This window comes from Leopardus geoffroyi, chromosome E1 (assembly GCF_018350155.1).
Source record: "Leopardus geoffroyi isolate Oge1 chromosome E1, O.geoffroyi_Oge1_pat1.0, whole genome shotgun sequence".
Taxonomy (NCBI): domain Eukaryota; kingdom Metazoa; phylum Chordata; class Mammalia; order Carnivora; family Felidae; genus Leopardus; species Leopardus geoffroyi.
In genome coordinates this window covers 815,787-886,059 of record NC_059330.1, presented here as the reverse complement: position 1 = coordinate 886,059, position 70,273 = coordinate 815,787, and the positions used below count along the sequence as shown (strand labels likewise).

The 70,273-nt window shown below is 62.2% G+C and overlaps 1 long non-coding RNA gene and 1 other non-coding gene across 2 annotated transcripts; both read right to left on the bottom strand.

Annotated features, from left to right (window-relative positions):
* Positions 1–43,743: 43,743 nt before the first annotated feature.
* LOC123602968 lies at positions 43,744–68,217 on the bottom strand. The gene is made up of 3 exons (XR_006714651.1): positions 67,814–68,217; positions 54,341–54,460; positions 43,744–44,041 (listed from the first exon to the last, which is right to left on the bottom strand). It is a non-coding gene; the product is annotated as an uncharacterized LOC123602968 (long non-coding RNA).
* On the bottom strand, positions 60,791–60,896 carry LOC123604716. Its single transcript, XR_006715451.1, has one exon. It is a non-coding gene; the product is annotated as a U6 spliceosomal RNA (small nuclear RNA).
* Positions 68,218–70,273: the final 2,056 nt, after the last annotated feature.

The following is a 70,273-nucleotide window of genomic DNA, read 5'->3' as shown; positions in this document are numbered from 1 at the left end:
CCTGGGCCCTGAACACCTGGGCCCTGAGCACCTGCACCTGTGCCCTGAGCACCTACACCTGTGCCCTGAGCACTTGCACCTGTGCCCTGAGCACCTGCACCCTGAGCACCTGCACCTGTGCCCTGAGCACCTGCACCTATGCCCTGAGCACCTGCACCTATGCCCTGAGCACCTGTGCCCTGAGCACCTGGGCCCTGAACACCTGGGCCCTGAGCACTTGCACCTGGGCCCTGAGCACCTGCACCTGTGCCCTGAGCACCTGCACCTATGCCCTGAGCACCTGTGCCCTGAGCACCTGGGCCCTGAACACCTGGGCCCTGAGCACTTGCACCTGTGCCCTGAGCACCTGCACCTATGCCCTGAGCACCTGTGCCCTGAGCACCTGGGCCCTGAGCACCTGCACCTGTGCCCTGAGCCCCTGCACCTGTGCCCTGAGCACCTGTGCCCTGAGCACCTGCACCTGTGCCCTGAGCACCTACACCTGTGCCCTGAGCACCTGCACCTGTGCCCTGAGCACCTACACCTGTGCCCTGAGCACCTGCACCTGTGCCCTGAGCACCTGCACCTGTGCCCTGAGCACCTGGGCCCTGAGCACCTGGGCCCTGAACACCTGGGCCCTGAGCACCTACACCTGTGCCCTGAGCACCTGCACCCTGAGCACCTGCACCTGGGCCCTGAGCACCTGCACCTATGCCCTGAGCACCTGTGCCCTGAGCACCTGCACCTATGCCCTGAGCACCTGCGCCCTGAACACCTACACCTGTGCCCTGAGCACCTGCACCTATGTCCTGAGAACCTGTGCCCTGAGCACCTGTGCCCTGAACACTTGCACCTGTGTCCTGAGCACCTGTGCCCTGAGCACCTGCACCCTGAGCACCTGCACCTGTGCCCTGAGCACCTGTGCCCTGAGCACCTGCACCTGTGCCCTGAGCACCTGTGCCCTGAGCACCTGCACCTGTGCCCTGAGCACCTACACCTGTGCCCTGAGCACCTGCACCTGTGCCCTGAGCACCTGCACCTATGCCCTGAGCACCTGGGCCCTGAGCACCTGGGCCCTGAACACCTGGGCCCTGAGCACCTACACCTGTGCCCTGAGCACCTGCACCCTGAGCACCTGCACCTGGGCCCTGAGCACCTGCACCTATGCCCTGAGCACCTGTGCCCTGAGCACCTGCACCTATGCCCTGAGCACCTGCGCCCTGAACACCTACACCTGTGCCCTGAGCACCTGCACCTATGTCCTGAGAACCTGTGCCCTGAGCACCTGTGCCCTGAACACTTGCACCTGTGTCCTGAGCACCTGTGCCCTGAGCACCTGCACCCTGAGCACCTGCACCTGTGCCCTGAGCACCTGTGCCCTGAGCACCTGCACCTGTGCCCTGAGCACCTGTGCCCTGAGCACCTGCACCTGTGCCCTGAGCACCTGTGCCCTGAGCACCTGCACCTGTGCCCTGAGCACCTGTGCCCTGAGCACCTGCACCTGTGCCCTGAGCACCTGCACCTGTGCCCTGAGCACCTACACCTGTGCCCTGAGCACTTGCACCTGTGCCCTGAGCACCTGTGCCCTGAGCACCTGGGCCCTGAGCACCTGCGCCCTGAGCACCTGCACCTGTGCCCTGAGCACCTGCACCTATGCCCTGAGCACCTGCACCTATGCCCTGAGCACCTGTGCCCTGAGCACCTGGGCCCTGAACACCTGGGCCCTGAGCACTTGCACCTGGGCCCTGAGCACCTGCACCTGTGCCCTGAGCACCTGCACCTATGCCCTGAGCACCTGTGCCCTGAGCACCTGGGCCCTGAACACCTGGGCCCTGAGCACTTGCACCTGTGCCCTGAGCACCTGCACCTATGCCCTGAGCACCTGTGCCCTGAGCACCTGGGCCCTGAGCACCTGCACCTGTGCCCTGAGCACCTGCACCTGTGCCCTGAGCACCTGCACCTATGCCCTGAGCACCTGCACCTATGCCCTGAGCACCTGTGCCCTGAGCACCTGGGCCCTGAACACCTGGGCCCTGAGCACCTGCACCTGTGCCCTGAGCACCTACACCTGTGCCCTGAGCACTTGCACCTGTGCCCTGAGCACCTGTGCCCTGAGCACCTGTGCCCTGAGCACCTGCACCCTGAGCACCTGCACCTGTGCCCTGAGCACCTGCACCTATGCCCTGAGCACCTGCACCTATGCCCTGAGCACCTGTGCCCTGAGCACCTGGGCCCTGAACACCTGGGCCCTGAGCACTTGCACCTGGGCCCTGAGCACCTGCACCTATGCCCTGAGCACCTGTGCCCTGAGCACCTGGGCCCTGAGCACCTGCACCTGTGCCCTGAGCACCTGCACCTGTGCCCTGAGCACCTGTGCCCTGAACACCTGGGCCCTGAGCACCTGCACCTATGCCCTGAGCAACTGTGCCCTGAGCACCTGGGCCCTGAACACCTGGGCCCTGAGCACTTGCACCTGGGCCCTGAGCACCTGCACCTATGCCCTGAGCACCTGTGCCCTGAGCACCTGGGCCCTGAGCACCTGCACCTGCACCCTGAGCACCTGCCCCTGTGCCCTGAGCACCTGTGCCCTGAACACCTGGGCCCTGAGCACTTGCACCTGGGCCCTGAGCACCTGCACCTATGCCCTGAGCAACTGTGCCCTGAGCACCTGGGCCCTGAGCACCTGCACCTGCGCCCTGAGCACCTGCACCCTGAGCACCTGCACCTGTGCCCTGAGCACCTGCACCTATGCCCTGAGCACCTGGGCCCTGAACACCTGGGCCCTGAACACCTGGGCCCTGAGCACCTGCACCTATGCCCTGAGCACCTGTGCCCTGAGCACCTGGGCCCTGAACACCTGGGCCCTGAGCACTTGCACCTGTGCCCTGAGCACCTGCACCTATGCCCTGAGCACCTGTGCCCTGAGCACCTGGGCCCTGAGCACCTGCACCTGTGCCCTGAGCACCTGCACCTGTGCCCTGAGCACCTGCACCTATGCCCTGAGCACCTGCACCTATGCCCTGAGCACCTGTGCCCTGAGCACCTGGGCCCTGAACACCTGGGCCCTGAGCACCTGCACCTGTGCCCTGAGCACCTACACCTGTGCCCTGAGCACTTGCACCTGTGCCCTGAGCACCTGTGCCCTGAGCACCTGTGCCCTGAGCACCTGCACCCTGAGCACCTGCACCTGTGCCCTGAGCACCTGCACCTATGCCCTGAGCACCTGCACCTATGCCCTGAGCACCTGTGCCCTGAGCACCTGGGCCCTGAACACCTGGGCCCTGAGCACTTGCACCTGTGCCCTGAGCACCTGCACCTATGCCCTGAGCACCTGTGCCCTGAGCACCTGGGCCCTGAGCACCTGCACCTGTGCCCTGAGCACCTGCACCTGTGCCCTGAGCACCTGCACCTGTGCCCTGAGCACCTGTGCCCTGAGCACCTGCACCTGTGCCCTGAGCACCTACACCTGTGCCCTGAGCACCTGCACCTGTGCCCTGAGCACCTACACCTGTGCCCTGAGCACCTGCACCTGTGCCCTGAGCACCTGCACCTATGCCCTGAGCACCTGGGCCCTGAGCACCTGGGCCCTGAACACCTGGGCCCTGAGCACCTACACCTGTGCCCTGAGCACCTGCACCCTGAGCACCTGCACCTGGGCCCTGAGCACCTGCACCTATGCCCTGAGCACCTGTGCCCTGAGCACCTGGGCCCTGAACACCTGGGCCCTGAGCACCTACACCTGTGCCCTGAGCACCTGCACCCTGAGCACCTGCACCTGGGCCCTGAGCACCTGCACCTGCGCCCTGAGCACCCACACCCTGAGCACTTGCACCTGTGTCCCGAGCACCTGCACCTGTGCCCCGAGCACCGGCACCTTGAGCACCCCCACCTGAACCTAAGCCCAGCTGCCCTGGACCTTCCAGGACCCAGACCCAGCACAGCCCTGCTCCCCCACTTCCCCTTGCCCCGGATGCCCCTCCTCTGACCCCCACCCAACCACGCATGCACTCCCCCATCAGCGCCCTGGCCTCGCCGCTCCCATCACTGCCCCTGCTCGGAGGCTCAGCCGCCCATCCTGGGTGGTGGTGGTGCCACTTTTGTGGCCTCCCTGCCTGGAGTCGCCTTCTGACCCTGTCCCCGTCCTGCAAACTCCACACTCTTCCCATCACCCCCTGCTCCGCTCTCTCCGGGGACACCCCCGTGGCCCTAAACCGCGTGGCTCTTCGTGGCGCAGCCCCAGCCTCACGGCACATCCACCCGCACTCCAGAAAGATGCTGCGGGTTCCCAGGCCACACCACGCCCCTCCACAGGGTGTCTTCTGTCCCCCCCTCGGCGCGCTGGCCCCGGGCCAGTCCTCGTTCCCGCCGCTGAGCACGGCTCCGTGTGTGCGGCTCGTGTGCTCTCTATCCATTCCTCCTTCTCTCCCCGGAGCTGCGCCGCGTGTCTGCACCCAAGCGAGGAGCGAGGGTGAACAGCTCGGGCTTGCGGTCAGCCGGGCGCACGGGCCACGGGGGGATGGCCACGGGGGCACGGCGCTGCCCGGCCAGGCACTCGGCTTCCTTCCGTGGCCGGAGAGAGCCTGCATCTGTGAGCCCGAGACCCCGGGCCCCGTTTCCCGCGGCCTCAGTGCAGGCAGGTGCTCCCGGCACCCGACTCCCGGCCCGGGAAGCCACACGACCCCTCGTGAGCACGCTGTGCTAGGACCTCGCACTTGCAGCGGCGGGAGGCAGAGCAGACAGGAGCGCGGTCATATTAGCTTATGCCCTGGACTAAGATACTGGAAGCTTCCTTCATTAAAACCGCAGTCCCACAAGCGCATCCTGGCGAACACGGGTAACGTGGCTCCTCCCCAGGGACGCGTGGCTGTCCTGAGACGGAGGCGCTATCTGCCTTATCAGATCTGATGTTTTTTCCAGGGGCAGGGAAAGCCGCCACTCCTGTCCCGTCCTCCTGTTTTTCCCCCTCCTCCCCTCGCCCCTCCCTCCGTCACCGTGCCCCAGTCTGGCCGCAATTTCCCAAGCGACAGTGAAAGACGTGGCCTTACACGGAATCAGCCACTGCAATTCTGGGGCGAATACTCAATTAGCTCCAGGCCAAGGGCTCCGGATCAATACCGCCTCCTCCAGGCACCACAGCGTGACAGACCCTCTCATTAGGCGGCTCCAAGCCCCGGGTGCCAATGCCCTGCCTGACCGCTCACCTGCGCCATGATTAATACCTGCCCCTGGGTTCCGGAGCTGCAGCCTGTCCAGGGCAGCGTCCCCCTGTCCCCCCGCCACCCCCCCCCCCCCCGTGAGGCTGGCAGGAGCGTGGCTGTCGCGTGAGGTTGCCGTGAAGCCGGAAGCCCAGCCTAACCTAGCCGTTTGGTGCCCAGCCCCGGGGCCTCAGCAGTAGAACAACAGGAACACAAGGGCCCGTGCGTCCGGGCACCGCCCCACCCCTGCCCACGCACGGCCGAGACTCAGGGAACATGTGGGCACCGCCCCACCCCTGCCCACGCACGGCCGAGATTCAGGGAACATGTGGGCACCGCCCCACCCCTGCCCACGCACACTCTCGAGCCACGTCTCTTCTACGTGACCGCTCACCATCCGCTTGCACACCTTCGGTGACAGGGAGCTCACCTCTTGGTGAAAGACCCGGTCTCCTCCCCGGCCGGCTGTGACTGTGAGCGGGCTCCTCCTGAGATGGGTTCTGCCTCACAGGTCTTTCAGGCCCCGGCCTCCCTCACCCTCAAACACGCCCCGCCCCCCGTGCTTCCAGTGGCTCCCTCGACCGTAAAGCGACCCCACGGTGTTGGCGCTGGAAGGCCTCCGCGGCTACACCAGCAACGTCCACCGTCGTGATCTGCTGGGGGCTCACGACGGGCTGGCCCCGCGCTGGGTGCTGCGAATGTGTTATTTAAATCCTCGGAAGAGCGCCTCTAGGACGATGCTATTGTTATTCCCCGTTTTACGGCTGGGCAAACTGAGGCACTGCAGACTTCAGTAACTTGTGCAGGGCCAGGTCACAGGTCTCACAGGGTTGGTCTAATCCTCTTTGAAGACCCAGGTGTTGCCGCCATCCCATCCTGTCCAAACAGACAGTCTGCCCTGGGCTCCAGCCAGTCCTCACAGGTGCTCTGTCCCTGCCCTCACTGCCGGGTACTTACTTAACCCTTTGCACGCCTGCTGCACCCACCCCTCTCCGGCAGGGGCCGGCTCAGCCCACTGCCTTTGAGACACCGCAGCTCTGAGACTGTCCTTGCTTCTGTGGAAGGAACCAGGGACCCAAACTTCTATGGAGGCTGCTGTGGCCCAGACTGAAATGCCCCCAGCTGAGATACCAATCAAAGGAGAAGCTGAACGTCACAGAGGCTCTGCGAAGACAAGCGCAGGTGTACATGTGGGAGAGAAGGCAAAGCAGAGGTGGCAGAAAAATCCCCAGACCAGGGGGAGTCAGGAGCCCTAGGTTCTTGTCCCAGCTCTGCCAGACTCCTTGTGCTGTGTGGGGACGAGTCCCTTCCTCTGCTGGGTGTCGCTTTCCCCACCCACACGCCTAGGCTCCTACGTGCGGCCTCTAGACCCTTGGTACTCCCAGCCTGAGAACACTTTGGTGGGTCCCTCCGAGCGGCGGTTGGGGGGTTCTGGTCAGCAGCCCCCCCAGCACAGCCTGCTTCTGAGCCCCACGATGTCCCCACCTCCTGGCCACAGGTGCCGAGGACGGAGGAGCCGCGGCCAGAACCGAGCCTCAGGGAGCACTGCTGAGTGCGGGGGGGGGTGGGGGGGGCCCGGGAAGGAAGTGCCCCAGGGCCTTTCTGAGCCGCCAGTCTGGGCTATACCAGCGTTCGCTGCAGAAGGAACACCCTGGCACAGGGACGCACCTGCCCCCAGATGGCCCTTCGGGCTGACGACCCTGCTTCCCAATTCGCCTGGAAAGTGGCAGCGGCTGGCTGAGAGGGCTCCCTCCCCACCCTGCCCGGGTCCCCAGGGCCCATCCGCATCTGTGCCTGCACTCCGACCGCGTCCCTGGGCACCGTGGCGGGAATGGAACTTGGGCCTGAGGGTGCGTGGGGGACGCCCGGATCAGGGCGGGTAGCGGCCGGCACTGACCGTCACCACGCTGGGCCAGGCCCCCCCACCCCCGCCCCGGACTCAGGCACCATCTACGTCCGACGCCAGGCTCAGACAAGGGCTGCGACATGACACCTTGTACGGTCCGGGTCGGCCTCAGGCTGGGAGACCAATCCCAGCAGAACACGTCACGCGCAAAGATGCCTCTGCCGGTGACGCCGACAGGGACACGGGGCGTCTGGCTGGTTGACGGCTCCGTGGGCACCTGCTGAGGGGCGCGTGACCTTGGAGACAGAAGCCCCCGTCTCCCAGAGGGTTCGCGGTGATCCCCGCCGCCTGGTTCCACGCCCCCACGCGTGCACGTATGTTGTATCACGTGCGTGTGGCCAACCGAACCCGCGGAAGCAGCAGCGTGTGACTTCTAGGCCCGGGTCGCAAAGGACACGGCTCCCCCACCCCCACTCCGTCTCTGGGGGAGCCAGCGTCGTGCTCCCAGGACCCTCAGGCGGCCATGGGGCCGGACCCCCGTGGACGGCACGACAGGGACCCCGCAGCTCCCGACCGGCCCGGGGGACGGGAGACCCTGAGCCGGAGCCGCCCAGCCAGGCCGCCCCCAAGCCCTGTGGACGCCGCTGTCCCGAGCCGCTCGCTCTGGGGTGTGTCGAGGCCGCAAGCAGCCGGTTCAGCGGGGCACCCCGCCCGCACCCCGCACCTGCCTTAGGAACGGGCTCCAGTGCACCTGCGTTCTGAAAGCCACTCATCTGCCGAGGGCCCGACCGTCTTCCTCTGTGTGACCTGAACCCCCCCCCCCCGGGGGAGGGACCTCACCCAGCGACCAAGGGCCAAAGCCGCTCCCCGCCGTGACCCATCTTCGGGCCGAAGGCAGGCAGCGGACGCCCCAGGGTCAAGAAGGATGAGCCCCTCCGAGTACATCCAGACCGGCACCCATAGGCGGCGCGTCTCAGGGTGGGATGTGAGGCCCGTCGGCCCGCAGGTCGGGGCGCGGGCTCGGGGGGTGATTGGAATACACGTCACAAACGGACTCAGAGAAGCAGAGTTTCACGGACTTTCTGACGAAGCCAGGACCCTCCGTGAAGGACCGTGTGAGGTCTGACCCAAAGGCGTCCCGGGGCCCCCGCCACACGGAGTTGTGGGGGGCAGCTTCCGGGAACAGGCCGCTTGGTGCTCCGGCTCCGGCACGCCCTCCCCCCCTCCCCCCGCAAATCCCCCAGTCCTGGATCCCATGCAGATCTCGGGCCACCTTCTGCCAAGTACGACATCGTTTTCAGGGGAAGTTAATGCTTCGGTTCCCGATTCATCTTATGTGGAAACTATCAAAACATCGCATCTGGCGTAAAGTAACCTCCGGGAAAGGCTTTGGGTAGCTTTGCCAGGTTTCTACGTGTCTCTTGTTGACATCAGGTTCTGGCCTCACAGCCGGCCAGAGTCTCGCGGGTTGGTGCTGACACCACCTCCTCCAGGAAGTCCCCCGGCTGCCCCAGCCTCCTGGAGCTGCCTCTCCTCACAGCCCACAGGTCGCAATCCTCAAATCCTTGCCGGCAGACTCCGGCTGCCCCAGGACCCGGGCCAGGCCCCCTCCCGCCACCCGGGCTCACCAGGTGCCTGTCGGGAGACGAGGCCCAGCAGAGGGGGCGGAGCTGGGGGGAGGCGAGGAGGGGGCCAGGGCACGGCGGCAGCTCCCCAGACTCTCCTCTTCCTGTGTCGCATGCGCACAGATGACACGGCCACGCCCTGTGCCTCCCGCTAGAGGAAAGCAGGGGTGCGGCCCCGACCCCGCCTCAGAGCAAGCGGATGCTGGCCTGGCCAATCACTACGAGCTGACCTCGGCCTCGGATCAGGCCGCCTCCCCATCTGACACAGGCACACGGGGCCCGGCCAGCACGTGACCCCGAGCTGCATGACGACCCCGGGGGATGGCGTGACACGCCCCCACCCCTGTCCCCCATCGCTGTGACCGGCCCCTGTTCTGCCAGACTGCACGGGTCACCCCTTCCACTCCAGGGCCACGGGGCAGAACTGCCACCTGACCGGGGACCGCAGCCGACAGGCCGGAGCCAGGAGGTGGCCAGGGCCAGGCGGCCCCTCTCCCGCAACTCCCCCACATCTCCGGGGGCTCGGCCGGCCATGAGGCCCCTCCTTCCCGTTCTTCCTCTAAAGCAGATAAACGGAGTCACCTCCTTAGTGACAAGGGCCTGTGACAAGTGCCACACCACACCCCACCTCGCGTGTCTGCACAGGGCAACGCCCCTGGCTGGGCATGGGTGGCTGTTCCCCTGAGCACGTGGGGCCAGCCAGCCTTCCGTTCTGGGAGGACAGGGTCAGGAAGGTTATGTCCCACAAGGGACAGTCCCCTCCCGATGTCCTCTTGGGGAACAGAGGCAGGCTGCTTCCACATGCCGCTGCCTGCAGGCGTTCTTGGGAGGAGCCCCAGGATGAGAGGTCAGGGAAAGAACATTCCGGAAGGAAGGCGCTTCCTCGGCCAGCGCCAGGACACGGGGAGGCGGCATCCTGTTTTGAAGACGAAGAAAGGGCCCTTCTGCAGAAAGTCTCGCACTCCCGCCAGGAGTCTGGAAACCACGGCCAGGGCTGGGACCCCTGGGAGAGTCACACGGTCTCCTTCCTCCCGTGTGCCCGTGGGCGGAGCCTCAGAAGGAGACAGAGAAGAGCCGGGCCAGGGGCATCTGTGCACCTGCGGGAGGGAGGTGGGCGGGTGCAGGGTCTCCTGTCCCACACGAGGGCCAGCCAGAGCCCCCTCCCCCTTTCCCCGGGCCCCAGCTGCCTCTCCACGGGACGCCTGACCCATGGGAGGCCGGGCTGTGGCCTCATCTGTTTCTCTGCCCTGTTCTCTGAGGGGTGAGGGTGGGGGGGCAGGGTCTGTCCAGGGGCACGGTCAGCTAGAGCAGGGGCTGAAGACCTATCCCTTGGGAGACCCTGCAGAGGCTCTGGGGGCTTGGTCTGAGGGCAGCACTGCAGGTAGCAATCCAGAAAGGCTTCATGGAGGAGGTGGCAAACCAGCCAGGTCTCTTGGGAGGAAGGTCTGGAGCCAGGAGGAAGGTTCGGGAGGAGGGTGTTTGGGGTTCAAACTGCAATTTTTTTTTAAATTTTTTTTTCAACGTTTATTATTTTTTTGGGGACAGAGAGAGACAGAGCACGAACGGGGGAGGGGCAGAGAGAGAGGGAGACACAGAATCGGAAACAGGCTCCAGGCTCTGAGCCATCAGCCCAGAGCCCGACGCGGGGCTCGAACTCACGGACCGCGAGATCGTGACCTGGCTGAAGTCGGACGCTTAACCGACTGCGCCACCCAGGCGCCCCTAAACTGCAATTTTTTAATACAAATCTAGATTCGTATAAGTTTCAGTGGCTTAGCTTGTTTGATTTTTAGGCGGCACACCACCACACAGGGGCACATGCACCCGCACCCCACGCCTCCCCCCTGCCTCCGGCTCAGCCTCTGACTCGCTGGCCCGGGGCCCCCGCTTCCCCTGGCCTGGCCTGGAACCGCTCTCTTCCGAGTCATTCTTGTCTCCGTGGCGCCAGTGGTCTGCGTTGTTGGGAACGTCTGTTCTGGGCTCTAACGAGAGCCCCTGCCAAGCCCTCACCCCTCCTTTTGTACTTCACGGTCCTCAAAGGGGGAAATTGATCACGAGCATCATTTGACACAAACCTCCCGGACATGCTGGGATTCCACGATTCACGAGGCCACAGGCTCGGTTTCCGCTCACCACCCACGAGTCACGAGAGACAGAGACGGCCCCCCACACTGCTACCAAGTACTGGTCAGCTACCTACCGACTCCCCGTGTGTCCCCCAGCCAGTCACTGCCCCCCTCTGGGCCGCCGGGTCATCATCTGTGCGACCCGCAAGTTGAGACCGTCTCCGAGGATCATTTTGTCCCAACCGGCCACGATTCTCTGCTTCACGGGAACAACGGGGACCACCCAGATGTGTGCACCAGGCGTCCCCACTTCCAGTCGTCCTTGCCCCCCACTTCGGGTCGTTCTCACCCCCCCCACCTCTGGCTCAGGAGGGCGGGGGGCGGGGGATCCCCGTGAACGTGGCTGCAGATCCCAGATGCGCTCCCGCCCAAGCCCCGTCCTCTGATCTAACTCGGCCGAGCTGCAACACGCCCCTCGCACGCTCTCGTCCAGAGGATGATTTCGTGCTTGCGCACACAGCTCGACGCCACGCCACAGGGGAAGCGGTAAGGGTCACGCTTCAAGGAGGGAAGACCCAGGACACGCTGGGGCATTTCCTCCTCTGCGTCGACCCCCACGTACCCCCTCACTAGGCGGCACGCCCTTCGTTCAGCAGGCCCAGCTCCAGAGTCTCCCGGGGCCTCCCGGGGCCGACGCCTGTAAGGAAGGCCACCGGGACGGCGCACGTGACTCTCCGCGTTTCGCCCCTCTGCCCCCCTCCACCTGCATTCGCTGAGCGCGGCCTCTCCGCGGGGCCAGCCACCGCCTTATTTCATCTTGCTTGACCGTGAGGTCGGCACCGAGGGTCCTCAGCTTGGGGACGGGGACACGTGGGCTCAGCCCAGTTATGGGACGAGCGGCCGGCAGCCCCGCTGGGCTCCCTTCTCCACCTTCCTCCCCAACCGCGTCCCGCTCCGGAGCCTGGTGAGTCTCCCTCCGTGATTTCCGAGCATCCTTTCTCCGGCAGAAGCCTCCGGCTCCGTGAGTCCCATCAGAACAGGCACCGCGGGGCTAGAGTCCGTGTCTCAAAACGGAGTGACGAGATTGTTCACGCGACAAGTTCTCATCCGCTGGGGAGCCTGCCCGCGTGCAGGAGCGGGAGGCAGAGAAGTGCTCCTGTCCCGGGTGCGTCTCACGAGGCTCGTTCGGGTGCTCGGCTCTCCCTCAACTCGCCGTCGGCCTTGCCGATGCCTTCGTTGGCGGAGTTCTGTCACCCGCTCCATCGCTGACCCGTTTCTATCGTCGCCTTCGCTGTTTCCTTCCTTCCTGTTTCTCTTGTGCTTCTCGGGGCCTGGAGTCCACAGGCACAGCAGACAAGCGTGGGCAGGTGGCATTCCCCTTTTTTGTCGACTCAAAACGCTTGCCAGTGTCTGTTTTGATCGACTTTTCTAACCCAAGGACGATGTCAAAGCGTGTTTTTGGTTTCCAGACACACGCCTGGACGGTGCTCGGCTGCTGGCTACCACTTTCGTGTGGGGCGGGAACCCGCTGGTGATTCCTGGGGGAGGCACGGAGACCCCCTGCGGCGGACGGGAGGCAGGCTGGTTTCCCACGCGCGTTCTCTGTGCGCGGCTCAGACGTATGTTCACACACACGCACTACCCGCTGTGCCTGCCCACTCGTCACCTTTCCCTGTAACGTTTTCAGGCTTTGTTTTCCCTGTTCTGGGGCTCAGGAGCCCCGAAAGGACCCCTGAGAGTCCCCGCGGACTCCTGAGGGCACGAGACCCGCCTGCCGAACGTGGCCCCGAGCCCCCAGGGACAAGCCCTCTGGACCCATCTGGACCCATCCCCGACCCTCTCAAGGGGGACACCTCGTGGTTCCTGGAAGCGGAGCCTCCCCTCTGTCGTAAGAAGCGAGCGAAGGGGACCTGGTCAAGTGACGTGTGTGTTTCCCGTGGTCCCTGGTGGACATTAGCAGGGGCTCGGGATGTGACCCTCGTCTGACTGCAGTGGGAGAGCGAGAATTGTCACATGCCGACTGCCTGGACGTGAATTCACAAAACGGGCCCTTGGACCGCCTGGCGGAGGCAAAGACGTGATAGGGACCCCCTGGGGACCCCACGCCCTCCCAGGCCCGCCCCTGAAGGGCTCCTTACTGGCCGGGAGGGGAGGCCTCGCCAACCACGGCCGGCGTCCAGAAAGTGAGGCTGGCCCCAGAGCTGTATGTGGCTCCGGCGGGAGACGTGGCCGCCGTGAGCCTCTCAGGCAGGGTCGCCTCCTCCCAGCCCCGAAGGGGGCCGACGGGGCCCCAGGCGAGGACGCAGAACAGTGCGGTCAGCTCGGAGGTGATGGCCTGCCAGCGACTCCCTCCGGCCCTCTCCCGCCTTCCTCGAACACAGGGCGGCTCTCCGTGAGGTGTGTGTGAGTCCAGGGCTCTGGGGCCTGAGCCGCCAGCCACGGGGACGAGCCCTAACGATCCCCGTGACTGTCTGAAACCACCCAGCACGTGCTGGGCAGAGTGTCCCCCGGCCTGGGAGACATCAGATCAACTGAGCCCAGAAATATCCATCTGGCTTGTGTCAGAAGACGCGTAGCAGGCGTGCTCTGTGGTCGCACACACACTCTCACACGCGGGACACGTGCACAGACGCGTGCACACGCTCAGTCCTCGCCGGGCGCCTCCTGCCCTCGCGGGTTGCAGAAGCGCGGTCAGACGCTGGCTTCTTCCCAGAAGTGACATGTCTCAGGGCCACGGCCACCCTCCGTTTTTGGGAAACGGCCTGATTTCTCGAGCACGGTTAGTATGGCATTCGGTCTCAGAGACCCTGAGGGCACGTCGCTGAGCCAGACCAGGCGGTTCCCAGACCCCCAGCCAGGGGACGAGGGAGGAAGGAGGATGCATGGGACATGGAGCCTTGTCCTCTGAGACCGGGTGCCCCGACCCTCCGGGGGGGTGTCCTGTCTCTGTGGGGGTGCTCTGTCCCTCCTGGGGGTGCGCTGTCCCACGCAGGGGGCATCCCGTCCCTCCCGGAAGTGTCCTGTCCTTCCCAGAGGTGTCCCATCCCTCTAGGGAGGTGACCTGTCTCTCTGAAGGGTGCCCCGTCCCTCCGGGGGGTGGCCACAGAGTGCCGTCAGCCGGAAGGCCCTGACAAAGCCCGGGGAGGCTCCCACGTCCCAAGTTAAACCAGTGAAAGTCCCTTCCAGGACACTGAATGGTCATTAAGGGACCTGGGGTGGAAAGTGGCTGAGTGGTGATGCTAGGTCTGTCCGTTCTTCCCCGACTACGTCCTGGGGGCTCCTTGCCTGTCGGAGCTCTTCCAAGGCCTGGTGCTGGGGGTCACCCTCAGATTCCACCAGTTCCCCCAGACCCTTCCCACGGACCCCCTGAGCCAGCGAGAGCTCCTTTCTGCCTCCGTCTACCCCTGCGTCCACACACCTGCGTGTTCATGTAGGTGAAACCCTCAGAGCACACAGCACACCGGCCAGTGCAAACTCTGTGTTTGCCGAGCAGATGAACACGAGGTGATGGTGATCCTGGGGATGCGCGCTGGGACTTCTGTGCCTCGATGTCCCCTGGGGAGCTCACTACTAGGGGGGCAATGATTGTGAAGACAGGACTAGGCAGTCCAAGCGGAAGGGGCTGAATCAGTATCCAGGGCAGGAGAACCCACGACCACAGTCGTAACTGCCATGATTTTCTGATCATCACAGAAGAGGCTTCCGTGGCACCGCCTTCCGTGGCCCTGCCCGCCACCCACGTGCTGCCTCCACCACGAGACCCCGTGTGCCCCTGTGGCTCATTTGCACAACTCAGGACCAGCCCCCCCGGGAGGCCCTCCTGGGGCTCTGGTCCAGCAGGTCCCAGATGCCTTGTGTGTGTCCCAAGGGCTGGGCCCGTCAGGCGGTGGCCCCGGGAATTGTGTGGCCCCGTGTCCCTGGGGTGACGACCAGGCTGCACGAACCAGGACGAGCCCTGCAGGCTCACTGCTCAGTGAGGGCTCCTGACTTTTTCCTCCAGTGCAGACACTCCTTTCTCTGAAATCCTCAGAAACCGGCACCCCGCCACCTGACGTACACACAACGTGTTCACCGGTGGCCTTTTCGCAAACACGCCTGACCCCTGGTTAGGCGTGGACTCCAATTCTGACCCGACATACGGAACCGAGAGCCTGGACGTGGGGGCCGACCCGTGAGGTGCTGTGTCCCCGTTCTGCAGACGAGGCTCCCAGAGAGGTTAAGTGACTGGCTCAGGGCTGCACAGCACGGGCGGACACCCCGCGAACACTCTCCCCGCGTCACTGGGCGCTGACTTGTCTGGAGTGCCACCCCCAGAGCCAGGGGGGGCGGCGCGGGTCTCTCTCATGTGTGACGCCCCTCCTCACCCCCACCCCGGCACGGGGCAACGGAGACGGGCCCCCAGCTGTCCTGGTCACCCTGCGGGAGCCCAGTGGACAGATGTGAAGCCTCCCTCCTCCCAGGGACGCCCGGCTCCCTCCCTGACTTGGGGGACCCGCTCGGAGACGGGAGATTTCACTTCCCTCTCTGCGTCCCGAGAGCCAGCGTCAGGGTCCTGCCTCCCCAGCAATCTCAGGTCTCCTTCAGCTGAAGCCTTTCGGCACTTTCGGCGGCAAAATAAATTCGATTTGCAGAAGCCGCGAAGGAAGCAGGACAACGTGTCACTGGAGATGACGAAAGACCGAGCGCCCTGAGTAAAGGGCGCAGGTTAGTAATGGTTATAAAAACCAACCAGTCCCCGCACATGCGCTCTGGCGGAGGAGGACAAGCTGGACGGGGTGGGGGGCAAGGAGGGGGTTTCACGCCAGCACGGTCCCCACCTGCTCCCAGACACTCCCAGACCCAGGGCCTTGAGCCTTCCCCACCCAGGGCACAGACGGCATCACGAGGAAGCCTCAGGCTGTAAACGGGTCACTCGCGTCGCCAGCCCTGCGCCAGCTAACGGACCTGGCGCCTGACTGACCTTGGCCCCACACCCCCAGGAACGCGACCTTTAACCAGGCCGCTGGAAGGTCAAGGCCGGAAGTTTGCTGACCTTCCCCGCGGGAGGGCGGCCTCGTCGCCTGTGCTGATAACTCCTTTTCCCGATTCCTCTCGGCCCGGAAAACCGGTCCCTCTGGCAGCTCCTTCTTCGCCTGCTGGATGGGACGTAGCCCGGTTCCTGAACCCATCGCAAAGCCGACCAGGTCTTTGCACCCACTCGGTTCTGCTCTGCGGCCTGACGACACCACGGATGCGCACGTGAGAGCACGTGGCCGCACGTGGCGCTGTCACTGACGAGTCAGCACGAGCGGGCGTGAGCCCCGAGAGCCTTCGGTCGCGTCCTCCTGGTCTGCCTTGTTCCCACTTTGCAGATGGAGAAAGCGAGGCACAGAGACCTGAGGTAACCTGCCTGCGGTCACCCTGGCAGACCGGAAGTCCCCTTCCCTCTGGAGGGGCCAGGCTTCCTCAATTTCTTGACAGTTTCATGGGTCATAATGGGTGCCCTAGAGGGGACCTGACCGCAAGGCCTCCACTGATCCCCGATCAGCCAATTGTAGGAGGACGGAGGCCCCCGGGAAATGACAACGAGCTGGGACTGTGCAGGTACTAGGTGCTGGGTGATCCCGACTCTTGTCAATACCGGTACTTAGAGCCTCTCGGGGTCACCGGCACGTCGACCCGAAGACGATTCGGCACCGACCACACACGGCGGACGCCACATTGGTGGCTGTATTTGAAGGCTGCACTCCTCCCCCACCCCGCCCCGAAGGCGCCGCTCTCGCCCTTACCCAGGACACGGGAGACCCTGTGCACGGATCTGCACGGACAGCGGGAACACGGGCGCCAGAGTCCGGCCCGACGCGCTCCTGCCCTTTTTACTGTAATCGCGTTTTTACTTTTAATTAATGGAATCACTTTTTAATTACCTCCATGCCACCTCACAGGAACCAGATTATTTCAGTCAGGCTGAGCCTGTACGTCTCGTAGATGCCGCTGGCGTGTGGACACCGTGAGCGGCCGGAGGCGCCTGTGAGCCCACGTGGAGGAGAGATCACGGATTCTGGCCACCGGGTCTGGTGGCCGGAGTCTGAGCCTCGTCGCTGGTCGGGCAGCCAGGCTGCGAGGTTTGATCTCGAGCAAGTGATGCAGACGGCACAGGGGGAGGGAACCGTTCTGTTAAACACAGATCAAGCGGCAACATGTGGAAAACCGCTAAAAACGTTACCGGGGATCATACCGCCCCAAGGCCCCGCGGTCAGCGGGCCTGCCTCCGCGGCGGGTGCCGGGCCCGGCTTCCAGCTCCGGGGCCTCTGTCTCTTCGCGGGCACGGGGGCCGCGGGGAGGGTCGCCACGGCGCTCTCGAGATCTCGAGAGCACAGGGCCTTGAGTACCTCCTTCCCTGAGGCGCCCCCACCTCCAGCCCCTTCAGGGGCCCCTGCAGTTGACGTGGGGTCCAGGCCCCTCCTGGCCTCTTCCTTCTACTGACACATCACCGACCGCCTCTCCGGGTGGCTTTATTCTGGGCGAATTCTTGGGGACGAGACTGAGCCAAGCTTCCTTCCCCAACGGGGGGACGGGACCCACCCGCACCTGGGCCTCGGCAGACCCAGCCCACCCGCCTCAAGGGACGGGGCATGCGCTTGTCCCCAGCCTCCCTCCTGCCCTGTCACTGGCTGCTCTGCTCTGTGGCTATTGGCTTGTCCTCGCCAGGAACCACTTGTCCCCACCCTCCCCAGGTGTGCCTGCGCGGAGTCAGAGCGCAGCTTGTTATCGCCCAACACGCACAGGCACACGCACACAGGCACACACACCTGCTCGCACGCACACGCACACTCACACGTGCACACGCACTCCCACACGCCGGGGTCCCGGACCTCCTTCTCTCCGTCCGTCCATCTCTCTCCCTGATTCTGACCTCTGTGCTTCTTTTTTTTTTTTTTTTTTTTTAATTTTTTTTTTTTCAACGTTTATTTATTTTGGGGACAGAGAGAGACAGAGCATGAACGGGGGAGGGGCAGAGAGAGAGGGAGACACAGAATCCCAAGCAGGCTCCACACCGTCAGCCCAGAGCCCGACGCGGGGCTCGAACTCACGGACCGCGAGATCGTGACCTGGCTGAAGTCGGACGCTCAACCGCCTGCGCCACCCAGGCGCCCCATGACCTCTGTGCTTCTACGCTCTGTTTTCAGACACCTCCGCGCCCGGGCTCATGAGCCGTCGTTACTGTAATTCTCAAAAAGGACAGACTTCTGACTCACGTGTCTATTTTGAAATTCAAAAACCACTTTGTCTTTTAAAGTTTTGGAAAAGCATTACCTTGCTGCCGCGGGCGCTCCCCAGGAGCCCTTGGGCGTGCTCCCACGTTTATTTTCGCTGACTCGGCCCTCCTGTCGCCACATCTACCCTCGGAAGAGACGCGGGTCGTGGGCCCTCCTCGGGGTCTGCTCCCTGGGGCCGCGGCGACTTCCTCTGCGCGCTCGAGGCTCCGTGGCCACTTCAGCCGCGCTGGGGGCTCCTTCAGAGCCGCCGGGAGGGAGGGAGCTCCCGGTCCTGAAAGGCCCGCAAAGCCGGACCACGAACGGGAGGCCTCCTGACCCTCGTGTTGGAAACTTCACAACGTGTGATGAATCTCCCTATCATCCGCCTTCGTTTTAGGAAAATCAGCGCGAAGTGCTTTTCAGTTACATAGACGCTCACGGCTGTTCTTGGAGGAAACCGTGGAATCACACTGAGCTGAGGACACAGGTGCTCCAGCAGCCCGGACGGTCCTGCTGCCCCTCCCCGCAGGGCGTCAGGCGAGAAGCGGCAAGAGAAACGCTCTCGTACTACAGCGGCTGCTCAGCCTCCAGTGCTGGTCCGGCGAGGACACGGGGCCCTTTGTGGGCAGCACCGGGCCGGAGAGAGCAAGTCCCCGTGTCACTCCCCCTCCTGCTGGAGGGCAGATGGGGACAGGAAAGCAGTGGGACTGGACCGCCCAGGTTAAGGGGCAAAGTGGGGCCCCCACAGGAGCGTGGGTGTCCTCACTGTCGAGCGTGCTGCAGGTGGCTGGCTCCGGGCCAGGCGTGGGGAGGGGATGCCAGCCCCTCTGTGAGCCGCACGGGTGCGACCATATGGACACCGCCGGCTCGCTGGGCCCCGGGGAGGGTCCTGGGGATCTGGGGGCAGCCCCACCCACAGAGGCTATAGGTTCCTGGGCGGGGCAGTTGGAGGCCAGGAAAGGCCCGAGCGCGGTCTCGACGGGGTGGAGGGAGTGGGCACAGGCAGTATCCGAGGGCCCTTCTAGAGCCCCAGGGTGCCCAGGGGCGCCACCGCCCGGAGCCACCCAAGGACCAGCCGGGCTGGGCACCAGAGGGCGCGGCCAGCTTGCGGGGCCCCTGAGCCAGCAGCGGGCCAGCAGGTGGCTTCGTGGGCACTGGTAGCCGGGTGTCCGAGTGTGACTTTATGCTGTCATCAGGGGCAGGTGATGTCACAGCCACTGCAGGAAGTTCGATTTTACCTAAAGCGGGGACTCTGAGCCTCACGCGGATTTGCCGGGTCCATGGGGCCAGTGCTTGGTGGAGCAGGGACACGCATGTGTCACCCTCTCCCCCGTGTCCCGCGGGCTGGCGAGGGCGGACCCAGGCAGCGTACACGGGGGAAGGTGGCGGGGGGGGGGGGGTGGAGGGCAGAGGCAGGGCTGCAGGGGCCCCCGGAGGAGGGTGTTACGAGCCAGAAACAAACCTAAACCGTGTGGAATCCAGTCAGGCTGGGAGGTGGCTCTGGGGGGCAGGTCTGAGGAGGAACTGGGGAGGTCAGCATGGGGCCGGCTGCCAGGTCCTGGGGCGCAGAGGGCTGGTCCCGGGAACCCCCCCGGGGCAGCCGGGTCCATGACTAGTTCCAAACCTCCCCAACGTACGGGATGAGGGGTCCAAGGAAGGATCTGGGGCCCCCGGTCAGCCGCCGGACGCTCCTTCCCGAGGGTTGGGTTCGGGTCAGCGTATGCTGATGGGGTCACAGTGCATTCCAGGCCCTGCGCTCGGCTCTGAGGCAACGTGAACGGTGTGAGGTGTGAGGACAAGAAGGTGACCCGGGACGGTGTAGGTGGTGCACAGACAGCAGGCGGGGAGAGGGGTGCACATCGCCCCTTCCATGCACCTCAGCCCACCGGTCACAGGGGACTGACCGCGGGTCGGTGCCCAGCACTGGGCCCTGAGCCGCCCTCCCTGGCCCCTGCCCGTCCCTCAGCGTAGGAGTCAGCCTCGCACTGGGACCGGCTCCGGGGCAGGCCCGGCAGGCTCAGGAGCCAGATTCCATCCGGGCAGGGATCAGGATCCGGGGCACGGCGGAAGGCAGCGGAGGGCCGCGATCTCTGCCCACACCCGAGGCCTCCGTGCGCCATCTTGCAGAGACCCCGCAGGACGGCCCCGCCCAAGGGTCCCCAGGCTCCCGGAGAGGAGGCCGTGGGGGGAGAGAGCCAATATAAACCCGTCAGAGCTAACCCGGGCTGATCACTGGCTCCCTAAATCAAGAAGCTGGCAGATCTTCGGGGCGAGCATCAATCTTCCTGTCCCCGTGGTAAATACCATAATCCTTTTTCCAGTGTGGTTTAGAGAATGTAACTGTCACGCTCACGATTTATTCGAAAATATTCTGCCAGGTTATGTGAATAAATGGGGGCGTCCGCGTGCTTTTGAGCAGGTCAGAGCACTTTCCAGGGCGCGGGCCGCCTCGTTGCGGTAGCTCTCCCTCAGCCGCCGGCTTCCACGCCCGGCCCTGCCCAGACGGCACCTGCCCAGACGGGGCCCGCGAACGGAGGCGAGCTTGCGGGCACAGAGGGCCGGTTCCCAGCCCAGCCCGGCAGCCATGGCCTTCTCTTTCCCGTCTGATCGTTTGTTTTGTCACCCGGTGAATGCAAAAGCACGCTCCTGTCACGCGAGACTCGGACCTTGCGGGGTTCCCACGGACCACGCCCACCTCGTCACCCCCTTGGGGACCCTCTACTCTGGTGAACAGCCGCGTGCTGTATGCGACGTGCTTCCGCACTTCTGTTATTTCCGCCGCTGTTTAAACCTTCACGTAGAAATGCCGCACAAACCTCCTCGTGGGTCAGGCGTGTCTCGTCGGGTGCGTGAGCCTTCTCTCACTACAGATTCCGTCGCCGGTCAGGGCTTCCGCAGTCCCGCCAAGTGCCCTCCAAACACACTTCACCAACGGGATGTGAGTGTCCCTTGTGCTCCATTGTGCTCGTGTTACTTCTTTTCGGTTTTGCCAGGCCGACGGGTGGGGAGCCCTGCCGGTCGATTTCCCCGGAACCGGTTCTTGGGGACGTGGGCCACACTCGCTGTGTTTGCTGGTCCCGCGTGCCTCCTGCCCTGGGTTCTCTCCGGTCGTGCCTCTGTCCATTTTCCACCAGCGTGTCCTTTTCCTTCTCGTGGAATTTGGGGCTCCTAGTTTTTGTCTTTTGTGACTTGCATGGACAGGCTTTCTTTCCCCAGGACGACACTGTGCATCTTTCCTGTTTCCCTCTGACGTTACTGTGTCTGCTTCTCGCTGAGCCCTTGCCTCTAGCAGCTGTGGTCCCCAGCTTTGTCTTCGGACTCTACGCTCTCTCCGCACGCGATGGGGACGCCAGGCCCCTCCGCTGGGCCCAAAAATCCCTCACGGGCATCTCCTCTTTCTGGGCCCTGCTCTTGCATATGGAGCTGTCTGACGTCACAAAAGTGCCACCGACTCAGCAAATCCAAAACCGTACTCAGCTCTCTCTTCCCGAACTTCACCTTCCCTTCTTGTCCTGGTGGGGGAGGTCAGAGGTCACCTACCCTTCTTGTCCTGGCGGGGGAGGGAGGGTCACCCTTCTTGTCCTGGCCGGGGGGGAGAAGCAAATATTTCCCTCCTGGTGGATTTGCTGAGATTTAAGCCCACACGCTGTGGCTCCAGAAACAGGGTAAAGGAGAAGGGAATGGCTGGGAAGGGGTCTCTGAGGAGGTGACAGCTGATCTGAGACGTGGAGCAGGGAAAAGCCCCGGGGCCCAGTCCGGGAGTCTGGTGGAGGCTGTGAGGCTGGGTCACGAGGAGGGGGAAGAACGCGGTCAGGGGTGGGCCCAACAGCGGACGGCCTGCAGTCCTAGAAGCTGCCCTGGGATGCCGAGGAAGCACGGGATGGAGTCTGTTCGATCCGTTTCAAAGTTCCTGCTAGAACAGCTCAGCCTTCACGCCACCTTCCTGGAAACCTCCGTGCCACGAGAGCCAAGTGGAGAAGAAGCGAGTGTGTGGGCTGAGCAGGAAAGAAGAAAGACGAGGCAGAGGTCTAGGTGGACCGCCGTGCACCCGCGACAACACCAGGGCAGGAACAGGGAAAACAGGGGCCGGGCGCTGGCACAAGCCGGACGGCACACCTACCTTCTAGAACTCGCCTGGCGGGTCTAGGACGTCCAGCACCCCCGATGGCAGCGGCCGCCTCTGAGAGGCCCACCTGCCTCACACCCAAACTGTGCCCTTGGTCCTCTGCCCAGGACCTGTGACTCGTCTGTTCCCTGTCGTGGCCGGGAGTGGCGCACGCACCAGAAATCACGTCTCCCCTTGTCTCGGCTGAAGGCCAAGTTCATGCTGGAGCAGAGCCGGGCCCGGGGCAGGGGCAGCAAGAACGGAAGCAGAGGTGCCTTTTCAGAGGCTCCCATGCCAGCCAGCAGCGGTGGCATCACCCACGGGGGGCGTCAGCGGGAGTCCTGCCGACAGGGAATGGCCAGGACGAGCCCCAGATGCCCCGCTCCTGCCGGGACGTCCCAGGGTGCAGGCGGCTCTGGCCGAGGAGCCCCCACCACCAGGAAGCCCCTTGGTCCACAGGGTCCGGCGCCACCAGCAGGGACCTACGCGAGCAACGGTGGCTCCAGATGAACCAAGCAGACCAAGTGACATCGTCCGAGCTCTTAAATCAATTGTCACGGGAACCGCAGTCCAAAAAGGAACAGGGTGATTGCCTGCCGTGGAGAAACCTCATAGACGGCCTGGCGTCTCCTCACGTAAGAGAGGCCACGTCCGGCTCACGGTCAGAAACTGCTCGTCAGGCCAAGAACCAAGAACACGATTTTAAAGCGGTGCTCGGAGGAAATGTTACAGCACTGAATGCACCAGAAATAAGGAAAGCCTCGTCTCCATCAGCTAAGTCCTTACCTCAAGAAACCGGAAAAGAAAAGCAAAATAAACCCAGAGAAGGAAGAAAACTAGAAAAACCAGAGCAGAAGTCAGTGACACTGAAAATACAGAAACGGTAGAAAAAATCAGTGAAACAAACGTCTGGTTCTTTGGATAAAAGTCGGTAAAATCTACAAACCTCTGGCAAAACTGACAAAAATGAAAAGAAACACAGTTGTCCAATATCAGGAATTAAATGGGGAACGTGTACCTCACGCAGCCATTAAAAGGATAACGAGGGACTGTTACAAACAACTCCTAATACAGACAGAAGAAATGGACCAATTTCCAGAAAACTTAACCAAGATTAAAGAAACAATCTAAACGGCCCCTAACCATTACAGAAGCCGAATTCGTAATTAAAATCCCTCTTGAAAGAAATCACCAGGCCCAGATGGTTTTATGGGAGAATTCTACCAAACGCTAAAAAAAAAAAAAAAAAAATTAACCCCTTTTCACAAAAAGACCCCCAGACGGTGAACAGACACGTGAGAAGGCGCTCGACATCACTGATCCTCAGGGAAATACACATCACAACCACACTGAGACACCACCTCACGCCCGCCAGAGCGGCTAAAATCCACAACACGACAAACAGCAGGTGCCGGCAAGGATGCGGAGAAAGGGGAACCCCCGTGCACTGTTGGTGGGAGTGCAAACCGGGGCAGCCGCTCTGGAACGGGGTGGAGGGTCCCCCCAAATTAGAAATGGAGCTATCCGACGACCCAGGAATCCCTCTACTGGGTATTTACCCAAAGGAATGGAAACCCGTATCTTGAAGATACCCGCACCCACACGTCCGCCAACAGAAACGTGGCGCGCACACAGGGTGGGACGGCACTCAGCCCCACAGCAGGAGCTCCTGACATTCGGCACGACGTGGGAGACCCTGCAGGACGCCACGCTGGACGAAATGAGCCGGGCACAAGACTGGCCTCACCGACGTGTGGATTCTGAAAGTCGAACTCACAGAGGCGGACAGCACAGTGGCGGCTGCTAGGGACCAGGGGTAAACGGGCAGATGCCGGGTCAGGGGGACAAGGCTTTAGTCATGCGACACGGAGTTCTGGAAACCCCACGTGCAGCGTGACTGCAGCCCGTACTAATACAGTGCCCACTGGGGATCTGCCCACAGAAAAGTCATAAACGTTTCAGCACACACAGAAACCACTCCGTCCGCCGGTGGACGTGAGCCGTTCACGGTGTGCGCACACGGGAAAACATCACGCTGCGCACGGCAAACAGAGACGCTCTCTGTCAATCACACAGCATTGGAGCTGGGGGAAAATTAACTCCAACTTTACACGGTCTCTTTCGGAAAACAGAAAAGGAGGAAGCATCTGCCAGCTCATTTCATTAAAAAAAATTTTTTTAATGTTTATTTATTTTTGAAGGAGAGACAGAGCATGCGTGGGGGAGGGGCAGAGAGAGAGGGAGACACAGGATCCGAAGCAGGCTCCAGGCTCCGAGCTGTCAGCACAGAGCCCGACACAGGGCCTGAACCCACCAACCGTGAGATCGTGACCTGAGCCGAAGTCGGACGCTCAACCGACTGAGCCCCCCCAGGCACCCCTTGCCAGCTCATTTTATGAGGCCACTATTTCCCTGATACCAAAGCCAGACAGAGTCCATAGAAAGAAAGATACAGACTAATATCTCTCATGAATTAAGAGGCAAAGATTCTCAACAACGCATGATGGAGGTGAATGCTATTCTGTATCACGATCGAGTGGGATTTATTCCAGGTACCCAGGGTTGGCTGAACATTCAAAAGAATCGATGTAATCCACGGAACCAACAAACTAAAGAAAATTCCTATGACTGTATCAATTAATGCAGAAAAAGCACTCGACAAAATCCAATATTCACAATTTGTTTTTAAACCAGGAAGTCAGAGATAGAATGGAATTACCTCGCCGATAAAAAGCAGCTACCAAAGCAGCAACTGTTCACGTTGTATTTAATGGTTAAAAACGGTGTTTTCTCCCAAAGACGAGGAACGAGGCACAGATGTCCCCACGTTCTTGTCTGACTCGGTGTTGGAAGTCCCAGCTGCGGCAGCAGGCAAGGGGAACAGATGTACGGTCCGGACAGGTAGGACTAAACTGTCTCTGTTCGCAGGTGATTTGATTCACTGGGCACAACATCTCGAGAGATCAACAAAACACTCTGATATACGAGCTCAGCGCATTCTCAGGCTACAAGACCAACTCCCCAAAACCCATTTCATTTCCCTACACTAACAACGAATGTGCCGGAACCGAAATTAAAAGCACAAGGCCGTTGACAACCACCTCGGAGGCGATGAAATCCTTAGGTGCACGTTTCACAAAAGGTGCACGGGGTCGGCATGCTGCAAGTCACGACACGCCGACGGAAGACATCACGAAGACCCAAAGAAACGGACGGATGAGCCACATTCATCTAATGGAGCTAAATGAGCCCCACACCGATCTCCGGGTTTAATGGCGTTTCTGTCAAAACACCGGCAAGGTTTTCACGGACGTGGACAAGCTTATTCTGAAACACATACGGGGAGTCACAGACCCCAGCATAATGAAAGCGACCTTGGCCGAGAGGAAGAGGGGGGGATCACCGTTCGATACCACTGTCACGGTAATTAAGGCAATGCCTGTGGCACCCATGGGGGAGACAGATCAGTGGGACAGAACCCAGAACCCAGCCCACAAAAGCGCATCACTGACGTTTGATGGAGGCGCACAGACAGTTCAGTGGAAGAAGGACGTTCCCGGGCAGAAACTGTACCTCATCTAACACCTCACGCCTCGTCCAAAAATTAACTCGGAATGCACCTCGGGATTCAATTACAACGCAAAGCCATAACATTTTGGGGGGCAGGGAGGAAACTGGAGAAAATTTTCGAGACCTGAAGCTAGGCACAGAGCAGCAGGGCTCAGGGAAGGGAAATCGGGAGGCTGGACAGGCGGGAGCACACCAGATTGTGGGAGACTCGTAAAACGGAAGAAAGGGCGAGCTTCAGACTGAGAGGAGGTGTTTGCAAACCGTGTCTACAACAGAAAGAACCTTCCAAACTCAGCAGCAAAGAACAAACGAGCAACCCGGTTAGACAATGAGCCAACTGGGCGGACGGCTCGGAGCCTGGAGCCTGCTTCCGATTCTGTGTCTCCCTCCTTCTCTGCCCCTCCCCCGTTCATGCTCTGTCTCTCTCTGTCTCAAAAATAAATAAATAAACGTTAAAAAAAAATTAAAAAAAAAAAAGCAGAGGAAGGAAGGAGCAGCGAGCATAGTCTCCACACAGAGGACAGACCCCCACGTCCACTCCTGGCCCGAGTCCGAGTCCAGACGCAGCCGCTGTCCCGGGTTTCTGGGGTTCCTAAATGCCAGACTGGAGCTGGTCTGAATCCCAGACCTTCAAGTCCCCTTCCCTGGGCCCCGGGGTTACCTGGCACTTCTGAGAAATGCGGCCAGGATGCACGGACGTATCCTCAGCCACCCCCCGTCCCCCGGCACAGGACACAGCTCCAGGGCGTGGTGGCCACCACGCGTGACCGCGAACATCCCCAGGAAGGGCCGCCCCCCCGCCACGCTACCTGTGTCAGAGGCAGGGGCCACCTGCCCGTGGGCCTGCTCAGGACTCAGGGCCGCGAGGCAGGACGGTCCCAGAACAAGAGAAGAACAGGGAGCGGGGTACCTGACCAGGAAGCAACGTGGGTGACACGTGAGGCAGGAGGCGTGGGGACAGACTAACTGCAGAGCCCACGATGACCCCAGACACGGTGAGCGGGACACAGGGGCCCTTCCGCGGAGCCATGCAGGCGACAGGTGCCGTGTCGCCTAGAAGCACCCGCCAGGCAGGAGGCGGTGTGGGGCTGGCCTGGAGGGGACGGCGGCCTGGCCGGCGGGGAGGGGAGGGAGCCTGACCCACCGGGAGATTCTCCTGCCCCCTCGCCAGGCACCGCAGACCCGCGGGAGCCCCTTGAACGTGCAGCTCGCTCTGTGGGGATACCAAGCCTGGACCCCACGTCCCCGTCCCCGTCCCGCACGGGAGAAACACAGCTGCTTGGTGCCACGTGGCAGGCCAGGGTATCCGCTCGGGGCGAGACCCCCGGAGAGCCCCTCCCCGGTGAGGAGAGGCTGTCCCTCAGCCCGAGCCGATGAGGTCCACCCCAGGACACCCGCTCCCGCAGCACCGCCGGCAAAGCACGCCCTGCGCATGCGGTCTCTCCCCGCACGTCCCGCATCTTTGGGAGAACCTGCGAGATCGGGGCGCATTTGGCAGGTGGGGCTTTGCACGGGAAGCAGGGATGGTGTGTTTCCGGGTTAAGACCAGCTTGAGCGGAGACCGTCCCTCTGTGGGAGGGAAGCGCACAGACAGGTGTGTGCAGAGGCATGGCGCACACCGTGAAGCACCGTCCGGCCGGCGGTGGTTCCTTTGTCTGCAGGATCCCTCCCCGGGGGCCCTCGGGCCCCGTGAACGGTCCTGCGGACAACGAGCTCAGTTAATGGTTGAGGCCCGAGGGCAGGCCCCACAGACGCCAGGACACAGGACGCGACCAGGACTGCGTGCGGCACGAAGGGGGAAGGGTAAGAGGAACGCAGGTACACGCGTGCACGCACACACACGCACCTGCACACAAGCACGGCGCGTATGCACATGCACACAAGTTGCACACATGGACACACGGGCACCCAAGCACACAAGTGCACACATGTACGCACATGCACAGGAGCACACGCATGTACACACGTGCACAGGAGCACACACGGACACACACGCAAACACACATACACGCACACGTGCACACACGCAGCTCCCGGAATGTAGGAGTGAGGGGGTCTCAGAGCCCAGCCCGGAGCCCCCGGTGCCTGCAGGCATGGGGTAGCTACTCTGAGGGCGGGGACCCCCGCTCCTGGCTCCCTGCAGGGGCTCCGTGCACCCATCCCTGCCCGGGGTTTGGAGGGTGTGAGTCTGGCTCTGCGTGGGGCCCGGAGGCTCCTTGCCGGCCCCGGGGTTCAGGGCCCTGACCCCGTGGCTGAGCTGCCCCGGCCAGGTCACCCGGACAGAGCGGGTTGCTTGGGGAACCGCAGCAATAATTTTGTGGGGGGGACGGCCAGGTTCTGCGGAGGCGGGGGGGCCTGCAGAGGCCTCCGGGGCTCCCGGGAAGCTGCTGGCCCGGCTGTGCACACCCGGGGTGTAGATGCACACTTGCGTGCAGAAGGAAAGCGGGGCCCGGACCCGAGAACTGGGCGCCCGGGCCGACCCAGGGAGGGGCTGTGGGGGGGGGGCTGTGGGGGGAAAGGGGCCGCGACGTGGACCCCACCGGTCTTGGAGGGCATCCGCCAGGGCTTCCAGTGCGAACAATGGTTACTTAGGAATAAACAGAGCATATACCCAAGACGAGCACACAAGCCGTGGGGAGAACGGGTCACCGGTTTAGTTTAGCTTGCAAACACAGCTGCCCTCGGGTCGGTCCCAACGGTATTTTTCTGGACGCAGTGGATTCTGGAGAAGCAAACAGATGACGGTTTCAGAGGACATCTGAGGGCTAAAAAGAGCAAGACAGAAGTCCTCACCTGTTCGACGTTAGAACGCTTTATAAAATAATAATTAAAAAATAATTTAAAATGCATGATGTTGGGAAACTGGGTAGCACGGAAGAATTCTAATCTAGTCCCCCCGCCCCCAACGCCAAAGCAGATGCCTCAAAGAGCTAAATCTCTTTTACAAAGGATAGAAAAGTTAGCACAAAATGAAATATTTATCATCCTCATGAAGAAAGACCGCTCCCAGCTTTGAAGCAAAGCAAGAAACCGCAGAGGGAAACACGGGTGGATGGCAGCGAGAACAAAGAGAAAACTCCCGCACGACAGGAGGAGACGCGGGGGGTGGGGGTCGCTGCCAGCCGGGGCGGACTGAGGGTCGATGGCTATGCCAAGCGAGGGCTCGTTACCGTTGGTAAGAGCGGGATGCAACGACCCCGCAGACGATAAGCACCAAGTCCAGGCAGGCTGTCCATGCGCGGGGCCCCCGCTGTGTCAGCAGCGCTGGGAAAACGCGTAGCCCCGCCGGTCATCAGAGCAGTGGACGTCGCGGGGCCGGGCGCCACCTGGGAAACTGGCAGGAAGCACCCTCCCGAGATGCACACGTACAGCAAGCCGCCGTGGCGAGGTCGGGGTTGGGGTGTGGGACGTGGGGTGCGGGTGAGCTCGGTTACTGGCGGGGGCCAAGCAAACATCGCCAGGCTGGACGCAAACGGTGTGCGGCAAGGTCAGCAATACTCGTCCCGTTTCTGTTATCAATGGATTTTTTCTTTGTATCTTCTAGCTATCGTTTGAACCCAGGAAGACCATCGACGCTCACGCACAGCCCACATGCTTCTTAAACCCTCGTTCGTGGATTTTTGCCGATTCCTTTGTCCACAATCTATACCAAGGTTCCCGCATCGTCTCCCTGCCCCCAGTTCATTTTATCTTGCCTGAATGAATTAACCAGAATGTCCAGACAAGATCGAGTTGAACTGCCTTAAGTCTGTTTAGGAACCTGCTTGGGTGTTCGTTAATTACCGTTCGTTAATGGTCAGTGGGATGATAAGAGGAATTTATTTTTGTTCCTCGTTTTGAAGCTACTTTACCGGTGCTGATTCATTTCTTACTTACGTGTCACCCTGTGGAAGAATCCTTCCATGAAGCTTTTCTTTGTTCTAAAAGGTTGAATGCTACCGCATTATTTTCCAGGTAGCTGTGAGCGTGCTTTCACACTCCTTACTTCATCCTGCCCGTTGAACGAATCATGAGAACTCCCCACAGCGGCAGAGCGGGGGCCCCACCCCAGGCCTCCCGCCCCCGGCCCCCACGTCGTCTGATCGAGTCTTCACTCTGAGGAGATGCGTCCTGGTTCACAAAGGCTTCAGAGCTGCCCACAGCTGTGTGATGGCCAGTGCAGGGGAGCAAATTCTGCCACCCCAGGGTCTGCCTCTCTGGCATACTGATTATCTTAAGCTGCCGGTTTTTAGGAAAATGCAGACACCAGAGCAGCTCTGAGAGCCCGCACGAAGCTTCCCTTCTGTAAGAGCCATTTCCACGTCTGAGGGAATCTCCGTTTGTAAGGGTGTCCCCCTGGCTGTGCTGGGAAGAAGGGGTGACTCCAAACCCCGGGAAACTCTAATCGGGGTAGGTGGCATGGACTCAAATCTGTATGACAGCCTCACCCTTGTTCACTGTGCTTCCCTGGCAACCTGCCATAACCGACTCCCTACCCCCAACCTTCTGTCTTTAGCCGAAGATGGTTTTTAAGGTGATGGCTTTGGCCATTTCCCGGAGTTGCCATTTTCCTCGGTCTCTCGGGTAGAAGCAGGAGGCACACGTGTAATCGAACTTTTGTCCGACTCACTCCTGTCAGTCCGTCTCACGTTGCTCTGACGCTCAGACCAGCTGGAAGAAGCCTGAAGGGCAGAGGAAAATTCTTCCGCCACAACGCCGGCACACACGGGCAGTTGAAGGTGTTTTCGGATAGAACGCTTTCTGCCTCTGAGCATTTCAGGGCAGTGGGGGTTCAGCGGGTTTCAATGACGGTGGTGAAATAGTACCAAGCATCCGCAAGAGTGGCTCTTGATTTAAGAAACTTGCCAAGACCAGAGAATTAACTGCCAACGATCTCGCTTGGAAAGAAAAACAAGATGCGTTTGACTACAATTTCACTGAGGCCCAAGTACAAGTGGGGAAGGAGAACCCCACACTCTGCACCCGGGTATTCTTCTTGTTCTCCCTCCTGCGGCCGCCCTGGTGACAGTCGGTGCCTCCCCAGCCTCCCGTGGGCTCCCCTGCAGACGGCCGCCAAGCCTCCTCCGGAACCTGCCCGCCCCCATCCGCTCCCTGGCTGCTCTCTGCCGCGCGGGGGGGAGGACTTTTGTTCTGCTCCAATTAGCCAGAACAGTTACTCCTCCCTGGGATCCAAGCAGAGCACAGGACGGCTCCTGGGAAGCGCCATTCCCGCTGCTGAGGCAGCTCGGCACGAGCCGAGTCACCACCTCGCCCCACCATCCCGAGGCCACAGATTTCCGAAACGTTCCTGCAGACACGCTAGAATTCACATCCGACCCGTGGGGCAGACGGACGGGCTACCGCTGATGCCCCCATTTGACAGACGGATGGACGGATACATTGCCTCACATGCTCGCGGCTAAGAAACGGCAGAGTAGAAATTTCCAAATGAGCTCCGATATGATCCCAGACCCGAAGTTCTCTTCACCAAATCACACTGCTTTCCTGTAAGAAATCTCCACTTCTTTCAAGCCCGAACTAGAGATTTCAAACACCTACAACCAAGGGAGTTACGTGTGCATTTGTTTTAAGTCACTTGAAGCTTCTGGGCATGGAGATCGTGTGGGGCTGCCAGGCTGGGTAGGGGACAGGGAATCCCGCGCTGCCCTCACTCCATTGTGGTCTAACTGTCACAAAGCAAGCCGAACCTCCTCATCCCTTCGGTGACCCAAATGCGGAGCAGAGCGGTGGGTGGGCGGGTGCCAGAGGAACGGGGGCGGCCCGGACTCTAGCGGGGGGTCCGGCCGCCCTGTCCCCAGGAGCGTCTGCGGCTCTGCCCGCCCGCAGGCCCCAGGCCCCGTGGGGCACGTGGAGACAGGTGGAGCCCTGCTCCGGGGGCCCAGGGGCCCTGCCAGGTGAGGAGAGGCTGAAGCGGGGGAGAAGGCCAGCTGACCCCGTTCTGGATGGGGGGAGGCCCTGGGGGACAGGACCTACACGGGACCAGGAGGGAGGGACAGATGTGGGGGCCGGAGAAGAGCGGGAACACCTGCCCGGAAGGCGGGGCTGTGGGTGGAGTCGAGAGGCTAGTTCACAAAACAGGTGCAGAGACGCTCCACCCTGGGGGGGAAGCCGGTGCCCCCCGGAGCTAGAGAAGTGACCGGCCCAGGGTCCCACAGCCTGCGGTGCAGAAGCGGGGAGAACCCAGCGAGGACTACAGCTCTTCCGATGGGCTGTGGTCACCGGAGCAGCTGTGCCTGCGGGGCCCCCCCAGCAGGTGGGGCAGGTCCGGGGCTCCACAGGTGACCTCACCCCCGGGGAGAGCTGCCGGCCAGGGCGGTGAGAGGCCCCGGGACCCTGAGAGCAGAAGAAATACACCTGGAAGTGGTCGCAATCGGTAGAAAGGAGCCCGCACACGCCCCTGCTCGCCAGGGCCCCACTATCTCTGCCGGCAGTGTAGACACGCCCCGTGATTTCTGTTCTAAAACGGCCTGTCACTTCCCGATCCACCTCCCTCCAGCTAGCACCCCGTCTCTGCCCCCAGGACCCCCAACAAGGCTGGTGAGTGCCGTCTGCACTCGACGTCCTCACCTCCAGGCTCCCGTCCCACCGCCCCTGGACCCAGGTTTGACCTTGACCCAGTGTCCCCTACTCTCTGCTCTGCCCAGACCACTGCCGGGGCCCCGAACAAATAGCCCAAGATGGGCCAAGGCGGCGTGCAGATCATTTTGAGCTGAAAACAACCAAGGCCCAAAAAACTCAGAAAGAAACGCTGACCTAAACTGCCTAAAAGTTTAGAAAAATTCAGGAAGAGCGCTATCTCTGTGGACAACGACGTCATACCCTGAACAAGGCGGGGGGACGGGGAGGAGCCCAGCTGGCCCGTCTGATCAGGGTCCCCTGCGCCCCATCATTTCCGGACAGCCCAGCAAACACCTGTTACCAAACATTTGGTCTTTTGCATCTTCCTTTGAACGTCATCCCTTCCCTTTGACCTCCCGGAGCCCCGCCCCTTCTCCTCAGTTCCCACGGAGGCGCGCCTCATCGCACATTCACGCGACCCCGTGTCCTCACCCCAGTCCTTCCCAGGTTCCCTGAAGGCTCCCTCCTCCCTGCACAGATTTGCAGATGGGGACACAGAGAGGGGGGACTCCAGGGAAGAGCTTCCGAGGGACAAGCCCACTCGTCCCTCCGCAATACCCCCCCCCTTGCTTAATTCCGCATTTAGCTATTCCAATTAATGAGCAAACATTCTTTGCAAAACAATGTTTAAACACCTTAGGATTAATTTAATCAGATATTTAATTACCCTGTAATTAATCATCTAAGCTTAATAAATTGAGCCCGGATCTCTGGGAGTTGGGTTTGTCCCAATGACTTCTAAAATAAATACGTGTTGGAGGCACAGACTTCCTGCTCCCACTCAGAGCCCGGGGGGAGGAGGGACCGGTGGCCCAGGCGCCCTGCTGCCCCCGCCCCCAGCAAGCGGCCTGAGCTCAGCCTCTGTGGGGAGCGGCCAGTGGGCCGAGGGGCAGGGCTGGGAGCACAGCGCTCTAGGCCGGGGAGGCCGGATAAGCTGGCAGCCGCGAGACGGTCCCGCCACCCTAACGGCGTGCGTCCGTGCACACCGAGTCTGCCCTGCAAGCCGCAGCGGCTTCCCCGGTGGCGTGGGGAGGGCGCCCCCCGCCGGTCTCCCCGGGCCCTGAAACAGGCTCAACGGGGTCTCAAGGAGGGGCCAGGGTGCTTGTAGACTGAATCGGACACCAGTGAGGAGGGCCCTGTGCCCCCGGGCGCCTGGACCCTCTCTCCACTGCCGTCAGGGTGCCCCCAGCACTGGGCTTAGCAGACACTTGACAAGTGACCCAATCTAGCAGCAAAGCGGGTGGGGGGGGGGGTCCACCATCCGCGAGCATCTGAGGAGCTGAGGGCTGACACCTGCAAGGACCCGGAGAACCCCAGGTGGAGCCACAGTCCTGATGGGCCTGAGTCCCGCCCCTGGGGTACTGGGTGGGAGGCCAGGGCACCATGGGTGCTTCCCAAGCACGGGGACAGATGAGGTCCCCAAGGGCAGGACCACTTCCAACGGGCCAGGCCCTGGTCTAAGACTCACTCGTGCTCACGCCTGGAGTCCTTTGAAGAAGCCCCGTGGCTGGGCAGGGCCAGGCCCCCCAGTGATGTGAAAACTAAGAATCAGCCAGCGAGAGGCGAGAGGCGGGGGCAAGAGTTGACGCAGGGGCGAGAGACAGGGGTCAAGAGTCAACACAGGGGTGAGAGATGGGGGTCAAGAGTCGACACAGGGGTGAGAGATGGGGGTCAAGAGTTGACACAGGGGTCAAGAGTTGACACAGGGGCAAGAGACGGGTCAAGAGTTGACGCAGGGGTGAGAGACAGGGGTCAAGAGTTGACACAGGGGTGAGAGACAGGGGTCAAGAGTCGACGCAGGAGTGAGAGACGGGATCAAGAGTTGACACAGGGGTATGGGGGCAAGAGTTGACACAGGGGTGAGAGACGGGGACAACAACTGGCCGCAGGGGTGAGAGATGGGGGGCAAGCCGTTGGTGGGGACCCCCTCTCAGGCTGAGGGAGGGTGGCTGGGGTCCTGGAGAGAGGGTTGGAGCGGCCCCAGCTCACTTGGGGAGCCGGTTGAACTTCCGTCTGTCTCTGGGTCACAGGGGATATCAGGCCAGAGCCCTAACTTCTCGAGCCGCCTCCCTCTGACCAGAGGGCAGCAGGCTCTCTGCAGCGGCCTCTGCTCCAATGGCATTAGCCCCAAACGGACACAACCCCTGACCAGCGACGTGTCGGCCGAGGATTGATTAACTCCGGCTGGACTTGGGGGCTGCCCAGTGACTGCGTCGCCCGGAGTTATTTATGCTGCCCCATTAGCTCGGGAAAGGCAGGATTCATGGAGCATCATGGCCTGAGAACCCAGTGAAATTAATATCCCTGTGACTGAAATACACGCCAAGCTGGGGCCTCCGCCAGTGAATCGGGAAGGAAGGGGGTTCCAGGCTCCCTGGTTCGAGAAGAGAAGCTTTGGCCGGTGAGGAGAAGGCACATCCACAGCCCATCCCTCTGTCCATCCACACAGCTGCCATCTGTCCCGTTCGTGTCACCCTGTGAAGCCACGGCCGCAGCGCCCTGCTGGGGTCCCAGCCCCTGGGCTCCACACCCCCAGCTGCCCTCCATGCAGCTCCCGCACGTGGCCTGGGGCACAGAACCAGGAGCAGCGGAGGCTCCTGAAGGGTGGGGACCCCCCGCCCCCGTTTCTGGCTTCCGTTCCGGGAGGAGCTGAGACCCTTTCCCCCCAGGGTCTGCCAGAGCCGGGGCTGGAGAAGCAGGTGGCGCTGCGCTGGGTCCCAGCGGAGGGGTGCCACCTGCACAGCTGCTGCATGGTCTCCAGGCTAAAAGCTACAGGACAAGAAGGAGAGCGCGAGGCGTCAGGCTAAAGACGGTCACCGGGTGGGAAAAGTACAGTGGTTTACAGCAGGAAGAAGGTGAAAACACACAGCTGTTTGCTGGGATGAAGTGGAAACGGAGGGACAATTGAACGAGTTCAGTCGGCCGCCTTGAATACAGCTCGTCTGTTGTTTTCCCGTCGGAAGCACGCATTTTGCATAACCATAGCGAAAAATGGTAAAACCGAGTCGGGCCGCGTGTCCCAAGAGAGAACGCGGCCCCGTGACTCCGTGGCGGGGTTTGCCCACCGGCCGAGTCCGGTGGGATGTGCCCTGTGGACTGAGAAAAGCAGACAGACAACAGGCACAAACAGCCCTGTTCCGTGATCACGGTGCCGGTGGCCTCATTACCCGGAGCCTGCCGTGCGTGTGCGGCAGGATGAACGCGGCGGGAACCTGTGCTCCGTGCCGGACACGCAGCCAAGGCCCCCTGCCGGTCCTCAATCGCGTGGTGCCCAGAGCCCGGAGGGCACCTCTCCACACGCTCCGTCCTCCTGTGACTGGCTCCGGACGGGCCGGTCTACCTGCCGTTTCCTCCTGGCTGGGAGCCGGGGACGGGCGCCAGGTTTTCCCTTTTCCGTAGCTGTAACACGTGCGCGTGAGCAGCCACGGACCACGCCACGCAGCCGGGGACACCGGAAACAGGGCGCGGGAGGAAGGAGAGCCCCGTCTGGGCTCCGTGTCGGGGTGCAGGACCCCAGGGCCGTCGGAACAGCTCCGCGGACTGCACGGAGTAGGCTGCAGAGCGGTGGCATCTCCGCGTCTCGGGTTCTGGAGGCTGGAGGGGGCGGGTCTGCTCCAGGCCCCTCCCCCGGCCCCTCCCCCGGCTCCTCCCCCCAGCACGCAGGCACTGTCCCCATCCCCTCCCAGGAGCCTCTTCCCTCTGCACCCTCTGTCCCAGTTTCCTCTTTATTATTATTACTTTTTTTTTTTTTTTTTTTAAAGGAGGCTGGTCATATTGGATCAGGCTCCAGCCTGAAAGCCTCATTTTAACGCGATTATCTGTCAAGACCTCTTTCCAAATCGGGTCACAGGCTGAGAGACTGAGGTCAGGACCCCAGCACGTAGGTTATTGGGAGCAGGGACACGACTGGACCCACACAGGCTAAGATTCCCCTCCTACTTGTGTGCCTGCCTGTCCGGCTCCTTCTGGAGCGCTGGGATAGGAGGGGTGGGTGTGTCAGGCCAGGGTCCCTCTCCTGGTCCCTGGCTGATGTGTCCATATGGCACCGGGGCCTCCTCGTCCCTCCACAACCCGGGGAACAGGTGCTTTGGGCGAAGGCATTTTCAGCAGCAGACCTGATGATTTTCCGTCCCCAGGTGTCACCTCTGCACGGCCCCCCCCTCTTCCATCCAGAAGGTTGGCCCCTGGCTCCAGGCTCCTGACGCCCCAGCCAGGACTCACACATCTGGCCGTTCCCTCAACAGCCCCTTACTGAGCACGTTTGCGGCACGAGGCCCCACCTGGGGCCCAGGGTCACAGCAGCAACAGGCGAGGGCTGCCTTCCAGGGGCCCCAGCCCAGCACTGGGGACAAACGGGAAATGGGAGGCTCCCAGCCAGGGGGACAAGGTCTAAGAGGGGAGGCACAGGGGCCAGCGGGCTGCAGACACAGGAGCCCCATCCTGTTCCCCGCACCAACCTCCTTGTCGCCGGCCAGGCACACACACACGGAAAGCATGCCGCGGAATAAAGGAACCGTCGAGGGGCACGGCCCGGCACTTTACAGACCGACTCTGGACCTTGTGGCAGAGGTCCCTTCACCCCTGACTGGCCAGCCACCATCCTGTCGGGGGCTTTTTGGCAAAAGGAGGGCTTTTCAGATGCTCCACGGACAGCAGATGAGATCCTGGAAAAAACGTCACCTTTACACGAGGGGCAGGCAAACCGTGGCCTGCAGACCCAATCCGGCCCCCATGGCCTCCATAAGTAAAGCTTTATTGGAACAGCCACGCCCATCTACGTACGTTTTGTCTGCGGACCGCAAGGGCGGAGGTAGGCGGCTGCGACCCGGATCTTACGGCCTGAAGAGCCTGGGTTACTCACTCCACCCCTTACAGAAAGCCCGTGCCGGCCCTGCCTTCACCCGTGAGGACCGCAAAGTGGAAGTCACCCCAGGGGTGGTACACGACAGCCTACTAGCGACGAGTTGGGCGGTGCATCCCGGGCGAGTGCCGGTCTGACCCCTGCCGCTGCTGACTTTTCTCAAGCCGCTCCCTGCCCTGAGCCTTCCCCACGTGGGAAGGGAAAGGAGTGGGCCAGGCGATCCCACGCTGCTCACCAGGTCCGAGCCACCGTGTTTGAGTTCAAGCAGCGCTTCAAGCCGCTGGCGGCCCCGTGGCCCCTCGGGCGAGCTCTGCGGTCACAGGGACGCCCTGTAATTACTCATGAGAATTATTAGGGCAACCAAGGCCCCGGGCATGCTGAAATACGTCCAGAAGCTGGTGCCCTTGGGTGTGGAATTTAGCTCCAGAAATGAAGCCGCGTGGAGCCAGCAGCAAAGCATCTGCGGGATGCCTAACGCCCAGGGGTTTCCAAACAGGCGGGCGCTATCACCAGTTGGGGAGAGAGGCTCACAGGGCAGGGAGGGCAGACGGGGACCCCGGAGACCCGGCTCGGCGGCTCCGTCGGGGGCTTGGTCGCGCCTTAACCTCTCCGGGTCTCGGTTTTTTCGACTCGGGGGGACCTTCTGTCCTGCCCCGGGATCACCGGCAGGACTCCGCGAGGGGCAACGAGACAGGTAGGACCGTGTGCACGTGCACAGCACGGAAAACTCTCTGGAGTATCACCACCAGCTCGCCCAGACCCTCCCCAGAGTCTCAGCGTGTGCACGGTTTTCACAAGAGCGACTCGGTGGACAGAGCGAGAGCCCACAGTGACCCACCCAGGGACACACAGATGCTGGGGGGCCCCGCTGGGACCCCAACCCAGAGCTCGGCCCCCACAGCTCGCTGCCCTTCAGCTGCTGGTTCTGCGTGCCTGTCCCGCCCTCCTCAGCGACGGGACACAGCAGTGCTCATGGAGCCCACGCAGAGTCTCCCCGGTCCTCCGTGGGGAGGGTCCCCTCAGCCCGCCAGCCCCCTAGAGCCCGGCACCCTAATCTCGTCTCTGTCTTCCAGGCCCTGTGACCCCCCCCAAGCTCCACCCTCCACCCCGAGGGCTGCCCTCTGGGGGCAGTGGGGGAGGGGCTCACAGGACAGTGTTCCTGCAGAGTCACCCCCAGACGCTCAGGTGACGGACACTCGGGCGTTACGACGTGGTGCAAAGACACGAGATCCCCGTGAGACGTGACCCCCTCCCTCCCAGCTGCGGCCCCCGCCTCGGTGTGCCCCCTCCACGCAGCCCAGACGGGGAGGCGGAGGCAGAGGAGGGTCCCAGGACAGCCGCGGGCTGGGGACACGGCGCACAGAGCAGGCAGTGCTCACGCCGCGGAGCCCGGGACGCCCCGGGGACAGGCTGCCGTCCCTGCGCTCAGAAACAGAGGGCCACCGCGGGGTCTGGAGCCACGTGCCGGTGTTCCGCTCCCCGTGTGCCCCGAGCCCGGAGATTCACAGGACAGCGGGGCCAAGCGCCGCCTCCCGCGGGAGGCAGACACGAGACCGGAGCTCGCCGTGGCCCGGAGCGCGGAGCCGCTCCCGCACGGGCCCCGCACACCTCCACCGCCCCGCGTCTCCTCTGAGGAAGCTTCCCGAGGAGGCACTTGGGCAAAATGAGGGAGAAGGAAGAGGAAAAGGTGACGACGAACCCAGCGCTCACACGGGACAAAGAATCGCTCGCGAGCCTCCAGGGCTCCGTGGCCTTCCGTGGTCAGGCCAGACGTGCACAGAGGGCCGGCCGGCCGGCGTGGGCGCAGGGCACGGCTCCCTGAACCCGTGGCGGCCTCTCCACGGCGCGGGCCTCCACCTGCTCAACGAGACCGCAGGTGTCCCTGCAGTGGCCCCCGCAGCCGGACGCCGGGCGCGGGGAAGCCGGGGTCGGCCCCGCCACGCGCAGCAGGGCAAGCTTGGGCACAGGTGCCACGGCACACGGCCAGCGACGAGCCCATCGTCCCCGCCGGCGCTTAGGGTCCGCACACAGTCGAGCTGCTGAGCACCCGTCTAGCGGGTGAACATATAAGCGGTGTACCACCTTCCTGGCGATGGACACGCAGACCGGCTTCCAGCCCCACGGCAGCAGCACGCGCCTGCACGACCCCCATGTACGCGTCCCTCCACGGACGCACGCCCCAGCTCACTTCCGGCTCGAGGAGTCGGAAGGGGAGAGGGAGGCCGAGTGTGTGCTTCCCCTCAGGCTCCGGCCCGTGGGCGGCCCTGCTTCCCGGGTCCCTGCAGCCACTGCCCTGGGTCACCTCACCTTCCCGCTGCCGTCTCAGGGACTCGGGCTCCTTCCCTGCAGTGAGGCCCCGGGGAACATCCCTCCGGCACAGGTTCTGTGTTCCCGGCTGAGCCCTGACCACACCGCAGGCCAGGGCAGGGGCTCGAGCCTCCGTCTCAGCGCCCAGAGCAGAACGCAGGGGAGGGTCAGTGTAGTGTCTGGCCTGAGACCCCCAAGTGGCCACCGTGCGGAGGTCGACTTGGAGGAGGCAGAGCTAGAAACGCGTGCCGCGTCAGGGCGCTGACCGCTGGTGGCCTGAGCCGCAGGGAGGGGGCGCCTCTGCCAAGCCCGCAGGGCTGTTCCTACAGGGAGCGGGGAGCCCGGCGAGAGCACTTCTGCGGTGGCCCCCCTACCCTGCCACTGCAGGGCCAGGACGCCTGACGCCAGCCGGCTCGGCGAACGAGCCATCGCAGGCGGCCCGGCGCACGCCCGTGCGTCGGCCCCATGGCGCACTCCCTCCCATCTTCTCAAGTGGGAACCAACAATCCCACGTGTTTCCAGAGCCGGGACCTGGGCACGCCCGCTCTGGCCTCACACGGCACCGGACGTGCATTTCTGAAGGCCCACGCCGCGTGGGACATCACACCATTCTGACAACACGAATGACACCGCTGTGGGACGACACCGTTACGAGCGCTGTACCGCTTAGTCGCTGGCGCGGCCGCCCGCTAAACACGTGCGTGAAAGACGGCCCCCCGCCTCCGCCCAGGGCCAGCCTGGCACCAACCCGGATCACAGGAAACGCCGCGCTGCGAGCCACGGGCCGGTCGCTGGCTGCGCCCGGGAGGTGGTGGAGCCCAGCCAGCCCCGCGGACACACATCCCCCCCGCCTTGGGTCCCAGGGCCCCAGCCCCCGGTGCCCTGTGCAGAAGCCACTGACAGACGAGGGAAGGGACACCCAGCCGCACGCCGAGTTCTCTCTCTGACCAGCTGTGACCTCGAGAACCCACTTCTTCTCCCTGAGCCCCCGTTTCCTCATGTGGAAAAGAGAATTAGAATTACTGAAGTTATGCCCAGACTGGGTGAGCCAATGCCTATGGAAGCACCTTGCATCAGTCGGGCCCCACTGTGTAACAACCCGCCAGAAACCTCTCGGGGGTCCTGTCCGCATATCTGCAGGTCAGCTGGGGCTGCCCAGGCCGGGCCGGGCCGCTCTGCGCAGAATTGGGTCCTCGCCACCGAGCTGGGCTCTGGTCCATTCTTTCTGTGTTTATTTCCGAGCCCGGGGTACAGGGGAAGCGTCTCATGGCGAGAGAGCAGACCGAACGTGTTTCCAGAGTCCCTGCTCGTGCACGGTCTGTCAACACCCCAGGAAGGCATGTGGCCAGCCCAGAGCTGAGGGGAGGTGGGGAGGGGACTGTCTTCGCCACTTGTCTCACCTGCCACACGGGGCCGCCCAGGGGTCAGAAAACCCCGTTTCTTATCGCCGTTTCCTCGGCCTCACAAGGGCAGGGCCGCCAAAGCTTGTGTGTTTCACCTACGGCTTCGGCATCCCAGCAACCAGCCCGACCGACCGTGGACCCCGTGGATTAAGTGGCTGTGTGGCCGCGTCCAGTGGAGCCGATCTTCAGAGGTGCCCTGGGTGCTGAGTCCTGTCCGTGCCACCGACTCCAACCTTTGCGAAAGGCAGGTGCCGGGGGACGGCTTCTTTTCTCGTTCCCGAGTCACCATAATTCTTCTTCCCGGGCTGGTCCGGCCCAGCCCCCTCAGGCGGGGGCTGGCCAACACCCACCTGCACCTTCGCAGGGAACCAAACGCTTCCATGGACACCACCCACGGGCCCGTTTCACACATGGGGAGACTGAGGCTGGGGGGCGCAAGTGACACGCCCCGGGCCTCCCTGACAGGGAGCGGGAAAGCTGGGGATTGAACGGTGACCTTCCTGATTCCAGAGCGGGGGCCCCCCCGCCCCCCACGCGCGGCACCCTGGCTCCGCCTGACTCCGGGGCGCGGCCCTGACGCGTCGTCGGCCCGGGTGACAGCCCGCCCAGCACGGGCACAGAGGTTTAATTTCGGCCGTTTGTGTGAACAAGAATTACTCACTAAAGTGTCATTTGGTAAATTCCGGTCTTTGCAAGCAGTTAATTCGATGAAGACACGGCCCGGCCAGGAAGCAGCTGCCCCGCCATCCCCGCGTGGCCAGTGCCCCCACACAACAGAGAACGCTCCTTGAGTCCCAGGCTGCTTTAAATTCACAGCCCTTCACCATTAGGTCAAGGACGGTCGTTATGTGACTGAAGAAAATGTTCCCCGGCTAGAAAAATAAAACACCACCTTGTGTGCTGGATTAGCGTTTTCTACCGCACGTTAAATGGGGAGTTTTTAAGGAGCGTGATTTCTGAATTATGTGGTTTGATGACTCTTCAGCCACGCTGGCCGGGGACAACTATTTATCAGCCCAGAGAAGCGCAGCCCAGCAGACCCCACCTTATGTCTCCCAGGTCCCCTCCGAGGCTTCTGCCCAAGCAGGGGAACCCCACCCCGAGCGCCCCGGGGCCGGGCAGGGGCTGGTGTGAGGGAGCCAGTCTCGGGTCAGCACTGAGACCCGGACCAGGCACCCACCTCCCTGGAAACTGTCATGTGACAGAAAGTCAGGGTTAGAGGTCCTTTTGTTTTCCCCCGTCAGCCTTCTCCACTGGTCTCTGGCTCTCTCCAAGTCGTGGACCCTGCCAGTAAGGACTTGGCCACCAGACAAAAGCTCTCCTCTCGGGCGAGTGGCCCCAAGGTCTGGCCTGGGGCGGGGTCCTCACAAGCCCTCTCGAGACGCAGCTAAGCCAGGAGCCCCTCCGCTGGCCTCCGTCAGCCTCGTCCGACAGTCCTGCCCCACCCTGTCCCCTCCCTTCCAGGCCTGAGCTCGGCTGAGGGACACAGGAGCCATGTACCAGACATGGTCTCAGAAACCCCAGCTCAGCCCCGTGTCCCAGGGATTCCTGGCGAGCGTCCCCGTGCCAGGACCGAGAACTGAGAATAGGACGTGACGGGTCCCCATCCTCCAGGACGGAGCAGAGCAGCAGGGACATGATGCAGGGTGTCCTCACTCAGGACGAGCCCAGGCGGCAGCCGCAGCCCCGCCTGGAGGAGGGTCCTGGGGGACAATCAGGGGTCTCCCGTGCACACGAGACTTAAGGCTGCCGACAGTGGTGCAGACGTGGGACGGCACGTGCAGCACCTGGAACGCAGGGACGGGGCAGAGGTCAGCGGCGGGCGGCAGCGAGAGGTTGGTCCCAGAACAAAGGCGTCTCTGTTGCCGGGACTGGGGACCTAGAGCTTGCCCTGCATGTGGCGGGGACCAGGACGGCTCTGTGACTTAAGAGGACGCTGCCTTCTCGGGCCCTGACCCGGAGCCCGGCAATGTCCCTGCGTGTCTGAGCTCCTCCTGCCACACCAGGGAGAGGAAAGCAGGGGGGTCACGGGAGGCTGGAGGCCGTGGGCAGCCGTCCCGGTGACTGTGACGTTCTCCCAGGTCCCCCTTGGCTGCGGCATGATTCATCCTTCTGCAGCCGTGACACGGGGTCTCACGGAAGCGCAGAGAGGCCACGTACGCCTCCTGGGCCACGGCGGTGCGCGCGATCTGGGGGGCGCGGCATAGACGTCTGAGGGAACACGGCCTCGCTGGCTCCAGGGCGCTGCCCCTCGGCCACTTCAGGGAAGCCACGGCCCCCAACTGAAATGATCCAAAAGGCACCCCGGGTGCCCGGTGTGCGAGGATGCTGGCCTCAAAGCAGGGAGGGAAGAGAGGGGAAGAAGGCCTCCACCCCAGCACCCGGGAGCGCCCCGGAGCATGAACCGTCAGCCCCACGCAAAGGGAAGCTCCTCCCTGGATGTCAGGGCCCGGCCCTGGGAACCAGGGACAGAGGGGGAAGACCAGGCTCTCCGTCCGGGTCCTGTCAGCCTGCCAGAGGAGAGAAGGGGCAGAAGACAGAGTCCTCGTCCCTGGGGACGCACGGTCTCCGCGGCGAGAAAACAGAAAGGCAGACGTGCTACAGGAGTAGCCCAGCCCGTGGCACCGAAGCCACCGGACAACAGTGTCCCCCCCCCCCCATCCTCCTGCGCCGAGTGGGAAAGCCCGGGTCCTCCCCAGGAACCAGAGCCGGCGTCCCCCCCTGTGACACACCTGTCTGCGTGGCTCCCACAACCCGCCTTCTTTCTCCACACGACGCCCTCCTTGAAGGCCGTGCCGGTGCCAAGCCCCAGGCCTCGCATACAGGAAGTGCTCAATACTGAGCACCGAGCCGTGGAACCGTGTGCGATCAGGCCCACGTGGGAGCTCACGCGGCAGTGCCCCAGCCCTTCCCCCTTGGCTCACCTTATGCCCAAGATCACCTTCTGCTCCGATTCCAGACACCGCCTGGACGAGCCAGGGGACCACAGTCCCAAGAACGTCACCGGCAGGTCCTCTGCCGCCACAGCCGCCTACCGGACGCGCTTTCCCCGGAGCGCACGCTGAGCGCGGGTGACCGCAGCAGGCGGGAGGCCCAAGAGCCAGAGCGGTCCTCTGGGAGCTGGGACTCCGGCGCGGGGGGCACGCGGGCGGTTAACGCAGAAGGGCCGCCCTCGGGTCCAGGCCGGGGCAGACCCCGAGAGCATTTCCCCCGGTGATCACGGAAATTCTGTCCAAGAGGGAAAGGGCCGCATCAGACCCGTCTGGATGACAGGCCAATGAGAGTTGTCAGGCGCTGAGGGACGCGGTTGTTTGTTTAATTTTCTTATCTGCTTCTCATTCCAAGAGACCGAATCTGGACACGCACAGTGGGAAGATATTTTTAAATAGTCAGACTGAACGGTGGCATTCGAATGAAAACTTTTGCTTGGAGATTTTTCAAGTTCCCTTATGTGCCAAAAGATACACTTAATTTTTTTTTTTTTAGCTGTTTTTATTCTTTAACTTATTGGTTGATTTGGTTACCCAAAACGTATAGGAGCCCATCTTTTGGGCACCGAGAAAACTGCTATGCGCACCTGCAGCCTGAAGAGCCCAGGTCACCGTCACCATCACCACCGGGACCCACCGCATAAGGCCCCCGGTCCCCCTCACGCTCAGAGCTGGGGTTCGTACCTCGTGCTGTCTCCTGCGGCTGCCACAACACGTCACCCGCCCGGTGACCAGAAGCCACAGCAACTTCTCACCCGGTTTGGAGCCACAGGGTCTGAGATCAGGCCGTCAGCTGCTGTGCTCCTTCCCAGGGCCCAGACGCACCCACGCCCTTGGCCCCCAGGCCGCCTCTGCCATCGAGGCAGCCGCGGAGAATCTCCACGTCTCATTCCCTCTCTCCTGGTCTCCGTCTTACTCATGTGTCTGCGCACACACACAGGTGCACACGTACACACACATGCACACGGGCACACACACACACACACACACACACACACACACATCTCTGTTTCCCTTATCACACCTTCTCTGACACACACCCTCCAGCCTCCAGTAGGGAAGATCCTTGGGATAACCTGGGGCCCGTCCAAACAATTCCGGATAATCTCCCCGCATCAAGAACCTCAATTCAACCGCATCTGAGGTTGCAGATTCACAGGTTTAGGGCATCAGGACGCGGCGTCTGGGAGGCCGGGAGCCCGTCTGACACCGGCCCCGGTCCAGCCCCCGGGCCTCGTGGTGCCCCGCAGACATTTACTTTCCAGAGCACAACCGCCCACTGGACAGATGCCCCATCCAGACGGCCCTGCACCGGGGGCCGCCCCTCCCTGGCCCTCAGTCTCCCTCTTATGCCAGGAGAGCTGTGGGCTCCGACGGGTTGCAGGATGCTTCCCGCCCCAAGGCCACCCAGTCTACAGGCTGACCAGGGAGGGCCCAGCCTGGCAGTGGTTGGCAGATGGTGAGCAGACAGCCGTTTCCAGAGAGAGGCCGTTTGCCCAGGACCCCGTACTGGGAACGGCGTACAAGTCCCCGGCTTACAAATCCCAGCCGACTCAGCACGCACCCAAAGCGGGCGCAAGCCCTGCTCCACGGAGCCTCCTGAGGAGAGCCGCCCTCGGGGGCCAAGGAAAGGCCTGCTCCCGCCATGACTGGCAGACTCCTCGCGGAGACCGGGCGGGGCCGGAGGGGTGCCTGGGCTCTGTGACAGGTCACCTGCGGGGTGACACAGAGGCAGAGGAAGGAAAGGGGCGGTGGTCGGCCTGGGCTGCGGGGATGGTGACCGAGCCGGAGGTTGGCAGGCCGTCCAGCCACGGGCAGCGGGCGGGTCCTGACCCTCCTGAGCCTCAGGCGTCCTGGCTCCGAGACCGTGGTGGCAGAACAGCCCTCGCTTCGCTCAGCCAGGGACGACCTGGGGTGACGTCTCCCCTGACCTCTTGACCCGGTCTGACCAGTCTTCACCAAACCTCAGAACACACTCCTACTGGCTCGTACGTTGCTAGAGGAAAGGGCAACCCCTCACAGTAAAAGTTCCTGGCCGATGACAGGAGTCTACCGGGGGGGATTTGCATGCGCGTTCCGCTGATAAAGCTGAGAACAAGTTTTCTTTTCTACAAGGATCTCTGCCACACTCAGCCCCGGGAAGGAGAGCTGACGGACCGGCCGTCCCAGGGACCGGGGGTGCTGTCGACCAGCGTGAAGACCCACAGGGACGGAAATTCGAGATGGAGACCGTGACGCTCAAACGTTCTGATGGGAAACTGGATTTTGCTACAGAAGCCAGGGCGGTCGCTGCTGGGAGTGTGAAGGTCCCACCTGCAGGCACCGAGGTCACCCTTGGCCCTGATGCTGGAAAAGGCCACTTCTGAGGGCCCGGTCCTCCCGGGTTCCTCTCTAGGCGGCTTTTACCTGCAAACACCTGTGTCCTCAAGTGAAGGGTCAGTGTCACAGGGACGGACGGGGACAAGGCTGACGCACACAGGGGGCGAGTGGGGGTGGGGAGGACGCAGTTGAGCCTGCACGTGGCGCCAGGCAGGTCCCGGCAGACTTCCTGGAGGAGGAGTTTGGAGAAACCGCCACCCCTGGGGCGCAGACAGGGCAGTTGAGCCCCGTGTCCCGTGTCCCGTTTTTTGCCTCTCCCCAGGTCCCGGGCTCTCAACCCCCAAAGGCTGTGTTCCGTCTCGTTCATCCCCGTATACCCAAGGCGTAGCAAAGTGCCCAGCACACAGCAGGTCTTCAACATGCACTAGCTGGTTGAAGGAAGCAAGGAATGGATCAATTCCGGAGCACACCATCTGGGCTCTCAGCAGGCTCTCAGCAGGAGATCCCACAACCCAGCCCTCCTCCAGCAGCCGCAGCCTGAGGCCTTCGCGTGCAGACTCTTCTGGTCGGTCTGGGCACGCTTTACTCCCCGCTGTTCTGAGGGCAGGCCGCCCTGGGGGTGAGAGCCACACCACCAGGTGACTGCTGCTGGGGCTCTCTGGATGGCTCCCTCTCGGCCCACGGCCCATCAGCCACCCAGCACTCTGCATTCCACCTTCTTGCGCCCTTCTGGGGCCTTACACCAAACCCCTCCCCCTGCGCCTCAGCCCGCCCTGCCTCCAGACCTGCCCCCCATCCCAGCCAGCCCTGCCTCCAGACCCTAAACCTTAGACCAAACCCCGCCCCCCCACCTCAGCTGGCCCCGCCTCCAGGCCTGCCCCACCCCCCCACCTCAGCCGGGCCTGCCTCCATACCTGCCCCCTTAGACCAAACTCCGCCCCACCCCTCAGCCGGCCCCGCCTCCAGACCTGCCCCCTTAGAACAGACCCCACCCCACCCCACCCCAGCTCTGCTCCTTAGACCAAACTCCGCCCCACCCCTCAGCCGGCCCCGCCTCCAGACCTGCCCCCTTAGAACAGACCCCACCCCACCCCAGCTCTGCTCCTTAGACCAAACCCCGCCCCCCCCACCTCAGCTGGCCCCGCCTCCAGGCCTGCCCCACCCCCCCCCACCTCAGCCGGGCCTGCCTCCATACCTGCCCCCTTAGACCAAACCCCGCCCCCCACCTCAGATGGCCCCGCCTCCAGGCCTGCCCCACGCCCCCCCCACCTCAGCCGGGCCTGCCTCCATACCTGCCCCCTTAGACCAAACCCCGCCCCCCCACCTCAGATGGCCCCGCCCCCAGGCCTGCCCCAACCCCCCCCACCTCAGCCGGGCCTGCCTCCATACCTGCCCCCTTAGACCAAACCCCGCCCCCACCTCAGCGGGCCCCGCCTCCAGACAGGCCCCCTTAGGCCAAACCCCGCCCCCACCTCAGCCGGCCCCGCCTCCAGACCTGCCCCCTTAGAACAGACCCCACCCCACCCCACCCCACCCCAGCTCTGCTCCTTAGACCAAACTCCGCCCCACCCCTCAGCCGGCCCCGACTCCGGACCTGCCCCCGTGCGACAGGCAGTTCCCACCACCTATGCTGCAGGAACCAGCAGGCCGATTTCAGAATCGACAGTGCCTGTCACCGTTGCCCTTGACAACCACAGCACACACCGCCACCCACCCACCCCCCCCACCACCAAAGGGTCTGGCGTCCAGGGAGGGGATCAGTCCTGAGACACAGAGTTTTCCCAGCAGAAGGAGAAGCTGAGAGAGTGGCAGAAACTCCCAGTGCCTCGGTGATGGGTGCAAAATCCACCCACAAAAGTTGTGATGCCCCTGCCTCTGAGAGGCGGGGCTCACCGCCCCTGCTGAGTGTGGCTGGACTTGGTGGCCGGCTGCAACCAACAGAACGTGGCCACGGCACGTGCACCCTCCAGGACGGCTCTGCCCTCTGGGGGGAGCCCGCGGCCGCCTCCGGAGGACACTCAGCATCTCCGCCGAGAAGCCTCCGTGCTGCGGACGGACAGATGACTGCGGTCCTGCACACCCTGACCAGAACTCCAAGGGAGACTGAGCCAAGCCAAGCCGGAGAGCGGCCCCCAGGCCCCCTCCCGCGGAAACCGCGTGGGAAGACACCCGTTTATTGTTCAGGCCGCTAACTTCTGGGGTAATTCGGATGGATGGATGGGTGGATAGGTATAATGACGGATGGATATGTGCTTGCGTGGATGGGCGGATGGATATACGGATGGATAGGTTACTGACGGGTGGATATACGGAGGGATGATGGGTGGGTGGGTGGCTGAATGGATATATAGATGGATGGATATATGGACGGGTGGATGGACGGGTGGGTGGGTAAGTGAAAGGCCACCTAAGGTCCTGACAGCTAAGGCCCCCCCACAACTCTGCCATCAGGTAACCCCTGGAGAGGAATAACGGGGGCCCTTCCTCTCTCCAGGACAGCAGTCACGGACCCTTGAGGGCCACGGGACACCGGCACACACAGAGCTCCACGTTATGAGGGGCACATAGCCTGCCTACCCGCCCACAGGGGTGGGCTCTCAGCGGCCGTGTCTCTGCAAGTCTCTGCCGCCTGGCCAGAGCTGTGTGGTCCTGACACGAACACCTGACCCAAGGGGCGCCTCTACGTTGAACAGACACGGAGACTCGGCGTTTTGGAACCAAGTCAGATCAAAGGTCGGGCGCTCTGGAGGTTCCACACGCTCCTGCTGATTCGACCAAGTTGCCGCGCTGCCACACTCATCGGAGACAGTTTTGGCCAGCCGCAGCTACGGGGTCCTTTGGGCCGCACGACAAACCCACGAGAAAGGTTTTAGTACGCCCATTTCACAGACACAGAAGCCAAGGAGCGGAGGGGAGAACCGACCTGTCCGAGTCCCGCGGCTACTCACTAAGGAGAACACTAACGCCTCGCCTGTGCCAGTATCCCCCCTGGTCCCCACAAGAGCCCTGCTGGACCACCCGAGCAGGGATGTTCACCCCCAATCTGCGGATGAGGAAACCGAGGCTCCGCGAAGAGAAGGGACTCTCCAAGGTCATGCAGGAAGTCAGAGACAGAGCTGGGGCCCAAGCCAAGGTCTTCAGACCCTCAGGCAGGGATCCTCGGCCCCGTCCGCCCCTCCGTGCCTGGCCCTATTCCCGGGGCCCCCGCAGCTGCTTCCGCAAAGTGCTGGATGGTGTCCCCTGAATCTAGGACCCAGGGAGACAACTCATCCGGCCCCTGAGCCGCTTCCTGAACAGGCAGAGGGAGAGCTGCAGGCCCCAGACCAGGAGGAGGGGTCGGCGGCATCCACGGCACCCACCCCGGTCCAGCCAAGTCCCACCCCGCTTACGATACTCCCAGGGTGGCACGCCTGTCCCTTCCGCGCCTGGAGGCCTCGGTTATGACCATCCGGTGTGGGGCTGGAAAGCTGGGTGCCCTCTGGGTGATGCGGGCACTCACCCCGGAACAACGGGGCACAGGGGGTGACAGGATTCCGTCAGAGTCTGCGGGGTGGACGGCGGGAAGCCAGGGCTCAGGGGACCGGGGAAGCAGGGAACTGCCATCGGGGGCCCAGGAGAGAAAGGACCAGCCTGGACGTAGCCCCCGTCGAGGCGCCAGCCCCAGGCAGCGACTCCCCCCACCCCCAGCAGTGGACAGGAGGTGGCCCTGCCCTCTGGTCCCTGTGTCAGCTGTCCCAGCCCGAGGGACATCCCAGCTAGAAGGTGACGGGAAAGATGAAGTTGTTTGGAACTGGGCAGGAGACGAAAACTGACAATACAGAGAAGAGACTTTTTATTAACGGGCGGGCAGGACACCTACTAATCCCTAAGAGTGCACCCAGAAGCTGAGGGCCTGCCGGAGACCTCATCCCAGAACGAGAGAATCTTCCAGGAGCATGAACCAGCCGGCAGAGCTAGATGTCATGCCACCTTCTGCCTACAGCCACCCCAGCCACCCCATCCAGCTCACTCTGGGCGTGGGACCCTGTTCGAGAACCACCCGTCTGGGCGGTGGCATCAGTGTGGGTTTCCGAACTGGGCCGATCCAAGTTCAAACCCTGACCAAGCCCTTTTCCAGGGAAACTTGGGTAAGTCCTGGAACTATCTGCTCTGTGGGCATCTTAGAGATAAGACAAGGGTCACGATCTTGCCCTGGAGGTTATGGTCAGGGTCAAAGAGAACAAAGCATTGATGGTTTCTACACGTGGAGCACCGCCCAAGGTTGTTGGGGGTCACGCCCGCTCTGTGCGGCCCCCGCAGACAGGGCCACCCTCCGCGATGCCCTCAGCTGGAAGGACTTCCACGCGTCCGGGGCGACGGGACAGGGGCACGCTGACATCTGCACCAGCGCAGCCTGGGTCCGGGCACGCTGAAGCTGCCCTTAGGACAGGAAGCCTGCAGACAGAGGTGGCTGCACCCGCTCCCGCCCCCTAGCCACACCCCAACCCCGGGCTGGCTCGGCCCGCCCATGGCTGCAGGGCTCCTGACAGCCCCAGAAAGGCGGCGGGCTCCTGGGTGAGGCCCTCTTGGGGGGCCGGCTCTTGGGGGGCCTGCCCTAGAAGGGCAGGGCCAGGAACGCTCTGTCTGCAGGCCGCCCAGCAGCCGGGGACAGACCTCCGAGCCCCCACAGCGTCCACCGCAGCGGCCACGCGGGATGCTAGGGGCCCTGTGGCCCCCGCTGTGGAGACAGTGACACTCACTGCAAATGTGTCACGAACCACCCCAGGGAAAGACTGTAAAGCACACCCACGGCAAAGCTGTTCCGAGTGGCTACGGCTTATCGGTGACATTTCAAGGGGGCATGCCCTCGGGGGCACGGGACACAGAGAAGCCACCGCCATCTGTTGGCGCCGGCTGCTTTCAAGCCGCTGGGGGCAGGAAGGGGGGTGCCTGGGGCCTCCGGCAGGGTAGCCGGCCCCGCAGTCCCCCGGCACCCCCATTTAGGTGTGAGAGCTGCGGGGACCGCTGAGGCACGGTTTCCCTCTGGGCTCCTGAGATGGTGACAGGGCATGAGCACTGAAAGGGGGTAAAGGTGGGCAGCAATGACCCACTGGCTGCCCACCCGCACCCGATCCAGGTGGGAAGGCTCCCACCCCGGGAGGGACGGCAGAGGGAAGAGGGGCCTCGGGGTCCCCGCCCCTGCCCTGGGCCCAGAGAAGGAGTGACAGGGAACAGGGGGTCTGGGGCTGGGACTGCAGGCCCAAGGAGGCGTGGGCAAGGGTCCTGGGGGGAGCCAGGTTCTCAGCATGCCCAGGTTGAAGAGTCGGGCGGAGGCTGGGCAGCGGCCCCTGTGAGCAGACAGGCAGGGAAACCCGCCGTTAGAAATGAGCTCACTCCTCGGCCTGGCGCCCGGACTCAGAAACTAAACCCAGTTCCAGAAACCGAGAGCATCACGCTTTTCCCCCAACGTGGTGACCGTACAATCCCATCCCCACCACGCAGACAAACGCCAAGCATCCTCTCGGTTCCCGGCCCCGGGCCGCTCGGGCAGGCGCTGACCTGGGCACCGCAGCCCGGCTGGCTGGCCGCGCCTGGGTCTCGTCCTGTGTGTGACACAAGCTGGTCTGGTCTCAACTGTGAGCCAAACAGGACGACGTCCCCAAACGGCCCCCGTAAAAGTAACGGTCTTACAGTTGGGAACATCTATGCCGCCGGGTCCGACATCTCACCCAGCACAGGAAGCCCCGCTGAACCACCCTCCCGGGCAAAACGCGTCCTGTGCCCGAGTGACCCCGGGGGAGCGGGACCACGTCCTCCTGAGCCCCCTCCCTTGCCGTACGAGGTCAGACTGTGGGACACAAGGGCTCTGGCCCAGATCGCAACGCCTCCCGGCCCGTGATCACAGCCACCAGCCCGGGTTCTGCTTTGGAAGCCACACCGGAAAACAAAAGCACAGCTGACAGCTGCTGTCTGTGAGAGGCAGAACGATACCACCACCCGCCCCCAGAGGCCCGCGGCCTAATCCCCCGGCGCCCAGGAGTATGGCTTTCTACTTAGCTGGTGTGATTACACTCGGAAGCTGGCGGAGCGGAGACCGTCTGACTGTCCGGGAGGGCCCGGCGTCGCCACGCGGGAAGCGAGGGCTGGAGGAGAGGGGCCCGCTCAGGCCGAGGTCAGCGGGGAGGGGGCCGCCCCGCAGGCAGAACGGGGCCGGGACCCCACGAGAGCTCGCGAGAGCCCCCGCGAGCCGGAAAACACTGGGGCCGCCCTGCCCACACCTTGATTTTGGCCTGCCGACACGTGGGGCCTCTGGAACCACAAGGCGAGTTCACATGGTTCCGGACCACGAGCTGTGTGGTCACCTGTTAGGGCCGCACGAGGAGGGGAACGTCCACCCTCACGGGCCCCCGACAAGGCGGAGCCAGATCCCGGCCCACCCCCGGCCTCTTCGACCGCTGCCCGCAAAACGTCATCCCCAGGCTCTCGCTGACCCCGTCGTCCCCTCGGTAAACTCTGGTGCCCACGTTCACGCGCCTCGTCACGTGGCGACCTCACGCCGTGGACGTGTGACCCCCTGGCAGGACTGGGGGTCTTGGCCTCCCTTGGTCCGAACGGCCCTCCTCTCACCTGCGTCCACCCCGTGACGGCCCCGTCACGCCGAGAGCCACGCGCCGAGTCCCCTCATCCCGCATGCGTGCGCTTGGGATTTAAGACCCAAACGTAGGGGGCTCACGTTTCTTCTCCTCAACCTCAAACTTACTTTGCCTCCTCAATTCTGACCCATCTAAGTCACCTTGGAGCCTGACTTCCAGGGTGAGAAACCGACCAGGCTCCCCTGCAGGGCCCCTCACCCGCTGTGTCCCTTCAGACCACCCCCGTCCCCACCGGCCCGCTGAGGCTGGAGGCATGGCCCACACAGCCACCCCTTTCCTAGTCCGCCCTAAAACAAGGCACAGCCCAAAGACAAAAAATTGGGGGTTTTCTGATGATACCTAGGAACAAATACAGAGGAAGTAGCAAGTACCGAACTTGAGGACGTGGAAGTGTCCCCAGAATCCCACAGGCCCACGCAGTGTGGCCCCTCTGAGACCATCGTGAGATGCCTGCGGGCGTCTCCTGGACTTTAAGCCCTGAAGATGCACGGAAGAGCCCCCCACCTCTGCCCCCGACGCCCCCACACCCCTGAAAGAGTCAGCCACTTTCCCTGAGCGAAGATGCCGCCTTGCAGGGGAGGTCGGGGCCCCCCCACCTCTGGCGGGCAGCTCGCACCCGTGTCCCCCGCACCGTGAGAGCCTGAGGTCACTAAGGTTCTGGTCAGTACAGGAAGAGCCCTCTGCAAATCCCTTCACAGGCACTAAGCGCTCAGACACTTGGCCTGACCCAAACCGCGGCTGGGATCGCCCTCGACTGACTAACAAAAATGCTCCCAGAACTGCCCAGAGCAGGGAGCTGGAGGAAGCCCTGCAGAACTTCATCCTGCTTCACCCCGTCCAGTCTGGCCGCTGAGGTTCAGCTCAGCCCAGGACGAGCCCCTCCTTCCCAGAGGATGGGGGAGGGGGCGGGCAGAGCGCAAAACCACGTCCCTGTAACAACTACAAGACAACTCCACCTTCCCAGGGGCTCACGTCTTCAGTAGACACTTCTCCCAAGACACCCAGACGCACGAAAAGACGCTCAACATCACTGATCCTCGGGGAGATACACGTCACAACCACGAACCACCACGCGACACCGCCCACGCCCGCCACAGTGGCTAAAATCAACAACGCGACAAACAACAGGCACCGGCGAGGATGCGGAGAAAGGGGAACCCCCGTGCACGGCTGGCCGGGGTGCAAACTGGGGCAGCCGCTCTGGAACGGGGTGGAGGGTCCTCAGAAAGGTGAAAACAGAACTACCCTACGACCCAGGAATCCCTCCCCTGGGCGTTTACTCCCCAAAATAAAAACATTAATTCAAAGATCCACGCGCCCGATGTTTACAGCAGCACTATCTACGACGGCCGAAACACACGCACGCACGCGCACACGCACGTGCACACACTGGAAGGCTACTCGGCCATAAAAAGGATGAAGTCCTGCTGTGCCTTGCAAAGACGTGGGTGGACCTAGAAAATATGCTAAGTGAGATAAATCAAACACACACACCGCGTGATTTCACTCAAACGTGGAATTTAAGAAACAAAACCAACAGGCACGGGAGAAGAGGGAGCGCGGCAAACCAAGAAACAGACGCTTACCTGTGGGGACCACGCCGGCGGTTACCAGGGAGGGTGGTGGATGGAGCAGGGGACGGGGGTTGAGGACGCCCTCGTGGCGGGCACCCGCTGCTGCTCGGAACCCGTGTCGCACACCTGAAACTAACATAACACCGTACGTTAATTACGCCGGAACGAATAAATAAACACAAAACCCCTCTGAGTTTAAACACGCAAAAGACACTTCCGCACACGACTTTTAAGCATCTTCGCCGCGAATTAAGAGAAGACACGCTAAGTGGAGGAAGCCAGACACCAGCGGTCAGACATGGTGGGGCTCCGTTTACATGAACTATTCACAACAGCTACGTCCCGGACCCGGAAAGCAGACTGGCGGTTGCTGGGGGCTGGCGGAGGGAGAGGACAGAAGAATCAGTGGGTCCAGGATGTCCTTCTGGGGGAGACGAAACGTCTTGGAACCAGAGAGAGGTGACGGCTGCGTGATACCGTACGTTCACTGAATGCCACCGAATTGTTGCTTTAAAACAGTTCGTATTATGTAATGTCACTTTTTTAAAAAATCTTTTAACGTTCATTTTTGAGACACAGAGACAGAGCGTGAGTGGGGGAGGGGCAGAGAGAGAGGGAGACACGGAGTCTGAAGCAGGCTCCAGGCTCCGAGCCGTCAGCCCAGAGCCCGACGCGGGGCTCAAACCCACAGACCGTGAGATCGTGGCCTGAGCCGAAGTCGGACGCCCAACTGACCGTGAGCCCTGTGGGCACCCCTGGAACTTTAATTTTTTTTTATATTTTACTTTTAAATAATCTCTACTCCCAGCGTGGGGCTCAAACTTAAAACCCTGAGGCCAGGAGTCACGTGCTCTACTGACTGAGCCCCCCGGGGACGCCGAGGGGGACTCGGAGGGGACGGCTGAAACAGGCAGCAGGCGCGGCCGCAAGAGCAGAAAGAGAATCCGAGCACGGGTCACCCTGACCCTGTGGTGGGGACAGGCAGAGCCCCGTGCCCCGGGCCCGCTGCCAGGGCCCGAACTTGCTGGGCGTGAGCGGTGTTCACAGGACCCAGCGTCAGGGGCACACTTAGGCGAGACCAGGCGTGCGCACGGACACCCGCCGCAGGGAAACAACACTCGTACTCAGCTGCTTTCTGATGCTTCCCGCTCTGGCGTCGTCTGTGTCGTTAAAAAGAGAAAAAGACGCCACAGCCCACCGGCACGGTTCCACACAGCCTGTGCCTCCACGGTGACTGCCCCACTCTCCACAAACGCCCCTCAGGGGCCCCCGGAGGCTGGGGGAGTGGGTAGGGGCAGGCGTCAGAACCAGGGTTTCAGAGCCCCCGGGAACTCCCGCTCCCCCCAGTGGCGGACGCACACCCAGGACGGGGGTCTGTCACCCATCTGGCGCGAGGGGCCTACTCCACCTGTTCCCAGCAGACGGGGACGCACTTTGTGCAAATCGGAGACTAACATCACAGCAGGAAAAAGGGCCAAAGGCTCCCAGCGGCGACTCCCAGGAAAACCAAGAATGTGCCAAGGACACAGCTTGTTAACTTGAGCCCGTGCCCAACCCCCAGCCCAGCACCCCGGAGCCGGCCCGCCTGCAGGGGTGGGAGGACGAGGGAGGAGGGGAGACTCTGAGAAAAGACTTTTTAAATTATGAATGAGAGCCCTGTTAATCATCTCTGAGAGACACAAGAGGGCCTGACTCCTTTTTAATTACTTTGGGCGCTCACCTGCCTCCCTGATGAAGTCCCCCAGCAGGGCCAGCGCCGCGGGGCTCCCGGGGGTGTGCACACGAAGACATGCTCAGCCCCACCCCCCCCCCCCCCGAGAGCAGAGGGACGCAGGGTGACGTGACAGTGCAGACTCACAGGGACGAGGACGCCAGTGGTTGGAGGGCGGGAAGGGGCACCTGTGGATGCGCGTCAAGACTGAACTGCACGCGCTCTGACCCGGCACTTCCACACGTGCATACTTCCCGAAGGAAACACCTGGAAAAAGTGCCGGAAGGGGAAAGGCCGACAACCAGGCAGCGGCCGCCACGATCGCTCACCTCCGCTCGCGGGGTACCGGGCGTGGACAGAACAGGTGAGGGCCTGGCCCTGGTCACCGCCGGCGTCCCCCGTGCGGGACGCGTGTCGTCCCTGCTGCGGGGGGGAAGGGACGATGCCTCAGGCCCTTCCCACGGCGCGTGCGAAGCGCGACTGACTGTGCCACAGGCCTACGCTTAGGACAGCGCGTGACCCCGCGACCGCCTCCCGCAGACACGTCTGGAAGCGTTCACCGAAGCAGCAAGTGCCTGTTGGGCTTCTACCGTGCGCCAGGCGCCGGACGCAGAGCTGACTGAAACAGACAAAAGCCTTTGTCCTTGAGGCGCCGGCGACCCGGGAAGCGGGACCGCAGGACGAGCAGGCTGGACAGCAGCAGCATCAGGCACGATGACGGCTCTGCACCCACTCTTGCCAACGCAGGGCAGGGCACCCGCTGGGCCCTCCTGCGGCCTGTGCGGCCCGGGGGGCCGGGCTCCCGGCTTGCGGGCCAGCCCCCCGGGGCCGGTGCACAGCCGCCCGGCAGAAATGTCTGCTGACCACGCAGACTGGCACCAGAGAGTAAAAAGACGAGGCCACGGAACGACACGCTTCCTCCTCCCCTGAGGTGCAAGTGTCCTGTATGTTTTTATGACACAAGTGACGTCCTTGAAACCCTGCAACAATTTAGAGGCACCACTGGTGAGACTCCCCCCCCCCCCCACCGCGAGGTCCCACCCTTGAGAAGGGATTCTTGACCTGTGCTTGGGCTGCTTCCCCTCGACAGGCGTCCCCAGTCGCTGTGCCGCGACTCCTCCTCCACTCCCTCTACACGCTCCTCAAAGGCACAAGTGCTCTGTCTTCCCTCTGATCGCTGTTCGATGCCCGCGTCACCCCCCCCAAGGACACGACCTTCACAGCTGAGCTTCCCTGCGCAGAGCTGACGCTAAGTCTGGGCACGGAGATGAGGACCGTTTTCCCACCAAGGAGCGACCACAGATGCGCCCGGCTGCCCCCCGCACGCCCACCCCGCCACCCTCCTCCCCCGAGTCGGCTCCTTTTGTGCCCTTGGCATTCTAGCGCTCTGGTCCAGAAGACCCGTTTCTGCATCTCACGGGTCTGGGGGCTAGGACGCGGGAGGATGGTCTAGGCCTCGCAAGAGGACCCATCAAAGCTGAGGTCCTTGCCCGGCCGCACCCCCGGCCGAGACTGGGGCCTCCGGGCCCCCAGGGTGCCAGAGTCCCTGCGAGTCCACGAGACGCGGGACACGCGCTTGCTGAAGGTAAGACACACGAGCAAATCAAGGAGGCACTGGTTGTGCCTTTGTGTCCACTCACGTTCTTCAAGTTACTGCTTCATTAAGACTCCCAGCCTTCAGCAACGGTTTGTCACCTGGAAACGCTGACATACCTGACTCGTGGGAGGAGGCAGGAGGCTTAGCAAGAGCCACCTGGGCCTCCCGTCTGCGCGGGTCGACGTGGGGTGAGGGGGGGTGGACGCGGGTAAGGGGGGCGGGTCGACGTGGGGTGAGGGGGGGTGGACGCGGGTAAGGGGGGCGGGTGGACGTGGGGTGAGGGGGGGTGGACGCGGGTAAGGGGGGCAGGTGGACGTGGGGTGAGGGGGGGGAACGCGGGTCAGGGGGGGCGGGTGGATGTGGGGTAAGAGGGGGGTGGACGCGGGTAAGGGGGGCGGGTCGATGTGGGGTGAGGGGGGGTGGACGCGGGTAAGGGGGGCGGGTGGACGTGGGGTGAGGGGGGGTGGACGCGGGTAAGGGGGGCGGGTCGACGTGGGGTGAGGGGGGGTGGACGCGGGTAAGGGGGGCGGGTGGACGTGGGGTGAGGGGGGGTGGACGCGGGTAAGGGGGGCAGGTGGACGTGGGGTGAGGGGGGGGAACGCGGGTCAGGGGGGGCGGGTGGATGTGGGGTAAGAGGGGGGTGGACGCGGGTAAGGGGGGCGGGTCGACGTGGGGTGAGGGGGGGTGGACGCGGGTAAGGGGGGCGGGTGGACGTGGGGTGAGGGGGGGTGGACGCGGGTAAGGGGGGCGGGTCGACGTGGGGTGAGGGGGGGTGGACGCGGGTAAGGGGGGCGGGTGGACGTGGGGTGAGGGGGGGGAACGCGGGTCAGGGGGGGCGGGTGGATATGGGATAAGAGGGGGGTGGACGCGGGTAAGGGGGGCAGGTCGACGTGGGGTGAGGGGGAGTGGACGCGGGTAAGGGGGGGCAGGTGGACGTGGGGTAAGAGGGGGGTGGATGTGGGATAACTGCGGTAAAAGGGGCGGGTAGACCTGGGGTAAGGGGGGAGGGAGGCAGGTGGACGTGGGATAACTCGGGAGGGGGGTGGATGGATGTGGAGTAAGGGGGGGGCAGGTGGATGTGGGGTAAGGGGGGGTGGATGCGGGATAACTGCGGTAAAAGGGGCGGGTAGACCTGGGGTAAGGGGGGAGGGAGGGAGGTGGACGTGGGATAACTCGGGGGGGGGGGGGGGCGGATGGATGTGGAGTAAGGGGGGGCAGATGGACACAGGATAACAGGGTGGGGGGAGGCGGGTGGACGCGGGGTAACAGGAGGCAGCATGGCGGACACCACACCTGAGGTTGTACGTGGAGACAGGTGCAGCCCAGGAATCAGAGCTCCCCTCACGGCCCTAGGCTGGGCCTCAGAAACTTCACCCAGAAATGGAAATGGGACACAGCGCTGAGAGCAGGGTGGCTGTGATTATACCCAGAATACGTGGCCCTACCGCTGGACGAAAACCTCGCAGCCAGGTACACAGATCTAGGTGAAACTTTGGCGAGTCAACCCCAAGGAAAGTTCACAGCCCCGGCGCTGTTACCTATGGCTGCATACACGTTATGCACGCTACCCCGAAATAGAGCCACTCACGACAACAAAAACTCGTTGTCTTTCAGCCCGTGCAGGCTAGGGATTCAACCGCAGCTTACTGGAGGGTCCCGGCTCGGGTCTCTCATGAGGGCACAGCCAAGACGGGCCCCAGAGCTGCATCATCTGAAGCCTCGCCTGGGGCCGGAGGGTCAGCATCCTGGACGGCTCCCTCACCGCCCGGACTCTCCGGAGGCTGCCTGGGTGTCGTCACAACGCGAGAACAACGAGGAGACTGCGATGCCTCGTAGGACCTAATATCGGAAGTCGTGCACGGTCACGCTCGCCGTATTCTGTTCGTTAGAACAAAGTCACTAAGCCCAACCGTCGCTCAAGGGAAGTGGAATTAAGCCCAAGGTGGTATGCCGTAGGTAGACTATAAATCCGCCCCATTCCAGAAAAACAGACCTCCACGTCTGGGGCTCAGGGGTCCCGCAGCTCTAAAAGCAACTCCTTGTGACCAGTCTAGTGCAAATTCCGCCATTAACAAGCACTCCTCATATTCGCAGAGCACAAGTACAACTGTGCACGGCTTACTCTGAATACAAATACAAATCACCTCGATATAATTGTCAACCAGAACACCAGATAAGGGGGCAAAACCCTGCAACATAAAAGAGAAGGAATCAGATCATTAAAGAGAAAAGCTGACTCTAAGGGATTAGAAATAATTCTGAAAACAGGAGATGAGAAACCACCAACAACAACCCTAATTAGTATCTTCAGGGAGAATCCAGGAGACATAGCATCTCGTATAAAATAAAACGATTCTACAACATTTAAACACTCAGAGAACATGAAGGAACCCTCAGAGGTTAAAAATATATGGTCAAAAGTATTTTAAACATGTAAAAAGGCTGTTAAAAAGTCAAATCCAATAGCCTGGAAAACATTACAAAAAGAAAAGAGGCAGCGGGGCGCCTGGCAGGCTCAGTGGAGCGTGTGACTCTCGATCTCGGGGCCGTGGGCTCGAGCCCCACGCTGGGTGTCGAGATCACTTAAAGTTAAATAAAAATTAACAAGAGAAAGTGACAGAAAGGTGAGCGGAGAAAATAAGAGGCAAACCAAAGAAGTCGGGGAGGCCCTGCAAATGCAGGGTAACCAGCAGGGCTCCGAGAAGGCGGAGGGAGAAGATACCTTTTCAAGAAAGCTAGGGAATTTATCAGATTTGGACGGCACGACTCTACTGAAAGTTCACCAGGTTTTCAAGCGTAATCGACGAAAACAAGAACACTCCACAAACGGTTCGCTGGGAAGTCTCAAAGCACCAAGGACAGGGGGCGCCTGGCGGGCTCAGCGGGTGAAGCATCTGGCTCTTGGTTTCGGCTCAGGTCATGATCTCACGGCTTGCGAGTTCAATCCCTGCGCCGGGCTCTGTGCGGACGACGCGGAGCCTGCTTGGGATCCTCTCTCCTCTCTCTCTCTGCCTCTCCCCGACCCGTGCTGTCTCTGTCTCTCTCAAAATAAATAAGAAACTTAAAAAGAAAATCAAGGGTAAAGGGAACGCCCTTTGACATAAAGCAGAAGTCGGCAAACCATCTGTTTTTGTGAATGAAGTCGTCAGGCTTTTGTGATAGGGAACGCTTCACCAATCTGCACGTCATCCTTGCACGGGGCCATGCTAATCTTCTTTGCGTCCTTCTGATTCTATCACACGTGCTGCCCAAGCATGCACTTTGTCAATAAAGTTTTACTGGAACACAGCCACGCCCGTTTGTGCCTTGTCCACGGCTGCTTTCGTGCTACCACAGCAGAATTACGCGGTCGCAACAGAAGCCATTCGGCCCACAAAGTCTGAAATATTTCTCATCTGGCCCTTGACAGAAAAAAATTGCTGACCTTTGCTCTGGAGAGAAAGCTTCCAGAAAAAGAGTGCAAAACAGACAACAATTCACTCGCAATAGAACAAATCAACCCGGCACCAGGAACGTTTTGCAGCCTCGCCAAAGGCCAGAAGACAATGGGAAAATACCATCAAGGTACAGAAGGGAAAATCGCGTTTGTCCTAAAACTCTACACTCCTCTGGACTATCCACACCGTCCAGCCCGTCCACACCATCCACACTATCAAATGCTAGGAGAACGTCAGGGCACCTTCAAGTATTAACGGACGCCAAAGACTCCCCTCCCGTGTACCTTCTTAGGGAGCTGATTGAGGACGTGCTCCAGACAAACGAGGGAGTAAATCACGCAACAGAAGACAGTCCCTGCACGCGGCAGCGTGATGTGCCTGGAAACCACTCAGTGAAGACTGGAGCCAGAAGGCGGACATATGGGGAGGGGAGAACCAGGGAGATGTGCCTCTAGCCTTGAGAATCTGGAAACGTCGAGGAGGGGATGGGGTGCTGGGGGATGGGACAAAACAGGCAACACAACGGCCGTCGGTGGAGCTTCTCGAGACACAAGGGGCCTCGACCCTAAGCTCGTCTGCTGCCGGAGGGTCTTGACCGGAGGATAAGTCCACTTCCCTGGGAGGGAGGACGCTTCATTGATGTTTGGTCCAAAGTCCACTTACTCTAGAGACAAGTTTCAGAGCCACCAAGACAGGTTTCATGACAGTTGTTTTAAATCACAATTTTCCTTGTTATCAAACTTCCATTTTCCAAGTGAGGAAATGGGAATCAGAGAGGTTAAGTCACACGCTCAAGGTCACAAGATCGGGATCAGACTCAAGATTCAGAGCCAGGATTCGAACCCAGAAACGTCAGGCTTCAAAGCGTGGCTCCAGATTTTCCCTCCTCCCCCTTCTTTCCCGGGGAGAAGGGGCCGGTTGCTGGCAGGTGTTCACCAAGTGGGCCAAGGCCCCCAGCTCCTGCTGGGTTCCCGAGTCCCCACTTCCAGTGGACAGACTTGACTGGCCCAGCACAGGCCGACTCCGCCCCGGGAGGGCCAATCGGCTCTCGCCAGGGGCAGCAGAGGCTGCGGGGTGCCACCGAGTCAGGAGGGCAGTTCCTGGGGAGACAGAGGGCGTACGGGCAGGAAGGCCGTCCCGAGAGGGCCTGTCACGAGGGTAAAGGTGCATCAGGCAGGATTGGTCGACTTCACCTGGCCGTGTTCACCAGCGTCTATGGCCGAGCAGAGCTTCACGACTTTTCAGCAGACGGGCTCTGGCTCCCCACCCCGAGCAAGGTCCCGCAGCTCAAGAGCAGAAAACAGAAACGCATTTCCTTCTTCCCGGGCTCGGGCGTGGGGTGATTACTCGGCAAACAGCCCCGTCACATTTGGTCATCTCGGACATTTCTCCTACCCACCAGCTCCTCTTCCCGAACAGATCCAGAGACATTCCTCAAAATGTTCTGCTCCAACAAGCGTGTGACAAGACAGCTTGTCAGGTTGTCTCTTTTTGCCAAAACGAGGCCACGACGCTGAGGTCCAGTCCTTCCTTCGTTTAGAAACGATGTGATAATGGCGTGCTGGCTTAATTTTCCGAGAAATGAGATGCTCCTTGGCTGGCGACGCTCCCGCAGCCCCACGAGGACGCATCATTATCTCCTTCGAGTCGTTCCCGTGCGAGTCCCCTCATTAATTTAAGATATAGATGAGGGCTGTTCAAACAGGGAGCTTAAGAGGTTAAATCCTGCCGTGTCGCCGAAGCGTAGTCGTGGCACTGGGGCCGAAGACCAGCTCCAGCCACCAGGGGTTCCCGAAGAACGGCGTCGGTGAAACTAAAAACTAAAATAAAAAACTAACACTAACATAAAAATGGACACAGACAACAGAAGTGTGTTGAACTGGCCGATTTACTGTCGTAAACGTGGCATTACTTCTGCTAGTGATTTCCTTGTAACGTACGTCATCTATGTTTTTCTAACATTACCTAACTTTGAAAACGTTCCTATGCGTAATCAACCTTTAAGAAGTAACATGGCGATTTTCTCCTAGTTCTCCCGCATACCCTTTGATTGTTGATTAATTTCTTACATTATTCCATTACGCATCTGTGTTTATCTATAATCTACGAAGCATTTGCTTTGCTGTTCTCGTGAAAGGCCCTCCGTTTCTCAACACCTCAAGGGGAACAGTGACAGGGACGTGACCTCCTAACCACATGAGGCCAGAAGAACAATGTGTCTGCCTCGGTCCGAGGTGCCAGGAAGGGGCCGAAAAGGCCTTAGAAACCCACGCCTCGTACATTCTCAGAGAGACAACGCACCTAGGAACCAACGAACCATTCTGTACCTTAAGCGACTAGGTTCAGTCATCCTCTGGAATGCCTCCGGGGGGCCAGGAGGGCCTAGGGGCTGAAGTCACCTGTGCCCAGAGATACACTCTTAGTTGCCGGAGTGGGGCTTTCAAATCCATATGTCTCTCCTTTACAGGCCCTCTTTGCTGGCAAAGGCACGAGGCTATCCTTCCTGTAAGTAGAGGAGTCTCCGTAGAGGATGGCAAGGGCGAAACGTAAGGCCGCACAATTTCTTGCGGAACCTTATTTTCTTCCCTAATGGTTCTTTTCCCAGGGGCCCTGCCGAGGGCCATTCCCCAGCAGACAATACCCCCGGTAGTTTTAAGGCCAAATTACCTAAAAGCAGGAGGACAAGAAGCTTCCCTGCCGGCGGGCCGCCCTGCAGTCACCAATCCATCCACAGCCCGGGCCCTGCCACTCAGGCCGGGACAGCTCGGCTTCCAGGACACTGGGGCAGTTTTGCCAGGCGCGTCCCACAGAGTCACTGCCAAGCGCCCCTCCACGGGGAGCGCGAGCGGCCAGCAGTGACTGGCAGGCTGGTTTTCCAGGGACACTGGCATTAAGGGAGACCAGCTCCGTCCGTGACGGGCCCCTGGCCAAAATGACTACCTATCCACTCCGACACCGGCAAGTCCCGGCACACCCGATCACACGTGCATGGAAGCACCACGCACGCCTGCACTCACCCCTGCATCCCCGCACGCACACCTGCACTCGCGCCTGCACCCCTGCACGCACACTCACGCCCCATCTGCACTCGTGCCTGCACCCCCGCACGCACACCTGCACTCGCGCCTGCACCCCTGCACGCACACTCACGCACACCTGCACCCCTGCACGCGCACTCACATGCCTGCACACGAATCACACACACGCACATGTTACACAAAGGGCGTTACGTAAAGCACGGGGTCTCAACTAATCATCAGATGTTGTACCTCCAAGATGCCACGAACCTTCCAGAACAAAAGAGCACCAGACAAGAGCTTCTTTTCCTTCCTTTCCTCACAGAGACCCTAACAGCTCCGTGGGAAGGGGGGTCGCTACGGATGGGCTCTAATTAAATCTGGTGGGTCAGGGTACAGGAGGGGCACCTCCACGCCCTTCCCCCGGGTCCCTGACTGCACGCTGACTTCCGGCCGTCGCCAAGCGGAGGTGCTGGCCCGCTGCAGGCAGCAGGGCCGCGGGCCCCACGGCCCCTTCCCTTCCAGCCTCAGACCGCGGGACCAGCAGGAGGGTGACCATGCCCCGCAAGGCGTGCTGGGAGCCAGAGAGGTACAGATGGGACTCCGTGAGAGTACCACAGCGGGGAGAGCGGTCGCTCCGTCCCTGACGTCCAGGAGACACTCCAGCTGGACCCTGCAGGGAGAGCCGACGCCCCAGAGAAAGGAGAGGCCGCTGCAGACAGACCAGAGAGCGAGAAGTGTGGGAGCACGGAAGGCGGGGCGTGTCGGGGCCGCTGGGCTGGAGAGGTACGAGGGCTCGGTGTCAGGTGAGGAATTCGGGCTTCGTGGCCCGGCAGTGGGAGGTTTTCGCACAAACGAGGGAGAGTTTTCATCGTGGGGGAAGCTCAGACTGGTGGCAAACGTGGGGACGCTGAGGCAGCAGTCAGGAGCAATGGTGTCCTGCTCGAAGGCAGGGACAGCGGGAGCAGGGACAGGAGGTGGTGCAGGGACTCAAGGAACAGGGCTCCGATGCTCCGGGGCTCAGTGCGGACCGGCTCTCCTCGAAGGGGGGCGAGGAGCTGGGAGGGTCCTGGGGTTGGACCGCTGAGGCCCGGCTGATGGTGCACCTCCAGGAGAGGGGCAGGCACACAGGTGTGCACCGGGCACACGCACTCCTCAGCCAGCAGGCATCGGGCCCCACTCTGCTCCTCCCCTTACACCCCGTCCACGACTTAGACAACAGCAGTAGTGGCGGCGTTCAATGGGGCCCACGTGATTTGTGAGCAGCACTCCGCATCTGGTAAGAAGTTTCCATACCCAGACGGCTCTGTGAGTTGGTCAGTGGAGGCTCAGAGAGGGCGAGCAGCGTGGCTACTGTCAGCCAGGAGGTGAGAGCGTGGCCCCCGCCCCCTGAGCTGTGCGTGGTGGGCTGGAACGCAGCCGGGAGACCAGCCTGCTCGGCGCCTCGTCACCCTCCGTCCCGACAGCCTGTGCCGAAGCCACTGTCATATTTCTTTCCTCCAGAAAACAGCACAGCCAGAGAGATTATTTTGACATATTTCCTGAAGACGCTGTTTCTAGAGCACTTGCCTGATAAAAATGATATATTTATTCGGGACCGCCAAGAGCTTGCTGAAATGAGGAATTTATCTGCATAGCTTTTGTTATTAAAGTGATTCTTCTTGTTTATTTCCTCCTAAGCTACTGATTCCATCTATAATACATGAGTTTCAGGTAATAGAAATTTTTCATGCAAGTAAATATTTTAATAACAACCTCACGGCCTCGACTCAGAGTGTTCCTGGCAACAGCCTGCACACGAGAAAGCTGTGCCCTGGGGCCCAGGGGCCTGGGTTCTTGTCGCCTCCCTGCATCTGTGACCTGGGACAGAACCCAGCTGTCTCTGGGCCTCAGTTTCCTTATGGGCAAAGCACGGTAGCTACCACGAGCCCCCGACTCACAGGGGCCGCCATCAAGATCAGACGTGAGGACGGCTCCGAAGGGAGGCTGCAGGCTTTGCGACACGCGGGCCTCGCGAGCTTGGGGTATCGGCTGTGGCTTGACCGAAACAGCGCGCTCCTCTCCGAAGGCGGTGGGGTCTAGCAAGGCTGAGCGGCCCCACCCTCCGAGGCTGTCAGGGACAAGGCCGGGCGGCCAGGGCCGCCGTCCCCGACGCGGGCCTGCCAGCTCGGTATACGGTGCTGGCCTTACGGGTCAGGGCCTGGAAGGGCACACAGCACTCGCACTCACACCCCCGGCTCTGCCGGTCATGGCAAGGCCGGGAAACATAGCTTCTAGCCTGGGGGGGCCACAGCCCAGCTAGCGCTTGGGAGGGGGGAACAGACGCCGGGGGACACTCAGCATCACGGGCGGATGACCGCTAGGGACAGTGGCCACAGAGACGGAAGGGTCCCGGCCCTGGACGGCGGCAACGGGAGGGCGGTCTGAGGCCCACGAGGTGGGCGCAGTCCCAGCAGGCCGGGCCTGGGAGATCACGCCGCCGGGACCCGGCTCCCGTCGAGCCTGGGGCGGCCGTTGGCGGCTCCTTCCCCAAACCGGGCTGCTCCCCTCCTTGACCCCCACCCAAGGGTGCTAGCCCCTTCCCCGCCTGAAGGCCAGGCCCTCCCGCAACAGCGCTGTGTCTGAACCGTGCCCGTGTCCCAGACAGGCTGACCCTCCGCGGCGACCACGTCCCGAGCCGTGACCCCACCACGTGTCTCCCAAACCCACGGCGGCGTCTGGGCCCCGGACCCGGGAGAGCCCGCAGGAGCACCCCCAGGGCGGCGGGAAAGCGGAGTGTGAAGTGACAGCAGGGGGGCAGGTTCACGAGGCTGAGCATCACAGAGGCCGAGGCTACGTCCCCGCAGACGGGCGACCACGGAAGGGCCCCCGACTCCCTCCTCACCCTCCACGCGCCGCCCACCACACGTTAGCACTCACGCGTGTTCCCGTCAACTCGTTCACAATTATTTGTCCAAACCACTTTTCCCCTCGTTACTTCCTGCCCAGAGCGCAAGATTATACGAATTCGGGGCGCGGATGTCACGGAACCCAGCAGTGCCCCGAAGGGAGAGAGCCGAGCCTACTCACTAGGACGCTTTCATTCAGCTCTAGGAAGAGCCAACGGCCCACACTGATGTGTTCCAGCTGCCTCGTGACACTGGGCTCCTGGGGTCACACCACAGTGCCCCCCCCCCCCCTCGCAGTTCTGACTGCAAGAAACCAGCACTCGTCAATGTGTCAGGACAACCCACTGACCAAACTGCTCACCGGGACTCACACATCTGCAGCCTGGGAGGCCTGGGTCCCCCGAGAAGGAAAGTCACCCTGGTCGGGCACTTCCAGGCAACAGGCTGTGCTCGGTGTCGTCCTCACCTGGATGGTGCCCTGCCGTACCCACCCGTGTTTCCCGGCACACCCAGCGCCATCCTTCCAAACCCTCCTCTCCCGCCACAGGGCCTTTGCACAAGCTCTTGTCTGCCTGGAAGCCCCTTCCTACCCCTGTTCATCTTGCTGCCCCTCCTTCAGCCGAAGCCCTAGTTCACTCTGAGAAAAACCCCAAGTCCTACAAGGCTTCCGGGTGGAGCCACCCCACAACATGCACGTCCTACCGGGGACACCCTGACATCCACGATTAGGACAGACCCACAGGTATAAACGGCACAAAGTGGGGGGGAGCGGGACGCGGTCCCTCCCCGCGTGGCTCTGCCCCAGCACCCCCGCCCCCAACGTCCCCCGGCCCACCTCCGGGCTCGGTGCTGGCGCTTCCCACTGGCTTCACCGGAGTCGGCCAAACTCCTGCTGCTGCCGCCGCTGCCGCTGCTGCTGCAGCCGCGGCGCCAACGTCACCGGCTCCAAGAGGCCCCGACGGTGCGGCGGCCGGCCTCCGTCACCGGCTGTCCCAGCCCGCGACCACAGAGGTCATCGGCCCCGGCACCGCACACAGCCCCGCACGTGCACACGGACCTCCTGCCGCCCCGACCGGCACGTCCAGGTCCGGGGTGACCGGCCGGAGGCCTGGCCGGCCCGGGGGACTCCCGCTGCTGCTCTGCGCCGGCGCCAGGCTCCTCCCCCCCCCCCCCCACACACACACGGGAGGGACCCACGGAGAGACGACACGACCGCCGTTTCCACGGCTCCTGCGATAACCCGACAGGCCTCTCGCTCGGATTGGCCGGCTCGGGTCACGTGTCCCTACCGACCCAGAAGTGTCGGGCAGGGAATACTCGGATTGGCCGGCTCGGGTCACGTGTCCCTACCCACCCAGAAGTGCCGGGCAGGGAATACTCGGATTAGCCCGCTCGGGTCACGTGTCCCCGTCCGCCCAATCACTAAGGTCCTGGTGAGAAACACTCAGACTGGCCGGCTTGGGTCACATGCTCAGCCCGACTGAGCGCGTGCTGCCGCAGAGCCGTGTGGAGCAGTCGAAGGTTAGCTGCTTGTTCGGGATCCGAGGGCGGCCGGGGGGCGCCGTGGCAGGGGTGGGGGGGGGCGGCGGCCTCTGGAGCGGCGAGGGAGGAGCTGCAAGTTCGTCTTGCGGCGGACAGGACGCGTGGTGCAGGGTGTGTGGGGGCCCCGGCGGGGGCGCAGGGGACTGGGCTGGGGTCCACCGTGGGGGAAGGACGGAGGGGGTGGGGCGGAGGCTGCAGTCCGTGGGGAAGGGGGTACAGGCAGGGGAAGGGGCGAGGGCGCTGGGCAAGGGGACAGGGCTGTGGTCCCTGAGGGAGGTGAAGGAGTGGACATGGGGAGGGAAAGGGGCCAGAGCGGTGGGTGCGAGGACCTGGCAGGGAATGGGGTAGAGCCAGCGTGTCCCTGAGATTCACCTCTGCGCCACCTGGGGAGGGGCGGGAGGGTGCACGCACTCCTCCCTCTGCCCACCCTCCCCCACTCCTCCCTCCTGCCCACCCCTCCCCACCCTCCCCTACTCCTCCCCCTGCCCACCCCTCTCCTCCCCCTGCCCACCTGTCTCGCAGAGGAGGAGCACCCACTCTCCCTGCTCACTTGATGCGTACAAGCCTCCTGCCCCCAGCACGTCCACCCTTAGCCCAGGGGAGACAGGATCCATCACTCCCATGCAGGGTTCGCGCAGGGCAGCCGTGACCCCGGCAACACAGCCGCAATTAGCCAACGTGGAACTGTGTTCAGGAGAAAATGAAGCATGAAATATGCAAAAATAATGAGCCCTTCGCTGAAATTCCGGGAGCTGCTACGGGGTATGACCAGTGTGAGCGGCAGAGTCGCAATTCCTGGGGAGGAAACCCATTAATAAGGACAATGGCGAAATCGTTGTGTGAGGACCCCGGAACTCACTCGATAATTGATTCGGTCGATAAACATGGTATTAATCCTCCCACAGTGTGTGACTTAAATGAGGCTTTTATTGACACATTGGGTCTAGTTTCAGATTTTGCAGCTGAAGCAAGTGGGGACGTTGGCAGTGGTGGGGAGGCCAGTGCCAGAGCCAGGCGGGATGACAAGTCACAGAGGAGAGAGCCTGCCTGGTGGCCCAGAGAAGACAGCTGCCATCAGGGCCCTCACTGTAACAAATCCCAGTGTCAGACCTCTGCTCACACGTTCGGGGCCAGGTGTGTGCCAAGCTTCCAGATAGTTCTGAGAGGTCACAGCGCTGAGTCCTGCTCTTTCCAAACTGCCCGCGGCAGGTGATGGCAGCTGTCAGAGCCCACCCGGTCTCTTCCCTCCCAGTTCCCTGGGACCTGCTCACAGGAAGCAGAGAGACATCGAAAGCACGGCTGCTGCCGTCAGACTCACGTCCAATGTGGGCTCAGTCACCTGCCCGCCTGTGACCCTCAGTGGACAGAGGTCCTTTTTCTACTCTGTGAACAATAAAAGCACCTACTTTGCAGGGGGTTTGAAAAATAAATAGCATAACGTGTTGGGTGTTAAGTGTTCAGCCCTGGGTCTAGCTCAGAACGGGGGCTCTCTCGATGGGACCGACAATTCTCTATTTCTTTTCCTTTTTTTTTTAACGTTCATTTATTTTTGAGAGAAAGAGACAGAGCGTGAGCAAGGGAGGGACAGAGAGAGGGAGACACAGACTCCGAAGCAGGCTCCAGGCTCCGAGCTGTCAGCCCAGAGCCCGATGCGGGGCTCGAACCCACATACTGTGAGATCATGACCTGAGCCGAAGTTGGACGCTTAATGGATGGAGCCACCCAGGCGCCCCCAACGATTCTCTCTTTCTTT